Raw genomic sequence first — 70,679 nt, 5'->3', positions numbered from 1 at the left:
TCTCAAGTTATAAAATGTATTTAACCAAATCAGCCCCACTGCCTCTCAAGACTCCATCTCTACTTATGGAATCCCAATCGTTTCCCATTTTAAATATTTGGGAGCAGATACATTTCCTTCCTTTGATAAAACCATTGCCAGAAACTTTAACAGAACGCTCATATCAATTAAATCTGACCTCAGTAGATGGAATAATATCCCAGTTTCTTTAACCGGCAGAACCTATTGTCAAGATGTAATATATTGCAACTGTTGAATGTAGTTCAATGCTTCCCATGGCTCCCACTTCTGGCTATTTGGATCAAATTCATAGTGGGGTTTCAAAATGTATATGGCAAGGTAAGCGATCCCGGATAAAATTAATACATTTACCAAGAGGGAAAGACATAGGAGGACTATCCATACCAAACTTGAAATTGTATTTCCAGGCTCTAGCATTTTGTGCTATCCTAAATTGGTTTACAAATGATTTTTCTGCCCCCTGGCTGAGTATAGAGGGACATATGTTGTCTTCTATTTCCCTGGAAGAGGTGTTATCCCTTAAACAATTTAAACTACGCTTTGATCCTATTATTGTTCACATTCTTTTTATTTGGCGCAAAATTGAAAAACAATGTAACTGGGAATCAAGATGGCATGCCCATACTACAATATTTCACAATAATGCCTTGCGATCTGGAGAGCGGCCTTTTGTATCCCCCCAATGGTCCAAATGTGGAATCCTTACCCTTGCCCATATCATGGACAGTAATGGTTTGAGAACATTCCAAGATTTGAAAGACACATACACATTACCAGGCAACTCCTTTTTTCTATATTTACAACTTAGGTTAGCTATGCTGGCCTATGGAGTCCCTTGGAAAACCCAACTACCGAACCATCCAATGATGGGATTTATAAATAAATTATCTGGGCTCGAGAATGGACTGATCTCTATAATATATCAACAACTTTTTGGAAAGCTCGTAGTTTGAGCTAGCCATTACAAAAGTATGGTCCACAGATCTAATTGAATCTGAACCACAAAATAGGATCTTGGTGTCCCGTAATCCGAACCAACAATTTATACATTTTAACTTTGTTCACAGACTGTATTTAACACCAAGGAAACATTTTATGATGAAATTGGCCCCAACTCCCAACTGTTCACTTTGACCTTGAAATCAGGTTGGCACATTCTTTCATATGATGTGGGAGTAGGGCTGTTGCGATGACTGTATTACCGCCACACCGGCAGTCACGAATCATGAAGGCAATCAAATTCCACATGACTGTTTGTTTAGTCAAGGTAACTAGGCTTCTCCAAGCTCTGATGCTGCTGATGGTCATTAGTAGCCTACCAAACTTGCTAACTGCCTGGTACTCAGCACTCTATTGTCCCTCTAATCTCTCTGACATCAATGCAAATGTAATCAAAAATCTAATCAAACACTTCATGAGAGGCCATGAGCTCATGTTGCGCAACATTTCTATAGGCTATGCAATTGCGTGAGAACAGAGCGATGGCCTCTATTAAAAAGAGGAGGAACCCATCAGCTTTCTATAGGCTAGGCCTACTATATTTATTTCTCAACTTTCCTAATATTAAGCACATTACTTATCTTTACAACAGGAGTATAGCCTACCTGGCTGACATGAAAATGAACCACGGGAAAAGCGTTGTCCATTCAAATTGATAGATGACATTTTCCCACTGCCCCTGTTTCGAGACAGGTGCATGATAATGGTCCATTCTGAATCGAAACTAATTTCACACATATATCATTTAGTATATGTAAAGACAAGATTAAATCAAGAATTTGTCTGATGGGTGACAATATTAGCCTATCACTTGTGAATGATGCCCAGCATAAGGCAAGAAACAAAGCCTTTTTTTGTGACTTTTTCTAATCATAGTCACACACTTCATGGAGCCTATCCGATACGCCTATGTTTTGATAAGGTTTGTATCACAACTAAAGTGGCCAAATAAATTCTTAAAATTAAGAACATTAATCCACTTTACAAGGGGTGTAGAGCCTAACTGGCATACATTAGCAGCGAGTGAGTTTCAAGTTTGGGGAAGATCATTTTCACATAAATGCACCTTTATAATAAAAGCATTACATGCATAATCACATTTGCGGTCACTTTTGATAATGGTGTTTTCCCGATAATGTCACGCCCTGACCTTAGAGATCCAGGATATCCTGCGCCAGCTCTACGCACGGTATCCCCAGTTCGCCAGCACAACTGGTTTTTGCCATGTGTGGTTCCCAATCAGAGGCAGCTGTCTATCATTGTCTCTGATTGGGGATCATATATAAGTTGTGATTTTCCGTTTGGGTTTTGTGGGGAGTTATTTTCTGTTTAGCTGTTTTGTTGCCTGAGAACTGTTTGCTTTTGTTTTTTCTACTTTGTTATTTTGTTGCGGTGTTCAGTTTTATTAAAAGTCATGAACGCCTACCACGCTGCACCTTGGTCTCATTCTTCATCCGATGAGAGACGTTACAGATAATGGAACATTCGCTCTTATAGCCTACAATGTGCGCATTGCTGTACTTATAATGTGAAGAAATAGCCTAATAGTTTCTCAACATTCAAAGCTAAACGTTCTGATCTGTGTCGTCAGCCACATTGCGTAAAACAGTTTTTGGGATGCTAGCGGTTGTATTAATTTGTGATCTAACGCATCCCACAACTGTCCCAGACTATGTTTTTTTCTTGCACAGAATAGAATAGGTCAACTTTTGTACTATGGGGGATAGGAGATTGACAGGCTCTAGTGTTTTTGCTGTTTGTTAGGCCTACTCATCTTGTTGGCTGACAAAAAGTAAATGTGGACAGTTCTTCCAATATCTTCAATATGCACCTCAGAATTGGATAAGGACTTGCGCAGTTGCGTCCCCGATGTGTATGTCTTCACTTGTAGACTGTGAGAAAGACCGATCATGTGATGCAGAGCCATGTGAGTGAGAGTTGCCTTGGAGCATGCAGCACTCAGGAGAAGGGCACAACTCAGCACTCAGGGCCAAGGCCACAACAGCCACTGGCCGCAAAAGGTATGTTTTTTTTTTAGGGTGCATTACGGCCACAAAAAGGGGATGCCGCCGTAGAATTTGAGTCATTATCAAGTGCTTGTCAAATTGAGAATGAGAGACTGATAAAGTGTGTACAGCCTGCGCAAAAAACTAAGCAGAGCTCATGCCTTTCAAGATACTTTTTTCAAATCGTCATTAGAGTCCCATCATGCAGCGTTACAATGTATTAAAAATCAAAACATATAGCCCAACATTTGTAAAATAACTCAACTTACATTAATAACTCTAAATTAAGCATATAAGAGTACCTATTTCTTTGTTAACTGCTCAACACAATTGTTTTCACAAAAATGCACCTTTATAATAAAAGCATTACATGCATAATCACATGTAATGCATGTGCGCACTCCCTCAATTCGTTTGAAGAAAATATCCTTTCTATTTTATTCAGCGTAGTTCAGTTGTATTCTTCATATTATAAAATAATGCCACAGAATTCTAAGCAAATCTGCTAAATGGACTAATGTAGCTCACAGCCATCTGGCATAGCCAGATCAGGACCTAACATAAGTACAACTCAGAGTATGCTATTCTGTTCTTATGAAATAAACTACACTCACTTACATTTACATTTAAAGTCATTTAGCAGACGCTCTTATCCAGAGCGACTTACAAATTGGTGCATTCACCTTATGATATCCAGTGGAACAACCACTTTACAATAGTGCATCTAACTCTTTTAAGGGGGGGGGGTTAGAAGGATTACTTTATCCTATCCTAGGATTCCTTAAAGAGGTGGGGTTTCAGGTGTCTCCGGAAGGTGGTGATTGACTCCGCTGACCTGGCGTCGTGAGGGAGTTTGTTCACGATTGGGGTGCCAGAGCAGCGAACAGTTTTGACTGGGCTGAGCGGGAACTGTACTTCCTCAGAGGTAGGGAGGCGAGCAGGCCAGAGGTGGATGAACGCAGTGCCTTGTTTGGGTGTAGGGCCTGATCAGAGCCTGAAGGTAGGAGGTGCCGTTCCCCTCACAGCTCCGTAGGCAAGCACCATGGTCTTGTAGCGGATGCGAGCTTCAACTGGAAGCCAGTGGAGAGAGCGGAGGAGCGGGGTGACGTGAGAGAACTTGGGAAAGTTGAACACCAGACGGGCTGCGGCGTTCTGGATGAGTTGTGGTTTAATGGCACAGAGGGAGCCCAGCCAACAGCGAGTTGCAGTAATCCAGACGGGAGATGACAAGTGCCTGGATTAGGACCTGCGCCGCTTCCTGCGTGAGGCAGGGTCGTACTCTGCGAATGTTGTAGAGCATGAACCTACAGGAACGGGTCACCGCCTTGATGTTAGTTGAGAACGACAGGGTGTTGTCCAGGATCACGCCAAGGTTCTTAGCACTCTGGGAGGAGGACACAATGGAGTTGTCAACCGTGATGGCGAGATCATGGAACGGGCAGTCCTTCCCCGGGAGGAAGAGCAGCTCCGTCTTGCCAAGGTTCAGCTTGAGGTGGTGATCCGTCATCCACACTGATATGTCTGCCAGACATGCAGAGATGCGATTCACCACCTGGTTATCAGAGGGGGGAAAGGAGAAGATTAATTGTGTGTCGTCTGCATAGCAATGATAGGAGAGACCATGTGAGGATATGACAGAGCCAAGTGACTTGGTGTATAGCGAGAATAGGAGAGGGCCTAGAACAGAGCCCTGGGGGACACCAGTGGTGAGAGCACGTGGTGCGGAGACAGATTCTCGCCACGCCACCTGGTAGGAGCGACCTGTCAGGTAGGACGCAATCCAAGCGTGGCCGCGCCGGAGATGCCCAGCTCGGAGAGGGTGGAGAGGAGGATCTGATGGTTCACAGTATCAAAGGCAGCCGATAGTCTAGAAGATGAGAGCAGAGGAGAGAGAGTTAGCTTTAGCAGTGCGGAGCGCCTCCGTGACACAGAGAAGAGCAGTCTCAGTTGAATGACTAGTCTTGAAACCTGACTGATTTGGATCAAGAAGGTCATTCTGAGAGAGATAGCAGGAGAGCTGGCAAGGACGGCACGTTCAAGAGTTTGGGAGAGAAAAGAAAAGAAGGGATACTGGTCTGTAGTTGTTGACATCGGAGGGATCGAGTGTAGGTTTTTTCAGAAGGGGTGCAACTCTCGCTCTCTTGAAGACGGAAGGGACGTAGCCAGCGGTCAAGGATGAGTTGATGAGCGAGGTGAGGTAAGGGAGAAGGTCTCCGGAAATGGTCTGGAGAAGAGAGGAGGGGATAGGGTCAAGCGGGCAGGTTGTTGGGGGCCGGCCGTCACAAGACGCGAGATTTCATCTGGAGAGAGAGGGGAGAAAGAGGTCAAAGCACAGGGTAGGGCAGTGTGAGCAGAACCAGCGGTGTCGTTTGACTTAGCAAACGAGGATCGGATGTCGTCGACCTTCTTTTCAAAATGGTTGACGAAGTCATCAGCAGAGAGGGAGGAGGGGGAGGAGGGGAGGCAGGGGGGGGGAGGATTCAGGAGGGAGGAGAAGGTGGCAAAGAGCTTCCTAGGGTTAGAGGCAGATGCTTGGAATTTAGAGTGGTAGAAAGTGGCTTTAGCAGCAGAGACAGAAGAGGAGAATGTAGAGAGGAGGGAGTGAAAGGATGCCAGGTCCGCAGGGAGGCGAGTTTTCCTCCATTTCCGCTCGGCTGCCCGGAGCACTTCACATCATGCTTCTTTAGACCTGTCTAAAATAAATAATGGATTTATTGTGAAGGTGTAGACCACATTACATGGATTTATTAGACTTTTTAAAATGTAGATGTTCCAAAGGTCTGCATCAGTGGCTTGTGTGTGGATGCCAGGAGATGCTAAATGTTTTATCTTAATTAACGTCAATTACCATGAGACAGTTATTTACTTGACATTCACCGGCTGACAAAATTTTGTGACCGCCACAGCCCTATGTGGGAGTGTCCTGAAGTGAAATGCGTCTGGGGCAAAGTTAGAAAATACATTTTGAAGTGCATGAATTTTAATATTCAATACTTTTAATCTATTATGTTATTTAACGATGAATTTCTCAATTAATAGTACCAAAAATTAGAACAGGACATGGTAGAAATAGTTTTAGTTAGCTGGAATTCTCTCCTGAACATTTTAAAATGTGATGATCTAGTTTCGTTGGTGGAGGTTAAACACTTGATCGATGTATATATCATAGAAGAGTGTAATTGTTTTTAGGCCAGCTGTTTTTAGTCAAGACGTTTGTGTTTTTAATGTAGAATGTTTTTGTTGTACTGTATGTGTATTTATAGTTTTGTTTAATGTTGTGTTAGTGTATGTAAGTTGTTCCCTCTGCTGCTATTGGACCAGGTCTCTCTTGGAAAAGAGATGTTATCTCAATGAGAAAAAACCTGTATAAATAAAGGTAAAATAAAAATAAAAATCTTAGAATATTACTGCTGCGGTTTTTTGGGGGGGGGAGGGGGCTCTAAAGCCTCTATCACACTGACAGTGTATTGCATTTTGGTAAACCATAATTATATTAATTTCCATGGAACGCTGTGTTTGCCTTGAAACACTGCGTTGCAGAGGCAGTTGCAGTGCGTTCTGTGTGGTGCATATGATGGATTTATCGAACGTATGCGTCAAACTGTATGTATAGACGGCTTGACAGAAATGGTAGCAGAAGGTGAGTGTTGAACTTTTGCTGCACACATATGCAGAGAATGCTGCATACCATTTTGCGCAAACACGCTGTCGGTGTGATCAAGGCGCAAGATGGCAACCACCTCACTCTCTCCCATTTAACCAGTGGAAACAGTTACTATTAGAAGCTCTAACATCAGAACTATCGACAGCTAGAATTAATGGTGCTAGTCAAGGAACAATTGAGGCCTGGACGAATATACTTGACTCTGTAAAGAACAATCTCAGCTAAAGCCCCGCACATACAAGCCAATTATATACACTACCGTTCAAAAGTTTGGATCACTTAGAAATGTCAGAACCGTAGGATAAATAACCAGGGCAAATAAAGCAGACAATGAAAGATCTTACAATATTCGATGATGACATTAAACTAAAACAGGCTACAGGCGTACTACCAAGTCAGAACAGTAGGCTATATGCCTATTCATTCAGCACTTCTGAAATGGACATCGACACAATTCAGAACTTGGGCCGTTCTTACAGTATTCTCCCTGTACACCAAGTCCGTACAGTACGTTAAATTAACAGGGGCATATAAACAGACAATGAAAGCTCTTACAATTGGAGCACATACGCAGGCAAGGAAAGCTGTTACAATATTCGATGATGACATTACTCTAAAACTGGCTATAGGCTACATGTGCACAACCAAGTCCGAACAGTAGGCCAAATTAACGGGGGCACATAAGCAGACAATGAAAGCTTTTACAATATTTGATGACATTTCTCTAAAACTGGCTATAGGCTACATGTGTGCACCACCAAGTCAAAACAATTGTACAAACAGTCCCCGCAGTGCTGCCACACAATTGCCACACCATTTAAAAAGCATGCTATAATTCTGGCAAGCATATTCTCCTCTGTTTGTTGGTTATGAAGCTCGATGGCCCGTCAATATGTGGTGTCTAGCTGAGCCACAACGTTTGATTTCCCCAGTAATCCCAGTTTAACAGCGTTGTCTATATGTGATGCACAATTCTCCTGTTTTGAGACCCTTTCAGACAGATGTTTTAAATCCTTAATCCCAGACTTAGACAACACCCCGTCTCCACTGAATTTGCCATTTCCGACTTGTTGTGTAATGTTTATGTTCAATGGCCGATGAACACCGAGATGTTTTTATCTCTAATTTCTCTTCATATGACAAGGATTGAAAAGGATTTGCCAGTAGATTGTCAACGTGATTCATGATCATTGCTTGTCTGGCCTGCTAACTAAGACTTTGAAAGTATGATGTTAACATGATCAGTCCTATCAAAGCTACGGTAGATAAAACATGATTTGATGTCATTTTATCTGTGGCCAATGACCTTGAGCCTTATTGGACAGGCACTTTTACTGTAAATCTATGGCAGCACCCAAAGGGGCTTGAACTTTCTAGCTCCCCCTGTAGATTTTGCGGTGACGTAGTGTCCTAATGAGTGATAGAACACTGAGCCAATCACATCGAAACTAGGGAACATTACCAACCCCTACGCTCTGTATTTTCCACTGGCTGCCCCACCACCACAGAAATCACTGAGCACGGATGAAACACCTGTATTTTGGAGCTGCCTTACTCAGTGCCACCATAGGGGATTGCTTTACTGGTGGCACTGTCAGTGATTTATTTATAATTCAAGGCACACTTAACCAGCATGGCTACCACAGCATTCTGCAGCGATACGCCATCCCATCTGGTTTGTGCTTAGTGGGACTATCATTTGTTTTTCAACAGGACAATGACCCAACACACCTCCAGCACCCCCACACCATCACACCTCCTCCTCCATGCTTCACGGTGAGAACCACACATGCGGAGATCATCAGTTCACCTACTCTGCGTCTCACAAAGACACAGTGGTTGGAACCAAAATCTAATTTGTACTCGTCAGACCAAAGGACAGATGTCCACCGGTCTAATTGCTCGTGTTTCTTGGCCCAAGAAAGTCCCTTCTTCTTTTTGGTGTCCTTTAGTAGTGGTTTCTTTGCAGCAATTCAACCATGAAGGCCTGATTCACGCAGTCTCATCTGAACAGTTGATGTTGAGATGTGTCTGTTACTTGAACTCTGTGAAGCATTTATTTGGGCTGCAATTTCTGAGGCTCGTAACTCTAATGAACTTATCCTCTGCAGCAGAGGTAACTCTGGGTGTTTCTTTCCTGTGGCGGTCCTCATGGGAGCCAGTTTCATCATAGCGCTTGATGGTTTTTGCGACTGCACCTGAAGAAACTTTCAAAGTCTTTAAAATGTTCTGGATTTACTGACCTTCATGTCTTAAAGTAATGATGGACTGTCATTACTCTTTGCTTATTTTAGCTGTTCTTGCCCTAATATGGACTTGGTCTTTTACCAAATAGGGCTATCTTCTGTATACCACCCCCACCTTGTCACAACAAACGCATTAAGTAAAGAAATTCTACAAATTATATTTGACCAAGGCACACCTGTTATTTGAAATGCATTCCAGGTGACTACCTCATGAAGCTGGTTGAGAGAATGCCAAGAGTTTGCAAAGCTGTCATCAAGGCAATGGGTAGCTACTTTGAAGAATCTCAAATTTAAAATATATGTAGATTTGTTTAACACTTTTTTTTGGTTACTACATGATTCCATATGTGTTATTTCATAGTTTCGATGTCTTCACTATTATTCTACAATGTAGGAAATAGTCAAAATAAAGAAAAACCCTGGAATGACTAGGTGTGTCCAAACTTTTGACTGGTAGTGTGTGTGTGTGTTTGTGTGTGTGTGTGTGTGTGTGTGTGTGTGTGTGTGTGTGTGTGTGTGTGTGTATATATAGATAGATAGATATCTGCCCCAACTGCCCAGAATGATAGGTCGCCACTGCCCTAAATGTAGGCTAATTTTGCTGGGGGCAAAGATCCCCACCGTTTCTATTGTTTATTTCCAGTGACCTCTTTATCAATCTAGCCTATTTATTTGACTCAGTTATCCCAGAGTTTTGTAGGCCTAAATGTTTGGGTGAATCAAGAACCAACCATTTAGTTGTAATTTACTGATCTGGTCAGATTATGATGCTGCCTTTTAAACGAGAATTAACAATGTTCTGCTAATGTCTGGCAGTCTGTCTGGCATTAGATACATGCTCAACATTATTGTACAGTGTAAATAAAGGTATTGCACATATTTTGTCATGACTTTATGGAGTATGTCACTACCATCACCATCAGAATATTAATTATGAATATTTTGATTCTGATATTACAACTACTAGTAAGTAGGCGACTACAGTGTGTCTCATGTCCCCAGTGCACCTTAGAAAAAAGTCCCCTAGTTTGGGCTGTTCCCTGACCATGTTGTGTCATCGTTGATCCTTCAGCCTCTCATTTTCCATTAGTCAGCTTAAAAGTTTCCCTACTCTCTCGTCCGCACTATGAACGGTTGATATCCGTTTCCTTCCACACTGGACGGACTAGCTAGCGAAGATGGCGGCGGCAGAATCTGATCGTGAAGTACCGTCTGCTCTGTGTACTGAATTCCTGAATTTCTCTGCCAAGGACACAGCTTCGGTATGTGACAGTTTCCATATGTGTATATATTTGATGTGATGTTTCTTATCAAAGGGTGCAGAGCGCACCAATTTCATCGACTATATTCATTTCTATATTTTTCCATCTCGACTTGTTTTTCTTCAATGCGATGATGATGGCCTAGGCTACAGTACGGGAACATGGCTAATGCTAACTAGCGTTCTAGAAAATGGCATTAGCTAACCTATGGCATTAGATAACTGTAATATAATGATTGGAATCGATACTATACCAGCTATTTTATATTGGTAGGAATGTGTCCAGGATTATTTTAAACAATACTAGCTAACGTTATAGGCTAGGGTCACTTGGCAGACAGTATTTTTGGTATTGCCGGCCAACATAATTTGTTCGCCGCACTGTCTGAACGTCAAGCAGTTGTTGTTCCATAACTAGCAGCAGTAGTTAGCTATCCTGTACAACTTGCGTACCAACAAACCCGCAATATCTGTTGTTGGCAATTGACCTTATTCGCTCCGTGAAATCCACCCTGTTAATGTTAACACAACCAGTTGGGGAGAGTGGGGTGTAGTTGGGGAGAGCTCGGCCGTCATGCCTGGGTCACACCGACAGTGTTAGCGCAAAATAGGACACAGCAACCACTGGATATGTGTGCAACAAAAGTACCAACATTTATCTTCTGTTACCATTTCTGTCAAACCGTCTTCGCATACGTTCGATAAATCCAACGTATGCACCACACAGAACGCACTAAACCGCCAATGTTGCAAGACAAACGGTATCGTTCCATTGGAAATTAATGTACTTCTGGTGTCCCAAAACGTAAACTCTGTCGGTGTGATCGAGGCGTTAACCAGCTAGCATCGTAGCTCCCTGATCAGACCAACAGCGTCATTGCTTCAATTCTGCATAATACATTCTGCAGGCAAACATTTTTCATGTTGTAATCCAAAATTGTTGCTGGATATGTTCCACAAAAGTTCAACATTCAACTTTTGCTACTATTTCTGTCAAGTCAATTTGATGCATACATTGGATAAATCCAATGAATGTACCACACAAAACAAAGAACGCACTGCAACTCCCTCTGCAATCACAGCATTGCATTGGAAATTTAATGTACTTCTGTTGTACAATGACGCTGTCCGTCTGATAGAGGGGTAATGATGCCAGGTTACAGAAAAGCTTGAATTTAGCTATTTGCACAAACCTAGCTAACTAGCTAGTTATTAATTCTACCTACTAGTCACATATTGTTAATAACGGTAAAACAGATGTTTTCCATTACCCATGGCTCATCCAGTGTGATACAGCACTTGTTGATTGCGAATACTTCCCTAGCTAGCCAGAATGTATTGCAAATGTATCAAATTGTCAATAGTGTCCTTGTACTTGGGCCTTCAGTAGCTCTGGTGTCAATCACTACCAACAGATGTGAGAACAATCCATAACATTAAACATGGAGTCTAATTCTAAATATGCTAAACATTGTGTTGATCACACTAAATGAAATATCAACTTCAGTGGTCTTTCATTTCCCCATTACACTCGGCCTAAGACTACATGTTGTCTACATGTGACATCTGCCCCCCTGCAGGCTATGAGCTCACTCTCCACATATGACGCAACATGCCATGTACTAGATGTGACTGTGCTAGTTTATCACTGTCATTTGATTAATTATATTTGCTAGGATTGACTTTAAGGGTTTCCCTATTGCCTGGTGCAAGTGAACTGAGCAGTCATGGAAGTTGAGCCTGCTCCGAGGTTGCCCCATTGGGCAGGTGATTATATATATATTGTTTTTAGAGATATTGATAACGACCTAAATGCAAAGAATTCCAGTAGTCTGGTCTTTCTCGTTCCTCCCGTGTATAGGTAAAAATAGCTACTATTTCATGCAAGTGATCCAGTGATTGTCAGAAAGTTTGGGTTGACAATTAGGCTGTTATATTTTATAGAGCCCGACCAATGTTATCGGACTATATTGGCCTTTTACCTCTATATCAGTATCAGACGATTTTTCCACTGATAACCGATATTCAATAAATAGGATGAAAAAATTGAATCTCATACTAATCTGAACACTTGTGGTCATTCTCATGATGTCATTAATTTAACAATGTAAGAAATCAACATTTGAAAGATTTTTCTTCAACAATTGCTCTTTTGGGTGGCAATTTGAGAATTCAGGATGGAAAAAAGTAACCCCCCCCCCCCCCCCCCCGGTGTAAAACAGTATATCGGCAGATACATCGGCAAGTTTTGTCTTCCCCAAAAATTAGAATTGGTATGAGACCCCCAAAAACATATAGGTTGGGCTCTAATATAGAGCGGGAGTGAGCGGGTCGCTTATCAAAGCAGCAGGCCCCAGCAAAACAGGCAAAGGGGCATGCCAGATACTTTCATTACAGGAAACATGAGGCTAATGCACTTACTGACCATGTTTTTAACCTCCTAATAAAAAATAGGATGTTTGGAGTGAGGTGACCATATAGAATGTGCAGCTCACGCCGATGCAACCAGTATGATTTAAAATTAAAAAAAATCACAGCCAAGTCAAAGGGTGGCAAAATGCGACTAAATGGTCGCAGTACAGAGCCCTGCCTATAGGCTAACATATGTATGTTCATCGTTCAAGATTCAGCTCTGCTCATCATACAATAAAGACCACCCCATATAACTAAGTCAAATTCATACAAGTTGGACCTGGACTGTGTTCAATGTCCTCCAGTCTGAAAAGCTAACAACAGGTTTGTTGTAATGTTCATGTCTCACTGTTACCCCCCCTCTACACAGAAATGGCTCCAAGTGACCGACCTGTACAAGGAGGTGTACCAGCACCTGGCCCGCTATGTACCCAAGATCTACTGCCTGGGGCCCAACCTGAACCCCCAGAGTGAGGACCTGCTGGCCCAGCTGCTGCTGCAGGCCCCTCTAGAGTGGTACCTGTGTGGGGAGGACCCCTCCACGGGCCTTGCCAAGCTGGAGCAGAACAACCAGCCATCACAGCTCTGTGGACACGTCTTCAGAGTGGGAGAGCCCACCTACTCATGCAGGTGGGGGTAGTTGAGGTCTCGTTAGACAGGCAGACAGAAAGACAGACACGCATACGTATGCTAGCTGTCCTTTCCTGTGAATTGGGTCAGGTTGGTACTGTGTTAAGTCTCAGGTCAAACCGTAAGCTTCCTGGTAAGCGGTGCTGTCTTGATAAGGTCGAGGTCACTTCCGTTTACAGGATCAGCTTGACCATACTAGCTAATTCCATACACACCCAAGTGTGTGTTCAATGGAAAGCCATTGCAATGCACTCCTATGCTTATTGTGCTGTATAGCCTAATTGAACATCCATTCCATGAGTATTGTTTTTATTTTTCCTGAACAACTCCTCCTTTGTATTGGCATTGAGTAAGAGGGTAGCATGGGATCAAGACATGACCTGGTGGAACCTTGGAAGACAATGTTAGGTACTGTTGCTGTCCCTCCTGCTTCTCTCACAGTCTAGCTCTCTCTCCTGCAGGGAATGTGCTGCAGACCCCACCTGTGTGCTTTGTATGCAGTGTTTCCTGGGCAGTGTGCATAAAGAACATCGCTACAGGGTAAGAAGGACCACACAACCTCTCATACACTCAAGGGTTCAGTATAAGCAGGCCAACAGCCCAAACAATGGCTAGTAGTGCTGAGCCATTAACTGTCATTTTGTTTATGAAATAACTAATTGACCCACGTTGGTTCAATAACTTGAATTCCATTTATTTATTTTATTTTTATTTGTGAGCCCAACGCGCTGTTTCTCTACAGAGAAATCATTCACGAGAGAAGTCAAGAACTATGTGTGACGCTGGGCTGAAGGGAGTTGTAGTTTTCATTAAGCAAATATTCAACCTAGTTCAGCGCATACCCATGGTAATTAACTACAATGACCATAATCTATTCCGCCTGTTTTTCCCAGCTTGGACAGAGACAGATCAGAGAGGAAGAGGTGAAGCGAGAGGTTTCACTCTAGCCAAAATCTGTCCAAAATAAGCCCAATACATTTCTATGGGCTTATTTTGGACCTAAGCTTGTCGCCTGCCTTTGGGACAACGACTTCCATTGTTAGGGCAGAGACATGAGTATCTCATCATTATATACAAATCTTTGGAAGGATACACTTTTACGCCCGTTAGGTTATATGCACACAGACCGCATGAGAGAGAAATGTACACAACGACGAGAGGGACAGAGACGGTTTGTGAAAGAATGCCTTATTTACTTTGAAGAACTAGTCAAATGTATTTTGGCAGACAGCTCTGCAGCATACTTAGGCAGGCCAGCGAAATAGGATGACTAAAGACAGTACATTATGTAATATACACAACTGAAATATTATATTTCTTAGTCATTTCCTATTTTCTTCTATTGATGTCTACCCAATGTGGACCTGACACAGATGATGGAATATTTTCAATGTTTTGGCAATTGAATGTTCACTATTTTGGGCTTTGGAATATCCATTAAAAGCTCTAATATTGTAATATAATTATTTCATGATTATTCATGAATAAATTTCATGATAAAAATAGTAATAACCAAAAAACCAAAAACCAAAAACCAAAAAAAAATAATAATAAAAAAAATAATAAAAGAATCGAACTAAAACGGAACCGACCTCAAAAAGCACAAATCGCCCAGCACTACTGCCTAGGTTTCAGTAGAGGCTCTGTCGCTGAATGGGTAGGTAAGTGTGAGTGGGTGATTGCCATGAGACGGGTCACCCAGTTGCTGCTCTGAATCCAGGCTGAGGATCAGGCAGGCTAATCCCATTTGGGCCTGGCCTGGCTTGCCACTCTCCTGCCATGTGAGCCTCAGGATGGGTGCACCTCTCCTCAGGTCTCAAGCTCTGTTCACCCAAGAGTAGGTACAAGTTGCCCCTAACTACTGATACAGGGTCTGGTATATACTGTATTTTTTAGGCCTACTAACATTTAAGGTTTGGATTGGGGGGTAGGGTGAATTGATCTGCGGAAAATATGACCTTGAGTGCTTACTTATGCATTCTGGTTTTGTCTTACTCCCCTTTGTTTGTGTTCTAGAACATTCTAAAACACTACTTCAGGGCAGGAAGATGTATGTACAGTTGAAGTCGGAAGTTTACATGCACTTATGTTGGAGTCATTAAAACCCGTTTTTCAACCACTCCACAAATTTCTTGTTAACGAACTATAGTTTTTGCAAGTCGGTTAGGACATCTACTTTGTGCATGACACAAGTAATTTTTCTAACAATTGGTTACAGACAGATTATTTCATTGTATCACAATTCCAGTGGGTCAGAAGTTTACATACACTAAGTTGACTGTGCCTTTAAACAGCTTGGAAAATTCCAGAAAACGATGTCATGGCTTTAGAAGCTTCTGATAGGTTAATTGACATAATTTGAGTCAATTGGAGATGTAGATGTATTTCAAACTCAGTGCCTCTTTGCTTGACATCATGGGAGAATCCAAATAAATCAGCCAAGACCTCAGAAAGAAAATTGCAGACCTCCACAAGTCTGGTTCATCCTTGGGAGCAATTTCCAAACGCCTGAAGGTACCACGTTCATCTGTGCAAACAATCGTACGCAAGTATAAACACCATGGGACCACGCAGCCATCATACTGCTCAGGAAGGAGACACGTTCTGTCTCCTAGAGATGGACGTACTTTGGTGCGAAAAGTGCAAATCAATCCCAGAACAACAGCAAAGGACCTTGTGAAGATGCTGAAGGAAACGGGTACAAAAGTATCTATATCCACAGTAAAACGAGTCCTACATCGAGATAACCTGAAAGGCCGCTCAGGAAGGAAGCTACTCCAAAACCGCCATAAAAAAGTCCAGACTACGGTTTGCAACTGCACGTGGGGACAAATATTGTACATTTTGGAGAAATGTCCTTTGGTCTGATGAAACAAAAATAGAACTGTTTGGCCATAATGACCATTTATGTTTGGAGGAGAAAGGGGTAGGCTTTCAAGTCGAAGAACACCATCCCAACTGTGAAACACGGGGGTGGCACCATCATGTGGTGATGCTTTGCTGCAGGAGGGACTGGTGCACTTCACATAATAGATGGCATCATGAGGGGTGGGAATTGTGGATATATTGACTCAACATCTCAAGACATCAGTCAGGAAGTTAAAGCTTGGTCACAAATCGGTCTTCCAAATGGACAATGACCCCAGGCATACTTCCAAAGTTGTGGCAAAATAGCTTAAGGACAGCAAAGTCAAGGTATTGGAGTGGCCATCACAAAGCCCTGACCTCAATCCCATAGAAAATGTGTGGGCAGAACTGAAAAAGCGTATGCGAGCAAGGAGCCCTACAAACCTGACTCAGTTACACCAACTCTGTTAGGAGGAATGAGCCAAAATTCACCCAACTTATTGTGGGAAGTGTGTGGAAGGCTACCCAAAACGTTTGACTCAAGTGAAACAATTTAAAGGCAATGCAGGTGATGTAGAAGATGGTCATTGTTGTCGTCTTCCAAATGTAAACCATCCAGAAGCTTCTCTGTCTGCTGCGTATGACTGTGTACATGTACTTGTGTTGTCTTGCCTCACATATCGTCTCCCCTTCAGATGACGACCTCTGGGGGAGGGGGTTTCTGTGATTGTGGAGACACAGAGGCTTGGAAGAAGGGCCCTTACTGTCAGAAACATGAGCCCAACATCAGTGACTCTTGTCAGGAGGTGAGCAGCTCTCAGCCACTGCTACTGTATATCATGTTTCATTCACATCTAATAGAAGTACACAGTTCATTCACTGCTGTTACTACACATTGTTACAAGTTGTTACAGATTGCTAATTGCCACTTTAATCATTCTTTGAGGTTGACATAATTTGATTGTGTATTTGCAGGATCCCCTTGCCCACCTGTCAACAGACATGATTGCCCGCTGCTACAATGTCTTCTCTATTGTGCTGAAATACGCTGTGGACATGCTCACCTGGGACAAGGAGGACGAGCTGCCCCRGGGCCTAGAGCCTCCGTACGTACACACCCGCACACAGGAAGTCATTTGTGATCACATGTCACGTTCTTGCTGGTCGTCATGACAACAAAATGGTTTTCATCTCTAGCCAGTTGATATTCATGTCTTTTTGATTTGTCAGAGACCGAGGTGACACCTATTACTGCATGCTCTTCAATGATGAGGTCCACACCTACGAGCAAGTCATCTACACCCTCCAGAAGGCTGTCAACTGCACCCAGAAAGAAGCAGTCAGCTTCGCCACTACAGTAGACAGAGATGTGAGTGTTGGCTTAATGACTAATGGCTTCATATTAGTGATGGGGGGGGGGGGAACAGTTATAGTTACATGTTGCAATTTATCTATATTTGACTCCAGGTATTAATTAGTTAAACATTATTTTACTACTGTAAGTAGTAGGGATGCACCGATATTACATTTTTGTCCGATACCGGTAACCAATATTTTACATTTTAGCGGCCTTTTAAGCATTCTAGTACAGTTAAGTAGTTGAAACAAGGTGTTATATGTTCAGTTAGGAACAGATTGTTTAATAACTTGTAATTGAGAAAAATGACATCCATGAATGTATTTTATTAGCACAACAGATATTCATGACACAAATAGTTGAGCTGCCCCGCATTACAAAGATGGTTAAGTTGATGGTGGCTCTTCTCACTATCTAATCTTGACTATGGAGAAACTTAAAAGTGCTTTGAAAGAAATATTGGTTGAAACTAAAATGCAGTTCATCATTTTAGCTTTAACTGCTTGAAAATATGACTGTCTCTAGGCTGTCCTGAACTGCTATAAATGGCACAACTTCAGCTTTTGAAATGTGCTCAGCGGACTTGACTAGTAAAATGAGAGCAAATTTACAACACATCTCATCTTTCATTTAGGAAATAAATAAACAAAAACAAAACTGCTTTGTTTTAAATTAAATGAAAATCTTGACCTATACCAGCAATGAAAAACAACAGAAAAGCCATCGGGCTTAGTCATTTTTTCCCCAGTGACTATAGATGACTGGGTTAAAATATGACTGCCCATTTACAATTTTAACATTTGGGGGAGGTTTTTCTTCACAAAGAGGACCTGCTCGGCTTTGTCACGAGAGAGTACGTTTCTTTTTCCGTTAGTTCTGTTATAGTCACAGACATGATTCAAACAGTTTTAGAAACGTCAGAGTGTTTTCTATCCAATACTAATAATAATATGCATATATTAGCATCTGGGACGGAGTAGGAGGCAGTTTACTCTGGGCACGCTTTTCATCCAAACGTGAAAATGCTGCCCCCTATCCTAGATAAGTTAAGTAAAATTAAAAAAATATTGAGCAATATATTTGGAACATCATTACAATAAAATTGTGGTATCCAATCGCAATACATATAGAATTGTGAGAATCGCAGTACATATCGCATCGGCACCCAAGTATCGTGATATCGTATCGTGAGGTCCCTGGCAATTCCCAGCCCTACTTCATATGTGTATAATCATTCTCTTGTATCTTCTGCTATACAGGGAAGGAAATCGGTGCGCTTTGGCGACTTCGCGTTCTGTGAGCAGGCCAAGTCAGTCATTGTGGTGAGTAGCATGGTCTGGGCAGCTGGATGTATCTCCATTGAAATTGTCATGAGATGACAGATGCTCACATCCCACCGCTGCCACCAATTAAACCATGTCATTTTTCATGAGTGTATTAATCTGTGCGTCTGCAGAGGAACACGAGTCGTCAGTCGAAGCCCTTGAGGGTCCAGGTAATGCACTCCTCGGTGGTGGCTCACCAGTGCTTTGCTCTCAAAGCCCTCCACTGGCTGGGCCACGTCATAGGGTACTCAGGTGAGTCTCCTTCCTCTTTCCAAGCTGCATGTGAAGTATGTCTAACTGCCGTTGGATTGTACACTCCGTATCCTCTTGAAATATAAAGAATTTAACCCGCAATCTTGAAATAAAAAAAATCCGCTTCATAAGTGGTTTATTGGAGGAAAAAGTTTTGGTCACGTCAGTCTTTACTTTTGCTAAAGACCCGCCACACATCCTTGTTTGCTTTGTTTTTGTATCCTTGTGTGTGTTTGCCCGAGGCCCATTGACAGCACTTGTGTATGCTCTGTGTGTGTAGATGCTCTGAGGAGGATCCTGTGTCAGGTGGGCCTGGAGAGAGGGCCAGAGGGAGAGAACTCCTCCCTGGTGGACACACTCATGCTCTGTGACTCCAAGATGTGGAAAGGTGAGGAGGAGGAAATGCGTCCTTTTAGTTCTCCTGCCAGGGTTGGGGACAATTACATTTCAATTCAACGCAATAAATGAAAAATCCTCATCGAAAAGAAATGGCAAATGTCTATTTACTTTGAGATTTGATTGAATTGGGATGGCATTGACWGACCCCCTCCCACCCCCTTTCTCCTGCAATGCACGTAAAACATGAACAGCCTTTCCGTGAGTACTGTTGTTCTAAGTAATACCTGTTTTCCACTCCAGGGGCCAGGAATGTCTACCACCAGCTCTTTATGAGCAGCCTTCTCATGGACCTCAAATACAAGAAGCTATTTGCTATCCAGTTTGCAAAAGTAAGCCTCTTCTTTTGACCCTTGATTTGAAGGACCAGTATGGCCACCTAATGTAACACAGCTATGTGGAAAGTCACAGTGCATTCTGCATTATAAGCACTGGAGGCGCTATTGTGAACCTGCGTCTCCAGCTGGCCCCCTTTTTAATGAGGAACTAATGTGTCAACATCACATCAGCAGGGGCGAGGACTTAATCCTGATGTACATACAGTTGTAGTTGGAAGTTTACATACACTTTAGCCAAATACATTTAAACTCAGTTTTTCACAATTCCTGACGTTTAATCCTAGTAAAAATTCCCTGTTTTAGGTCAGTTAGGATCACCACTTTAGTTTAAGAATGTGAAATGTCAGAATAATAGTAGAGAGAATTATTTTTTTCAGCTTTTATTTCTTTCATCACATTCCCAGTGGGTCAGAAGTTTACATACACTCAATTAGTATCTGGTAGCATTGCCTTTAAAATGTTTTACTTGGGTCAAATGTTTAAGGTAGCCTTCCACCAGCTTCCCACAATAAGTTGGGTGAATTTTGGCCCATTCCTCCTGACAGAGCTGGTGTAACTGAGTCAGGTTTGTGGGCCTCCTTGCTCACACACACTTTTTCAGTTTTGCCCACACATTTTCTATAGGATTGAGGTCAGGGCTTTGTGATGGCCACTCCAATACCTTGACTTTGTTGTCCTTAAGCCATTTTGCCACAACTTTGGAAGCATGCTTGGGGTCATTGTCCATTTGGAAGACCCATTTGTGACCAAGCTTTAACTTCCTGACATGTCTTGAGATGTTGCTTCAATATATCCACATCATTTCCCCCCCTCATGATGCCATCTATTTTGTGAAGTCCTTCCTGCAGCAAAGCAACCCCACAACATGCTGCCACCCCTGTGCTTCACGGTTGGGATGGTGTTCTTCGGCTTGCAAGCCTCCCCCTTTTTTCCTCCAAACATAACGATGGTCATTATGGCCAAACAGTTACATTTTTGTTTCATCAGACCAGAGGACATTTCTCCAAAAAGTAAGATCTTTGTCCCCATGTGCAGTTGCAAACTGTGGCCTTTCAGGTTATGTCGATATAGGACTCGTTTTACTGTGGCTATAGATACTTTTGTACCTGTTTCCTCCAGCAGCTTCACAAGGTTCTTTGCTGTTGTTCTGGGATTGATTCTCACTTTTCGCACCAAAGTATGTTCATCTCTAGGAGACAGAACATGTCTCCTTCCTGAGCGGTATGACAGCTGCGTGGTCCCATTGTTTGTACAGATGAACGTGGTACCTTCAGGCATTTGGAAATTGCTCAAGGATGAACCAGACTTGTGGAGGTCTGCAGTTTTTTTCCTGGGGTCTTGGCTGTTTTCTTTTGATTTTCCCATGATGTCAAGTAAAGAGGCACTGAGTTTGAAGGTAGGCCTTGAAATACATCCACAGGTACACCTCCAATTGACTCAAATGATGTCTCAATTAGCCTATCAGAAGCTTCTAAAGCCATGACATAATTTTCTGGAATTTTCCAAACTGTTTAAAGGCACAGTCAACTTAGTGTATGTAAACTTCTGACCCACTGCGATTGTGATTAAGTGAAATAATCTGTCTGTAACCAATTGTTGGAAAAATGACTTGTGTCATGCACAAAGTAGATGTCCTAACCGACTTGCCAAAACTATAGTTTTTTAACAAGAAATTTGTGGAGTGGTTGAAAAACGAGTTTTAATGACTCCATCCTAAGTGTATGTAAACTTCTGACTTCAACTGTAAGTGCTAGCTCAATGTCTCAAATTTAAATGTATGGTGTAGCTATTGCAGAAAATTGGACACTGTCTTGAATCGAAGTTTGATATGTCGGAAGACTGTATTGTATGAATGTGTTGGCACAAGGCCTCAATGGGGGCACTAACTACATCACATCCTTTAACCAGTCCTCCTGGGTGGCTTTCCTCTCAGACTGCTTGGCGTGTAACTCAGGCCCACACACTCCCGGTCCCTGTCTGACCCCAAAGTCTGCTCTGCTCTCACACACACACACTCGGAGCCAAGACTCTACAGGTCTCCTGAGCTGAACCTGAGAGCATAGATATATCCGCTCACTAGGTCGCATGAGCTTAGACTCGAAGCCAGGATGTTGGATAAGATGGGCTGCTCAAAATCTTACGTGGAGGAGTATTTAAACCCAAACTTTGATTGGACACAATTGGTCTGATGCTATTCTGGGATTCTATATCTATGCTTTCGGAGACCTGGGTGTTCAAGGGCAGGAGGGCTTCAGAAGCTTAACGGGGAGAAGGATGAAGTTGCCCTTAGACACTGATCTGAGGTCAGTTTTGCTTTCCTCCCAAATGGTTAAGGTTTTTTGATTTGGAGTAAGCTGATCCTAGATCTGTGTCTAGGGGTTACTTCTCCCAGGAGCTTAGACAAATTTGGGGGGGGGGGTTGAGGAGAGGGAAAGGGGCCCACGCCCTTTGACCAGGAGGTGAATGTCCCCCTTGTCGTTTAGAATTACCGGCGCCTCCAGACAGATTTTATGGAGGATGATCACGAGCGTGTAGTGTCAGTGACCTCTCTGTCAGTTCAGCTCTTCACCGTCCCCACCATGGTGAGTAACCCCAATCCCACGCCTGACCACACACACACCTTCTCTTCTTCTCTTGTCTTCCACATGCCAACACCATTAGAATTATGAGCGCTTGCAGAGCGACTATGTGAAAGATGACCACGACAGGGAGTTCTCAGTCACTGACCTCTCCGTGCAAATGTTCACAGTGCCCTCCCTGGTGAGTACGGGCCGCAGGGTCGGGGTGAGATAAGATAGTACCATCCGAGATGGGACGCATGCTGAAAACCTCAGGGATCTTAGACTTAGTATGGATGATGTCATGTCCATAGAGAGAAAGTATGGCCATTTAAGTCAGGGGTTCCCAAACTTTTTCACTTGGGGGAGGGGGGGCCCTTCCAGCATTGTGGAACATCCCTTCCCCTCTGCACGCGGCTCACACACGCCACGTCTATTTCTGTGGGCACAAGCACTGTTCATGACACAAACTGTTCACACCTCTCTTGGTGGAGAGAATTTTGGAAGTTTTTAAAGCTTATTTCCTGCAATTCTACACAAATTTTGATAAAGTATTAGGCTATTTCTTCATGTTATGAGAGCATCAATGCGCACACCTTCTACTAATATGTAGTAGGTTATAAGCGCGACTGTTCCAAAATACAATCAATTAGCGGCAAAACGCTGTTCTCAAAAGTGACCGGAAATGTGATTATGAATTGATGATTATTATAAAGGTGCATTTCTATGGTGAAAATTATCTTCCCCAAACTTGAAACTCAAGTGCCGCCTATGTATGCCAGTTAGGCTCTACACCGGTTATAAAGCGTATTAAATGTGCTCAATTATAAGAAGTTATTTGGCCACTTTACAAAACTTATCAAAACATATAGGCCTATGGGCTAGGCTACATGAGGTGTGGAACTGATTTGAAAAAGTCGACAAAGGCATGCTCTGTTTCTTGCCTTACTGCACACAAGCTGGGCATCATTCACAAGTGTTAATATGTTGTTCATAAGTGATAGGCTAATATTGTCACCAATCAAACTTTTCTTAATTTAATGTTGTCTTTACATATACAAAATAATATATGTGTTAAATTAGTTTTGATTTAGAACGGACCATGATCATGCACCTGTCTCGGAACAGGGGGCATGGGGGGGGGGGAGCACTTAAATAGGACTCTATTCCCATGGTTCATTTTCATGCCAGCCAGGTAGGTGATGCTCCTTTTGTAAACAAAGTAGTGTGCTTTAATATTAGGGAAGTTGAAAAATAAATATAGTAGGCCTAGTCTTTAGAAAGCTGATGGGATCCTCCTCTTTTTAAGAGGCCATCAACTGTTTTCTCATGCAATTGCATAGCCTATAGAAATGTTGCGTAGCATCAGAGCTTGGAGAAGCCTATTCTATTTACCATGACTAAAAGGCCACATGGAATTTGACTGTGGTCATGACTCGTGACATAATTTAACACGTTCATTAGTGTAACTACGTAAATTATCACTCGTATTTCATGTCGCAACAATTAATCGATACGTATGCTATGATGCTGGTAAAGTTGTCTCGTGCACCTGCCCTTCCTCAAGCTCTGAACTGTGCTGGTCGTAAAAAAAAAAGCTAGCAAGCTGATGGATTTGATGCAAACAATGTTCTTTCCCAAAAACACAGCAAAACTACATCTGTTACAGTAGCTTTAGTTAGCAACTATATAGCTAGGTGTCATCTAAAATAACCCTAATTTAGAAGACTTTTACAAGACCACTGTGGTGGTAATACGATCATCGTAACAGCCCTAAACCGGACTGAGTTCCCCGCCGACCCCACAGTTTGGGAACCACTGATCTAAATCATGAGTGCCATCTTAGTTACGTTCCGAATAGCTCCATTCTCAACATTGATTCCTTGAAAAGGGTGTGGCATGCTATACTGACGTTAGATATATGATTTTTTCTTAACGACATTATACAGTCAGCATCCCATTTCATGTTGTAATAACTATACCCATGTCATAGCTATGAAAATGTTAAAGAATCGTATGCTATTCCAATTGTATGCTGTAGTGTAATTTAAAGTAACTGTCCAGTGTTACCAGATTTCAATCACCTATAATTAATACAAATGAGTGTACATGGTTTTCCTTCTAGAAAATGGTAACGAAGTATGTTAAAAAGAAGCATTTCTGTGTTGGCTTGGTCTGGGTGTATACCGGTCATTAAAAATATTCACCCGAGTAGACTGCTGATTGGCTAGCTCCTCTGAGGAAATGGCAAGTATTTTTTTAAATGGTCTGTTTGAGATACAATGTATCCTTTGGCCACATAGGAGTGAGTATAGGATGAGTCAGCAATATTATTTGGGTATGAGTTAACAGAATATGAACTTTTAACAAGTGCCATTTCCACTGGACAGTTACTTTAAGGCTGTAGTGTATTGTCACGTTTTTACATAGATTTGCTTAGATTGTGTGTAGTGGGGATTTGACTCCAGAATGACTCCTGCTACTTGAGGCTCCCTGAACCTCTTCCTTTCCCCGGCCCAGGCGCGCATGCTGATAACAGAGGAGAACCTGATGACCACAATCATCAGGACTTTTGTGGACCACCTGCGCCATCGTGACCTGCAGGGCCGCTTCCAGTTTGAGCGCTACACCGCCCAGCAGGCCTTCAAGTTCCGCCGCGTACAGAGCCTCATTGGAGACCTCAAGTAAGATGCATGTGTGCGGGCGCACACACACACACTCTGGGCAATATAAAAGTGTGTGTAGATTAGTTGTGTGAGTGTTAATCAAAGCCAGCATACTGACCACTGTGGAGCGTGTGTTTCGGAATGGGTTGTAAACAATGTTGCTGTGTGTGCGCAGGTACGTCCTCATCAGTCGGCCCACAGAGTGGAGTGACCAACTCAGGGAGAAGTTCCTGGAGGGACTCGACACCTTCCTGGAGCTGTTCAAGTGCATGCAGGTAAGGACAGGTCGCCTTATAGTGGTGGTAGGAGACATAGGGAGTTTACAACCCCTCTGGGCATGATTGAGACTGCGCAGCACTGTGGAACAGAACAAATAAGATGGTTGGTAGCCTAGCTAGCCTGCAGGAAAACGTACTTTCACCCGCCCAGTTCTTTCACACCAGAGCAGATGGAGGAGATTAGAGTAATTAGATCCATCCCATGTTTCTAGTTCATTTGGGGTAGTGTTAAGCAGCATCTGTGCTTTCTGTCTTTCCCACCTCAGGGCATGGACCCTGTGGTGAGGCAGGTGGGCCAGCACATAGAGATGGAGCCTGAGTGGGAGGCAGCCTTCACCCTGCAGATGAAGCTCACACATATCATCTCCATGATGCAGGAGTGGTGCGCCACAGATGTGAGTGACTGGACGTATACATGCACGTGTGTGTGTGCGCTCATATACACATGAATGTACACACGCTCGCTTTCTCTCACAAACTCACATTCTCAAACGTTCGCTCACAAACACGCAGCCAGCCGCCTTCTCTCACCAGTGTTCCTATTGTTTCATCCCCTGTGTGTTTGTGTACAGGAACGTGTGCTGATTGAAGCCTATAAGAAGTGCCTAACAGCCCTTACACACTGCCACAGCGGCTTCACCGATGGAGAGCAGCCAATCACACTGAGCATGTGTGGACATTCTGTGGACACCATCCGCTACTGTGTGTCTCAGGAGAAAGTCAGCATCCACCTGCCTGTTTCCCGCTTACTTGCAGGTAGGACACACACACACACACACACACACACACACACACACACACACACACAGCTGAATGACAGACCACTAATGCTTTGGCTTTGATATTGATGAAGAAGTGTCAGCACATTGTTAACATGGTCACTGCTGGTTTTCTGTTTAGGTCTCCACGTTCTCCTCAGTAAGATGGAGGTGGCCTACAGATTCCCTGAGCAGCTTCCACTGGTAAGCATGCAGGAGGAGTGTCTCTGTGTACGGTTGGAACAGGTTCAGCTTGCCTTTTACAAAATGTGTGTGTCTTCTAATGAGTCTCTTGTATGGTCCACAGAGTGAGCTGAGCCCCCCCATGCTGATAGAACACCCCCTTCGCTGCCTGGTCCTCTGTGCCCAAGTGCACGCTGGGATGTGGAGGAGAAATGGCTTCTCATTGGTGAATCAGGTAAAATCGCCTCGTCCGCCACCGTATTGCCTTTCTTCCCCTACGGTGTATACCAGAACTGTAACACACGGTGCGTGTTGCTGTTCTCGTGGTGTTTATAATGAAGAGAGCTCATAGTGTACTCTGGTTGCAGATCTACTACTACCACAATGTCAAGTGCAGAGTGGAGATGTTTGACAAGGACCTCATCATGCTGCAGGTCGGTTTGTTTTAACTAACAACCTAATGACGCTTAACGGTCAACAACGTGTTACAGGCTTGAACAAGTGTGTGTACGTCTATGTTTGTGTTCACTCCAGGCCGGAGCATCCATGATGGATCCCAACCACTTCCTGATGATAGTCCTGAGCCGCTTCGAGCTCTACCACATCTTCAGCTCCGCCGACTGCAGGAAGAGATACAACAGGGAGAACACCAACAAGGTCTGCTCTCTCACTCACAATGACTACGTCCTTTTGGCTTTTTTTACTCCGTTTGCACTCAGTTGAGGTGTGTGGCGGTGGTGTGTGTGTCCATCTCTGACCGACCTGACTCCCTACGTCTCTGTTAGGACGTGGTCCAGCAGAACAACACTCTAATAGAGGAGATGCTGCATCTCATCATGATGGTTGTGGGTGAGTGCCCCACTATCCTACCGCTCACTAGGACTTGTTGCCTGGGGTGGGGTTGGGTGGTGTGTGTTTCATCATGTGTTTGTGTACTCGGAGCCTCTGTTTGACTTTCCTTATGTTAACGACGGCGATGGAGTACCTGATGGGTTTGTGCGTTTGTTGTCTCAGGTGAGCGTTTTGAGGCTGGCGTCGGCCAGGTGGAAGGCTGTGACGAGATCAAGAGGGAGATCATTCACCAGCTGTGTATCAGACCCATGGCCCACAGCGAGCTGGTCAAGGCCCTGCCTGAGAACGTAAGGCTTTGCGCCGCTTTCTGCCCCGTTTTTCTTCCGTCTTTACGTCTCCCTCTCTCTTGCTATCTTTTTCTCTATCTTAGTCTATCTGTTAGCAAGGGTTCAAGTTCTCCATCACTGCGACGTATGAGATTTGAGTAAAACGTTGTTTTTTTGGGGGGAGGTTATTATTTTGGGGTAAGAAAACACTCCAGGCCACACTCGAATGTCTAAAACAATAGAAAGTATGTAGAAACTGCATATGATGCAAATGATTCTGACAAACCAATCGGTCTTTTAAAAATCTGTGCGGCCAAAAGTTTTCTAGACAATCTGAGATCGATTTAAGTTTCAGTCATGGGATTTTTTTGTTTGTTGCTTTAACCCCTGTGTTATTTTGTCTATCTGTTTCTCTCCTTTCCTTCTTGCTCTCTCTTACTATATTTCTCTTTCTCACTCTCCCTGACTCCTTTTTTCACCACACATAAGTTCGGGCTAACTGCCCGACTGCAGTTTTCACTTAGAATATCTCGTAACGAGTAATAGCCAACGATATTTAACTAGTGACATAAGCTGTCGTGGCATCTGCTTTGATCGCTCCCATTTCCCATGATCTACACACCATCTGGAGCTTTGGATGAGACGTTTTAACTGTGTGGAATAATAGTGTATCTCTTTGACTACCCTGACACCTAGTGGTGAACCTAGGCAATGCAGAAGAGGTGCAAACGCTAGTATAACTAAAATTGTGCATAATTTGGTCATATGTTTACGTAGTCTGTCCACAAGAGAGCCTTGCACAAACTTTGGCTTGTGTTAGCTGGGACGCAGGTCAGCCTATCCTGTTTCTGTAGCGCGAGTCAGCTTGATGTATAAGTGTAGACTTTACCGTGAAATGCTTACTTGCAAGCCCTTAACCAACAGTGCAGTTCAAGAAGAGTTAAGAAAATATTTACCAAATAAATTAAAGTCAAAAAAAAAAAAAAAAATTGTACTTGTAGGTAAGGGTGAAGTGATTATATGTATAGATAATAAACAGCGAGTAGCAGCAGTGTACAAAACAAATGGAGGGGGGGTCAATGTAATAGTCCGGTGACCATTTTATTAATTGTTCAGCGGTCTTATGGCTTGGGGGTAGAAGCTGTTGAGGAGCCTTTTGGTCCCAGACTTGGCGCTCCGATACCGCTTGCCGTGCGGTAGCAGAGAAAACAGTCTAACTTGGGTGACTGGAGTCTCTGACAATTTTATGGGCTTTCCTCTGACACCGCTTATTATTATATAGGTCCTGGATGGCAGGAAGCTTGGCCCCAGTGATGCACTGGGCCGTACGTACTAGCCTCTAGCGCCTTACGTTCAGATGCCGAGCAGTTTCCATACCAGGCGGTGATGCAACCGGTCAGGATGCTCTCGATGGTGCAGCTGTAGAACTTTTTGACGATCTGGGGACCCATGCCAAATCTTTTCAGTCTCTTGAGGGGGGAAAAGTTTTGTCGTGCCCTCTTCACGACGGTCTTGGTGTGTTTGGAGAGAGGTTGAACTGTTCTCCCTTCCTTAGGAGAACAAGGAGACTGGTATGGAGAGGGTGATCGACTGTGTTGCTTCGTTTAAGTAAGTCGCTTTCTCTAGTTTGTTACATGACGTTTAAACTGACCACCCAGATTGTTAATGTGAAAGAGTTTGTTCCTGATGACTTGGCTGAATAAAGACAATTAGATATGTATGATGCGCCCATTGGGTCTAGTTGTGTGAGATGTTGGTCACTCGTGTCCTTTTTTCCCACAGGAAGCCTGGCGTGACAGGCAGAGGGCTGTATGAGCTCAGGCCAGAGTGTGCCAAGCAGTTCAACCTCTACTTCCACCACTACTCCCGAGCTGACCAGTCCAAGGCAGAGGAAGCCCAGAGAAAGCTGAAGCGACAGAATGGAGAGGACATGGGTAAAGAGTCTCAGAGAAACCCTCGCCTTTATATACATGAAGCACATCTTTAAATGGAATTGATTATGTAACTATTGTGGTGATTGGTTGTGGTCTTTCAGCTGTCTATCAAGTAATCCGTTTGTTGTAGCCCTGCCTCCTCCGATGCTGCCCCCGTTCTCCCCGCTGTTTGCCAGCCTGGTGAACATTCTGCAGTGTGATGTGCTGCTGGGGATGCTGGGAGCCGTGCTGCAGTGGGCCGTGGAGCCCAGCGGAGGGCACTGGTCAGAGTCCATGCTGCAGAGGGTGAGGGAGACCAGGACCGCACTGTGCGTGCGCTCGTGTGTGTTAGAGAAAGTGTGCGTGTTCCAGTGTCGTACTATGCTTATTTGTAGGCACATTAGAGGCCTCTCTGTCCATAACACGTGTGTGTGTGTGTGTGTGTGTGTCTCTCTCTCCAGGTGCTCCACCTAATAGGCACGGGTCTGCTGGAGGAACAGCAGCAGTTGAAGAACAGCAGTGAAGACCACGACGTCTCTTTCAACTTCACCCTCAAAATCTCCCGTGAGTCAGTCCCTCTTAGCCTGGGTACCAGTCCGAGTTATCGTTAGCCTGAAATCCAGGACCTGTTTTGCTAACTCTCTCTATCACTCTGAAACTGTAAAACTGAGAGAGGAGAGCTGAAAAATAGAAATCTTAGTAATGTTGCTCAAAATAATAATAGACGTGACACTGTGCAGGTATTCATTTTTTGGGGGGCAACATTAGTTTGATTTCCATTACTTTTTATCTACTGTATTTAACTGCTGTGTGTGTGTGTGTGTGTGTCCTAGGACCAGGGGAAGCCCCCAGTAACACAGCCAGTGTCCTGGCCCTCTTAGAGAACCTACAGAACGCCCCTCACCTGGAGGTCCACAAGGACATGATCCGCTGGATCCTCAAGGTGGGTCCAACATTATTACAACCTCCCCTACCAATGCAACTCTCATAGAAAGACACCGTACCCAAGTGTTTCAGTTGGTACACTGCAATATTGTACATGCCATGGCCACCAGGAGGCAGCATAGGACAGCGTGCAACTAGTGGTCCCTCGAGACAAATGCATATCCAAAATGACTTCTGTCAGACAAAATAGGAAGATATGTTCTCGTGTTTATATTGATGTCTCACTTTTTGATGAGGTAATAGTATTGTGTCACTGTGCAGATGGTGGCCAGCATTAAGACGATGCGGGAGCTGACTGCCTCCACCTATACGGTGATCGCCAGCGGGAGTCACGGTCAGGAAGAGGTGGGTCGAGCACATCTAAGAGGAGATGCACCTAGGTGGCATTTTATTTGGTTTCTCGTGAATTTAATAGACAAATATATGGCGTCTGTGTCTTCCCTTCCTGCAGATGGTGTGTGACAAGGACAAGGCGGAGAGGAAGAGGAAGGCGGAGATGGCCCGCCTGCGCAGGGAGAAGGTCATGGCCCAGATGTCGGAGATGCAGAGGCACTTTATCAACGAGAACAAGGAGCTCTTCCAGCAGAGTCTAGAGGAGCTGGATGCCTCCACCTCTACCTCACTGGAGCACAGGTACCGTTTTTAAACTCTATCCCCCACCACACACACACTTTTATTTCACCACCCAAATCCCCACCGTAGGCTTATAAAGTTTGTCTCTCACCCCTCCTACAGCCCCACGTCGTCAGACGCAGCCCTGGCGTGTGTGGGCCCCAGGCGGTCACGTCCCAGGGAGAAGAGGCAGGTTGTTACGTGTATCCTGTGCCAGGAGGAGCAGGAGATCCGGGCTGACGGCAAGGCCATGGTGCTGGCTGCCTTTGTCCAGCGCTCCACCGTCATGTCCAAGAACCGCAAGAGACCACCGCACGACCCCAGTGAGTGGAAGAGAGAATGGAGGGCTTTAGGTCGCAGATGGGTCGAAGTTGCCCTTAGGTACAGATCTAGGATCAGCTTTCCCTCCTCCAAATTGTTAGTTTAACGATTTTAAGATCAGTGTCAATGGGCGTCTTCAACCTATTTTTGCGTTTTTGTCTGTGAATGATATACTAGCATTGCTTGACTTTTTGGTGTGTTTTCCAGAGCGCTACGACCCTCTCTTCATGCACCCTGACCTGTCGTTCGGCACGCACACAGGCAGCTGTGGCCACATCATGCACTCTCACTGTTGGCAGAGGTGAGCCAGGCTCCGGGTTCTACAACACACTGGTAGTAGAGGCCTTCACGGGTCCAAAAAGTTGGACCTGTTCCACAATGGACAGGGGRGTTGCCATCCGGACCCGATATGCATAAGTAAAACATTTGGACCTGTTTCAAATGGACCCAAGGATAACTAGACCCGTTCCGTATATCAGGTCTGGATRCAGACGAGGTATATGAGTGAGAAAAGCAGCAGAAAAGTAAAATGAAGCTAGTTTATTAACCAGAGCTGATAAAGCGCGAGAGAGAGGAGGTAGAGGTGACACGCTAGTAGCAGCCTTGGTCTTTGTAGCCTATCTTTCTCCTTTAACTTTTAATTCTGTCATTTTCATTCACTTTTCCATTGGCTAGAGATCTCCTAAKTTTTGCCCCACATGGAGGCTCTATAGCTATAGCCTATTACCGCTTTGATGACTTATGATTGGCTAACAGGCTACACACACACCACTATCTTGAAAAGCAAAGAGCGCCAGCATAAATTATACAATTTCTCTGGGGAAAAKCTTTGGCCAGTAGTTTTCGTGTGTGTACAGGTACTTCGAGGCGGTGCAGGCCAAGGAGCAGCGGCGTCAGCAGCGACTGCGTGTCCACACCAGCTACGATGTGGGGAACGGGGAGTTCCTGTGTCCGCTGTGCGAGTGCCTCAGCAACACCGTCATCCCCCTGCTCCCCCGAACTAAGGGCTCCAGCAGGTACCCAATCTGTCTCTCTCACATACACACGTTACTTTGAGGTGCGTCTCTCAAGTCATATTGTTTCCTCCCCTTTCCTCTATCTGTGCTGATCTGAAAAGGGATAGGTGAAAGCAGAAGSTCTATAGTAAATTCTCAATGGGAATTGTCTTTCCCCGACCAATACCTTTTTAGATTAGCACAGATGAAGGAGACGACGAGAGGAAGCCACTTAAGAAAATTGAGATGCAGCCTCGGTCAGGAAACCAAACTTTTGACTGGTAGTGGGTACATGGCCACAGCAACCCCAGACTGTTTAGTGGTTGTCACGAGATGAACCCCCTCTGGTCACTCGCTTCTCATTCCATCCCCCGCAGTTAAACCAGCGTAATCCCCTTGAGAGTTCAGATGTCACTGGTACCACACTCACCCGAGGTCAAGGCTCACTCTGCACTAAGGCTCGCTCAGTCGTTGGGCTCCCGAGTGGCGCAGCGGTCTAAGGCACTGCATCTTAGTGCTAGAGGCGTCACTATAGATCCTGGTTCGATTCCAGGCTGTATCACAACCGGCCGTGTTTGGGAGTCCCGGTGTAGGCCGTCATTGAAGAAAGATGCCCAGGGTCCCTGCTCATCTGCGTGAACGTGCCTTAGGCATGCTACAGGGAGGCAGGGGGACTGCAGATGTGGCCAGGGCAATAAATAGCAATGTTCGTACTGTGAGACGCCTAAGACAGCGCTACAGGGAGACAGGACGGACAGCTGATCATCCTTGCAGTGGCAGACCACGTGTAACAACACCTGCACAGGATCGGTACATCCGAACATCACACCTGCGGGATAGGTATAGGATGGCAACAACAACTGCCTGAGTTACACCAGGAATGCACCATCCCTCCATCAGTGCTCAGACTGTCTGCAATAGGCTGAGAGAGGCTGGACTGAGGGCTTGTAGGCTTGTAAGGCAGGGCCTCACCAGACATCACCGGCAACAACGTCGCCTATGCCCACCGTCGCTGGACCAGATAGGACTGGCAAAAAGTGCTCTTCACTGACGAGTCGCGGTTTTGTCTCACTGGAGTGATGGCCGATTTTGCGTTTATCGTCTTAGGAATGAGCGTTACACCGAGGCCTGTACTCTGGAGGGGGATCGATTTGGAGGTGGAGGGACTGTCATAGTCTGGGGGCGGTGTGTCACAGCATCATCGGACTGAGCTTGTTGTCATTGCAGGCAATCTGAACGCTGTGAGTTGCAGGGAAGACATCCTCCTACTCTTCCTGCAGGCTCATCCTGACATGACCCTCCAGCATGACAATGCCAGCAGCCATTCTGCTCGTTCTGTGTGTGATTCGTGCAAGACGGGAATGTCAGTGTTCTGCCATGGCCAGCGAAGAGCCCGTATCTCAATCCCATTGAGCACGTCTGGAAGCTGTTGGATCGGCGGGTGAGGGCTAGGGGTTTTCCCCCAGAAATGTCCGGAAACTTTCAGGTGCCTTGGTGGAAGAGTGGGGTAACATCTCACAGCAAGAACTGGCAAATCTGGTGCAGTCCATGAGGAGGAGATTCACTGCAGTACTTAATGCAGCTGGTGGCCACACCAGATACTGACTGTAACTTTTGATTTTGATTCATCCTTTGTTCAGGGACACACTATTCCATTTCTGTTAGTCACATGTCTGTGGAACTTGTTCAGTTTATGTCTCAGTTGTTGAYTCTTGTTATGGTCATACAAATATTTACACATGTTTGCTGAAAATTAACACAGTTGACAGTGAGAGGTCGTTTCTTTTTTTGCTGAGTTATTTATATATTCAAATATATATATTATTTTTATATTWAAAAAATTGTAACCTCCACAACCGCAGAGGTCCTTCAGACCGTTTCACGAAGCGAGGGCTGAGAAAAGGGCTCAAAGATTGAAAGACCAGGGAAGAAGCTAGCAAATGTATGTTTTGGGTCTTTTTATATATTTCCGGTCAGTATTGTAAAAGAAAATGTGTACCTGCTAAAATGGATGGATATCAATCAATCGGAACTTTGATTCACCTATACCAACAGCCTTGTTTATTTAGCATGTCAATTGAAGAAGCAAGGGCCAGCCCTTATTCATATGCTGTCCATAAGTGTATTAATGAGTAGGTCAATGCCTTGTCTCGTCCACTGACAGTCTCCTTCTCTCCAGTTGTGAGCAGCCTGGGCTGGGTCAGTGGCTGAAGACCAGCGGTCAGCAGATAAAGGCCATGCACTCTGCCCACAGGAAACTCCAGCCCGTCAGTGAGTATTGGAATGCATAACATTGTGTTAAAGGCACCCACGCGTTCCTGTCGTCCGACAAATGTCATTGTTAAGCAGAGGTCCCATTTACACCGGCGTAGAGAGGAAATTGTGATCGAACACACTACTGTGTCTATGTGTTCAAGTTATGTTCAAGTTACGCCACAAAGGTGTGTGTGTGTGCAGGTACCGTTGAAGAGACAGTGGAAGAAGAGTGCCCTGCCCCTGAGGTTTTCACTGTGAACTACATTCCCACGTACGTGACCGTGACCCCTGAGGGGAACATGAGAGAAAGACAGGACATTTTGAAGTCTTGAGATGAGTTACCACGTTGACTTGCCCGTGCCTCTTTTTACCTTCTTCAGGAATCCCTACTCCAGCACCATAAAAGAGATGCTGACCACTTTTGGGACAGCGACCTACAAAGTTGGCCTTAAGGTGCACCCCAACGAGCAGGACCCCCGCGTGCCCATCATGTGCTGGGGCAGCTGTGCCTACACCATCCAGTCCATAGGTGAGAACCCCACACACACACACACACACACACACGTTTGTTTTACTATTCTTATGGGGACCAAACAATTGATTCCCATTTAAAATCCTATTTTCCCTAAACCTAACCCCTAAGCCTAAAATAGCCTATTTCCTTGTGGGGACCAGCGAAATGGCCCCACTTGTATGGCTTTTTCTTTGTTTTACTATCCTTGAGGAATTCTGGTCCCCCACCCGGATGGGAAAAACCCAAAAGCGCGCACACAGAGAGAACAAGATAATAATAGAATCAGAGCAACAAACCTAGTTTACAGTGACGATAAAACTCATATCAAAGGCATTCATGTGGGATTGAGTTATGTCGTCATTATTTAACGGGTAAATGAATGTTTCAACTGCTGCCAAATGGTGCACAATGTTCAAACACCGCTAGAGCGTAGACGCCCATTTTTAGAATGGATGTTTGTCTCAACGCCACGTTCAACTGACTTTTTTRCCCTTCTCCTTCCTTTTGCAGAGCGACTGTTGGTGGATGAGAAGAAGCCTTTATTTGGAAGTTTACCTTGCAGACAGGTAACAGGTTCTTCCTTTTAATTCCAACCCGTCTTTGAGACAGTTCCACGTGTAGAGAGATCCGACGCCAGTGTCGAGTGTGTTTCTGTGTACAGGACGAATGCCTGAGCTCCCTGGCCAGGTTCGGCTCAGCGTGTTGGACCGCGGCCTGTCAGCCCACCGTGCAAGGCCACTTCATCCGACTGGTAGCAGGTAGGACAGAGACTTAACAGGGACCTGCGGGACCCAATCCATTTCGGATGGCCTATTCAGTGCCTGAAGCCACGTTCACTTTTTATGTGTAGAGGTGTTTATTTTATAAAAAAAATATTTTGGGGGGGGGATTGAGGGTTTACAGTTTCATCGTTATAGTGATGGAGTGTGTATGTTTGTGTAGCTTTGATTCCAGACCCCCTGGTGGAGGCCTCTCCGTGTATCCTGGACGTGGACATGTTGCACCTGCTGGTGAGTTCCCCCCCCGACCTCATTCTCATCAACACACCAATAATACCATCAGCCACACAGGCATACATGACCAGTGGCATGTCGCCTCTCTGGGTTGCCAGATCAGACGCAAAACCCATTGTTGACACTACCGTAAAACCTCAACACTAATCCCTGTGTCTCTCTCTCTCACCCACTCTCAGGTAAGTGTGGTTCTGTCCTACGGGTCGGTCCACTCCCAGGACTCATCAGGGCTGAGCGTGGACGCTGTCCAGCTGCACCTCTTCCACCTCATCACTGTGGCTCACATGGTCCAAATACTGCTCACTTCTGGCCCAGGTAAGGAGAGAGCGAACCCAATACCTGTGTGTGCGGGGTCTGCAAGAGTGTGAGTGTGTGTGCATGCTTACCAGACCGTTGGAAAGTTGTCTAAACACCGGTTAAGATCTTACCTTCTGGATAGTTGGAAGAGAGAGTCTTTGCAGTTCAACCACTGTCGTATGGCGTAGAGAAGGGAACAAACATGACATTCCGTGTGTCAACAGAGGAGGTGACCATGGAGCAGGAGAGCGGCGAGGCGGAGCGAGGGGAGGAGGAAGGCGCCTGCCGTCTCTACAACACCCTCAGAACACACGTGGGCAGGTGAGGTAACGCTGACCCTGTAGCCATGAAGCGTTCAGGGGGGGGGGGGAAACTCCCCTGAAATACGCACTCGCCTATCATAATCCACCAAGCAGCCGGCTTTTCCCCGGCCTTCACACGTTGTGTTTAACCCATGCTGTGAGTGTGATTTTTATATTGTGTGTGTGATGACAGTTCCCTACCTGAGGTGGGCTCTGGTTGGCACCTGTGGCGTTGTGTGAAGACTGGCATCCTGCCCTACCTGCGAGGCGCGGCGCTGTTCTTCCACCACCTCAACGGAGTTCCTGCACCCCCAGAGCTGCATGGTCAATACGACGCACCAACACACTCGCTCTCTTTTACTCCTCTTGGAACACCTACGCGGTACCAAGCAGAGCCATGCGGGTGTTGATGTTCTCTCGGTGTGTGTGTGTGTCTCCTAGCTCTGTGTCCTGGTCAGTGGGAGGTGCTGTGCGGATACCTCAGTCTGCCCTCCAACCTGCTGCAGCTCTTCCACAGTCAACAGGAGCTACTGGAGCCCTTACTGCATGGGTAAGAGGCTCTCTCACACACTCACACTCACCGGTAACCTGTCTTTTCTCCTCTTGTATCTTCTGATTGGTTCAGAAGTGCCAGCTACATGACTGAACGATGTAGTGCTCAGGTTTATTTGATCCTATTGCTCTCAACCAATGACGTCGTACAATATAAAAGTAAAAAGATGAGACCCAATTATATGGACAGTGCATCATTAATAAGTCATAAACAACAGATCGGCACACCGCTAAATCAATAAATATGCATATCAAGTGTCTTTAGTGGCTAGTGTCATTGTCACACAATGCGATGGAGAGAGGGGGGAGGAGTAACACCTTTTGGAGTGAAGTTTGTCTTGCATTTTGTCCTCCTGTCCTGTAGGTGGTGCACTCACCCAGGTGTACAGCAGACCCTTCAGGGAGGTGGTGTTCTTGTGAGGTCAGTCCTGCTATTTTACTGTATGATATGATGGGGGTTGGGGGGGGTGTATTCTAACGAAGGCTGAAACATCAAGCTTTTTACCTTTGCTCAAATAAAAGGTGGCAGATAGCTTAGCGGTTAAGAGCGTTGGACCAGTAACCGAAACGTTGCTAGTTTGAATCCCCAAACTGACTAGGTGAAACATCTGTCATTGTGCACTTTAACCCTAATTGGGCCTGTAAGTCGGTCTGGATAACAGTGGTAAATTACTAAAATATAAAACATTGAGTTGGAATGGTGAGCAAGCGTTCAGCCTTTTCAATTATATTTATATGTTGGGTTGCGCCTCGACTCGCCACTTCTTTCCATTCCTGATATGAGAGGGGGGGACTCTGATTACTTAGGTTGGATATTGGTATAAATGATTGTGTGGTCCAGAGTGGTGTTAGAACAATACAGTTCAAGTCGTTGTTGATGCTGTCAAGAGCTCTCGGGCTGACCAATCCTCCCTTTGTCCAGTTTTCCTCGGGAGTCCAACAGCCTGATTGACCTCCCGGATGACTACAGTGCCCTCATAAACCAAGCCTCCAGCTTCACGTGAGTACCCGAAGAACAACTGTCCGCTGGTAATTCAAAAGATGTCACGACACAACACAGGCTTACAAAATGACAATCGGGAGCGATTGGATCTCGTTGCGCTCCTCACTGTCCTATACAACAGGGTTTCCCAAACTGGTGTCGTCCCCCCGTGCACATGTTGGTTTTTGCCTTAGCACTACACAGCTGATTCAAATAACCAACTCATCAAGCTTTGATTATTTTAATCAGCTGTGTAGTGCTAGGGCAAAAACCAACACTTGCACCGGGGGGGTCCAGTTTGGGAAAKCCTGCTATAGAAAATGTGAGTAAATATGTGTTTATGCCCTCCTCTCTCTCCCCCCAGGTGCCCTAAGTCGGGTGGGGATAAGTCCCGTGCGCCCACCCTGTGCCTGGTGTGTGGTTCCATGCTGTGTTCTCAGAGCTACTGCTGCCAGACAGAGCTGGAGGGAGAGGACGTGGGAGCCTGCACTGCTCACACCTTCGCCTGCGGAGCCGGAGTAGGCATCTTCCTCAGGTACAGACCTGACCTTGGGCGTGTGTGTGCCTTCGTTCATAAGTGTGCAAGTCTAATGCTTTCCCTTCTGTTGCAGAGTGAGAGAGAGCCAGGTTCTGTTCCTGGCTGGTAAAACTAAGGGCTGTTTCTACGCTCCTCCATACCTGGATGACTATGGAGAGACGGACCAGGGCCTAAGGTGAACGACCCTGCACATTCACTCGTTACAGTAGAGTAGTGGTTCTCGAAATGGCTTCTCGAAAGGTTGGAACAAACACCTGCGCTCACTAGTCTCCCAGATTCAACTTTGAGACCCATTGCTGTACATGTTATTGGTCTGTGCTGAAAGATGCCTTAGTAGTGTCATTGCGGGTATTTTAAAGCAGTTTATGTCTGTGTTTATCCAGGCGGGGGAACCCATTGCACCTGTGCCACGAGCGCTACCGCAAGATCCAGAAGCTGTGGCGCCAGCACAGCATCACAGAGGAGATTGGCCATGCCCAGGAAGCCAACCAAACCCTGGTTGGCATCGACTGGCAGCACCTGTGATGTCTTAGGTCACATCTACCGGAGTCAGACACACCCCTTCTCCAAACCGAAGGGGGGAGCACGGCACATGGGGGTGCGGAATGGTTGTCAAGGCAACACAGCCTCACCTCTTTTGCTCCTCCATCCCGATTGGAGAAGGGGTGAGTGTCGCCCCCCCTCCCGTCTGAGAGTGGATGAATGCATGTAGGTTTTTCTCCTTTTGTTTTTGCTGTTTCTCCCTGGAAAGAATGTTCCTCTATTTTCTTTGTAATTTAATATTAAAGAGTGTATATATATACACATCGCTCTCAAGCATATAGCCGACGCAACGGGCACCCATGGACTGGCTCGGGTGTAACATGAATACTCAGAGTATAACTTCTTTATAGGAATGTTATTTAATTTCTGCCTATTCAAATACCATTAAATTATTTCTAAGGTAGATGGCTGACGTATTGGTTTATTTACAGTTGGATTTGCTTCGATGCTAAACATTTTTGACTAAGCACCAGGTTTTCCTTCTTGCTCTTGGTCAGCCAGTGACTGCTCATTTCAGACTTTGGGACACAATCTCATCAGATAGGTGAGGTCAGATTGTGCCCCTTACCAGTATTGGGATCCATTCTATTTAAATTTCAACCTAAGAGCTGAAAAATCCTTTGAAAAATCCTATTGAAAATAAATGGTGCTTTTCAGCTTTCGATTTGGAATTTCAATTAACGTCCTGAAATGTATTCACCCCCCCCATTAGTTACTTTCTCCAGTCTGATGGACACCCAAATACACAGTACTCAGAGAATACAAGCCAATGTAAGGAAGTGCGGTAACACACTGGTGTGAATGTTTGTGTTTCTGTGTTTTACTCCTGAGTGCCCGTGTTCTGGTTTTTAAATGTGTCAGGGTGTGTTAGGTCTTTTTGCAGGTTTTGAATGTATCCCGACTGTCTGTGCTTTTTTGTTTTTTAACCCTATTTAAATGAACCCTTTAACCCACAGATATGAGCCTTTTAAGGAAAGGCTGTCCCTTCCTTTTTTGCTAATGTGTGCGTGTGTGATTGGTTGTAGTCAATTTTATCTGATGTGCATTGYTGGGGTTTGTTTTGGTAATTGTTTTTGTATTGTACCTTTTTTTAAATGTTCAGAAGAAGAAAAATGTCTGTATGAGAAGAGAATGCAGAAACATATCCCTCGACCTGTTTTTTTAAATATATGGACCAGTTGGTTTGCCTGACCCGACCTGGAACAAAACTCCATCTTAGTTATCCTTTTTTTGGTCAGGTAAAAGTCTTAGCCCTCATAAGGTTGCCTCTGGACTGTACCATTTTTCCACAGCTATGGCTGGGTGGTCTGACGCATTGGGTCAAATATCGTCCTTAAGGCTTTGAAACAGAATAGATTAGTCAGGCTCGCAAGGCACTTTAGAGGAACGAACACACACACACACACACACACACACACACACACACTGCTCTTTGATGCAGGTTCTCTCTGATGCTGGGACCTGAAGCTCTATATTCTTCATCCCATCACTCCGTTGGCATGTTTTCCTGGTAACCACCCCCACCCCATTCTTTGACACGCTCCCAATATTGAGGCTGTATTATTATCGTGTCAGACTTGTTAATATGTGAATTACTGTATAAATGAGTACATTGTACTATATTGTAAAAGAATACCAAAATAAATCAAAAGGAAAAGGAAGGCCTGAGTGTTGTCTATTTGTGGGCTTTGGATTAGATACTAGATATGATGATACTTGTTTTTGCAATAGTGAATCGATTCAATGGCTTACGAATCTTGGAATCGTGATATTTGGTTGTGTTCATTTAACAGTTAAATTACATGCAACGACAAATGCATTCTGACAGTAAATGCATTAATCAGGCWAAAAGTGTTCTTCCTGGCCCCAGTCTTTTGGGGGCTCTAAGTGAAATTCTGTTGGGAGGGGGCCCACCTACGAGGAAAACATTTAATGGCCCCCCTCTTAACAGAGAGGTGTTATAGTGTTTGCCATGGTGCATAGAGAATTTTATTTTAGCAGTTTTACAGCAAATGTCCTGCCATGTTACTATATCTGAGTGAGAGTGACTAACAAAATCCATTCCGAATACATGTGACATGTATCGGGATATGATTTGTGTCATGAGGCCAATACCCAGCCTTATTACGAAGACCCTACTGGGATTAGTGTGTGTGAGAGACACCTATGTAATATCAATATCCCTATTGCTGTGAGAAGCGCTTGTCTCAGTTCGGTCAGGGCCTCCCAGCATGACCACCATGGAGACAGGCCATGAGAATACGGTGGATTGTGCTGCGTTCAAGTGCTAGTCGGAACTAGGAAACTTGGATATTTCCCGACTTGCTTACTGGTCGTAGTTCTACACGTGCCACGTTCAACGAATCAGAAAGTCGAAGTGAGTTTCCTAGTTCCGACTAGCATCTGAACACGGCATTAGGCTCCCAAGGCCCAGCTGGAGAAAGAGCTGATGGTGTAATGAGAACACTTAACCGGTTAACCAGGTATACAACGAAGCTGAGGCTAAAGAAGTGTGCTCTTCACGGATGAATCCCGGTTTCAACTGTACCGGGCAGATGGCAGACAGCTTCTTGATATGCAACACCTGTCAGGTAGATGGATCATCTTGGCAAAGGAGAAAAGCCCACTAACAGGGATGTAAATAAAATTGGAGAGAGAAGCTTTTTGTACGTATAGAACATTTCTGTGGTCTTTTATTTCAGTTCATGAAGCCTGGGACCAAAACTTACATGTGTTACTTTTTTCAGTATACATTCCTATTCTTATGAAAAGGTAAATCATATGGTTTCCTTGGTTAATTTACATAGTGTGTATATATAAGATCAATGAAATGAACCCATTCTCGTTCATAGCCACTAGTCTGGGGATGAGATTAAAGGGTGACTGCACTTCCTGATTTAGCCTTGTTTTAGATTTGGTTCATTAAGAAATGCTAGTAGCCATGACTGTATTCAGACGTGAGTTGGTTTTGGGTGTGGTTTGATGTGAGTGTCTCTTGTTTGCAGGTGGGAAGGAGTTATTAGCCAATTAGCTTCAGCCAGCTGTGAATGTTGGTTTGACTTTGGGTAGTCTGTCAATATTTTCATGTTGCACATCTTTTATTTAAATGCTCCGAATTGATGATTACTTGGATGCTGCCAGATGAGGACAGGATGAAAATAAACCCAACGCACAGAATTGTTACGATACCCTTCATTCCGTGACGTACCATTTTTTTCATACTGACTTTGACCTAAATTATCCTATTTACACTTTGTAGTCCATTCCGACACTATAATAAGTGTTTCTGACTGACATCGATGCCACATGGGACATTTTCAAAAGGAGAAGTAGCTTTTTCTTTAAAACTAACCAAAACATCTTCACACTTACCCCCCCAATCGTCCTTACCTAAAACATGTAAACATTGGACAATAAATTGTGCCTTCCTTATGCTAAAATGTTTAATCTATTCTATTGAGCCATTTACTTTGTTTGTATTCTTATCTTTTATTATTTCTTATTGTTGCTGCATTGTCGAGAAAGAACCTGCAAGTATGCATTTCATTGGACGGTGTATACCATGTATCCTGTACTAATAAAACTCCTGTGATAAATGTGCATCACTAAGTTTCCTAGTTTTTTTTTTTTTTGCACCATCATTAGCTGTAACGTTCTGGCACTGGACACATATCCAGGCGTCCTGAGGATTTGAGAACATAATTGGGTTGTATCCTGCAGGAGGGAGGTGGGGTTGCCCCGTCCCATCCGGCCCAAGATGCTTTGGGCATCTCCCTGCGTTAGAGGCACCTGTCCTTGCCATCACCTGACGGGGCTAAGCTGCACATCAAAGCCTCTTACTGCTCTTATCTCCTCATCTGCTGTCTATGTGCTTTAGGGTTATTATTCCAGATGACAGATGTCCCTGTTACCCCCCACTACCACTCACGTATACAAGTGTCTTTACTGTTACCTGCTCAACTGAACCCACCTCTCAGATAAGGATACCGCCGATCATAGCTTAGTTGGACACATTGAGGTATAGGTAAGCCTATGTATCCTTTCAATTGTCTTGGCAAAATGTACCTCAACCTTTCAATATGAATTATCCAACACTTAAACTGATTTAAGCTTTATTTAACCAGGAAGTGCCTTTGAAGTCATAAGACCTCTTTCACAATTGAGACCTGATAACTACAGATTAATTATTAGATAACATGTTTGTTTTCTAGCATGGATTCCATAGATTTCCTATCTTCTGAGGGTGGCCCAGTTAAAGTGACTCTAGTCACCTGTTTGTCCTGGAACAGGACTGAGGACTGGATCCCCGCTGAGTGGAATCCACACATTCCTGCTGATCTCATCAAGTAAAGCCTCCTCCTGGGTTCTTTACATGTACTGTACCCTCATCTGCTGTGAACCTCCGGCTCTCCTTAACTCCTTATTCACCATGTCCATGCAGCCGACAATCTGCATTTCTCCCCTCATTCTTTCACTCATTCTCTGCTAGCTTCATGATTAGTTGAAATAAGGCTGAGGACCTCAACAAGAGAGGTTGTGTACGGCAATACCTTGTGTATTATGAAAAATACTGTATGAATGTACAGACAATCTGCCTGTCATAGGCATATTCTGTAAGTGTGGAATATCAATTTAGAAATGACCCATGTCAGACAAAACCCTATGGACAAAACAGACAATCATACTCTTGTTCTCATTATATATCTTTATCGTACACAGTGGAGCTGCTAAATTCTCCAGCCAACCCACAAGACGGACAGTTTTGCTGATCAAAATCCAAATTTACAGAAAATATTAACTCTCAATATTACAAAGGAAGAAAAATGGTCACACAGAAAGTAAAAATATTACAACTGATAAGACTTTTTGTATCCACGGAAAACTGACCCGTATCTCTATGTACTCACACGCTGATTTAAACTGCCGATCGGATCATATTTCGCTCTCCAAAAAGTACAGAACATTCTTCTTCTAAGTTCCCCCAGCACTTCATCTGGCCACTCAGCCCACTGTATCCCCTCAAAGGAGTACAAAACCAGAGTTAAAACTGCATCGTACACGAAGCAGACATATAACCCGATAGCAACACTGATACATAACTAATGAATGTAAAAGTGTGTGTTGTATAGGTGTGAATGCATATGGCCCTGCACTGCCAGGACCTGTATGGGGACACTGTGACAGGGGGCTGGGACAGCCAGGACCCCAGTTCCGCAGCTACCCAATTTAAGCTGCCATAAGGGGACATTTGACCGGGTTGCATTGGGCACTGGTAATGTTGAGTTTTGGAGTCAGTTGAATTGAGCAGACTAAATTACTTCACAGAACTACATATATATTTGTGTGGCTGTCAGGTTACATGTCCACGCAACACAAGTTGTGGAGTGTAACAAGGACATAGGAGTAAAACTATTAGATATGAGCATAGAGAAACTGTATTAGGCTTGATGGTCTCAGGGTCTGCCCATCATTCTTCATGGAGAGGATTGCCAGGCAGGGGAGGATATAATTATTCATTAATTACATTTTCTTCATATTCACAAGCCCAAATTCATGTATACTGTACAGATGTTTTGACAACCCAAATATATTTTTCATTATTTAAAAAAATAAATTGAATGATTAACATATATACATAATTATTATGGACAGGATATACATTCACATTTTTGAGTTTGGTTCTTACTTCACCTGAGCAGTTGGTTAAGTTCTTCACTTTTCAAAGGGTGTGTGCATGTGTGTCCATGTTTGTGTCTGTGTGTGTATCTTTGTGTACGCATTTGTTTGAGTGTGTTTACATTTGTTTGAGTGTGTGTGCGTTGTTTCACTGAGAAGACCGCTCTCCTCTCACTCCTCTTTCTCTTTGAGCTCCCATCGATAGGACAAGCCTCAGTCCCTTTGGGTGGGACCCTCTCAACTCACAGTGGCCACCGCCTCCTCCCCCTCCCCCACCTGGTTCCCTGCACCGGCCAGACCCTTGATCTTTGCTATGAAGTCTGCCACAGTCTCCTTCACACTCTTCTCCAGGAGCCAGCCCTCGCTCTCACTCTCCGGGTTCTCTGGGTCTGCCATGGTCTCCAGAGAAGTGGTCAGGTACTGTAAGCCCACCATCACTCCTGCCTGAGGACCACACAAACAAGATATGTACATCACTGACAGAGTCTCTATACAGACACACTGCAATTAAACAATCTGTATGGCCTCTGAACCACCAGAGATCTCTGCTATCCATTCTTTTTTGGATTTAGAAAACAGTGATTCTAAATCTATTAAATCACTGATCCAAATCAAATGGATTTATAGTCACTAAGGCTTGGCTTTTAGATCAAATCTCCCATTGATGTCAATTGGACATCAATTGACATCAATCAATTGACACAGATCTCACATTTGGATTTGGTCCAAACTGACAATTTAGTGTTGTTGTTTTGACCCAGATAGCAGCCCAGTTAGTGCTCAGTCTGTAAATTAGCACAGTGAGATCCTGCTTCCAGGAAGGCTACTTGTTGCACTTTGCTCTGCCCAGATTAACCCCTCTAAGAAACGCTGAGCCTCCCTCACCGCCTATACCACCCCCACATGACGCAATCCCTCACCCTTTCAGTCCCAAGACTCCTTTAGCTGTCGTTATGGGCTATAATCTGCCCAGGGTAGTTTTCCCCACGGTCAGTTTATAACTCAGTGAATATAGGGAGGTTTGAAAAAATAAAAAAAGAGTCACTCACATAGTCACTCTTTCAATGGAAAAAGAGTTTATAATCAGATTTCATTTCAAACAGAGAAATATGGTAATATGGAAATATGGTAATAAAAAAGGTAAGGTAGACCTATTTATTGGTGGGTGGATGGATGCGTGGCATTCATGCTCATTCATCTGTGTATCATAGATCAGACACTGGAGCTCTACTTGAGATTTTCAACACCTCAGCCTTTTGGAAAGTCAGTTAGATGGAAGTCAAGTCGAGCCAAGTGAGTGCTAAGACCAACCAAGGAAATGGCATGTGTTAGTGCCTGCTTGCCAGAAGGGCAAAGGTACAGTGATCGTTGGCTTGTTGTGTGCCACGTGTTCTCTCAAAGTCAAAGGCAGGAGGGTTGGCATGTGTGCCCAATGAACTGGTCAGCTGTGGCCAACTTGGAACAGCTGGACCTTTCCTAATAAAACTCACTGAGCTAGATACTTAGAAATGCCTGTCGTCTTCCGCAATGGGAAACATATGGAAAGCCTTCTTTTCAAATCCTCTTCTCCTCAGCACTGGGCCTAGCCCTGCCCTGCTACTTACCTWCACATGCCTTTTAAGACGGTAATTGAATCAAATCGGCAGCTAATCAATTACTTTTCAGTCTTGCGTGGGAGGTCGCATCAATTGATCTTTAGCGTTTGTAGCTAGCTACCCTCTGAAGTGAAGGACATTGACAGGACCTCCCGAAAATACCCCTAGCCATTTCCCTTTCAGTTCCGTATTCTTCTCTTTCTCACCTCCAGTATGATGTACAGTAGCATCAGYCCCCCGATGCTGTTCATCATGCCTCCGTAGTAGGCGACCAGGGACTCGCGGCAGCCCCGGGTCCAGATGTTGAGCTCCTCAGTGTGGTGGTCGTAGTCATAGTGGGCTGAGTTGTTGGTCAGTTGGTGCTGGATGCAGGGTCTGGGGGAGCCGGGGTTGCAGCAGCTGAACGGTACACTCTCCATCAGAAACTTCCCCTCCACGTTGCTCAGGACACGGCTGTGGAAAGGCCAAGAGAGACACGTCAGATCCGTCCCAAGTAATGRCAGCCATGTGACACAAAGTATGGCATTCGAGTGACGGGTGTATGCCAGTTGCCGTAACACAGACATATGAGGCGTGGATATTTAAATGATGTAAGGGGCAGTGATTYTAAAAACGGTGAACCCATGAGCCTGGGGTTACAAATGAGTAAACAAATGAACGGCTCACATGGTAACGTATGTGATCGTAACTGGCCACATGTCGAGTGTCAGTTTAGACTAACTGTATGAGTAAATCATCAATCAGTGTTTGGCAGGTGTATCATATAGAGGCCTTGGCTGAATTTCTGTTGACAGGAGAAAAGTGGGTGGGTCTTCTGGCTAATAMTGACAGGTGTTGAGTTTAAACCGGGTTCATGAGGATCCTCTTGATGTGATCGTTCGTGCGTGAGAGAGACAGCCGATATCTCTCAAGTAAATTAACATTAAACATGATTGCATGAAGCACAGTCAATTGCACTGTACATGCACACACGTATACATACGTACATGAACTTACTCTAAAGCATTTGAACATGCACGCTGTTACACATGTACTATCCACACATTGCCACCCACTTCCAATTATATTCTCTCAATGTCCAAATTATCCTAAAGAATCTCAAATAGTTGTGTAGCTCAACGAAGTTACTTAGTTGATTTGGCGCAAAAATTCTAATAGGTGCCATTGACTTGCATTGGATTTGTGCCACAAATGCTAAAAAGTTAGCACTTAAAACAGTGGCCAGGTAAACAAAACCAAAGCTTGGATTGCTGTCATCCTTTGTGCTTAGACTGCTTACAGAGTAAGGAAACCAATGTGACATGTTGTAATCTGGGTGAACTATCTCTTTAATCAATGCCTTAAAATCAGAATCTAAATAGACTAAWTATAGTATCAGTTGCCACCAGGGCACAATATTAGGGAGAGAGGGGGGTYGTGTGTTTGCGTCAGTCTATTAGTGACAGTTAACTGCTGTTTTATTATGATTTAGGGGGACAGTAAGCTGTGAAGGACGTGGAATTTAGATCCATGGAGATGATCTACTTATCAGAACCTGGCACATGAACCTGACTTCACTTACACTGGTATCCTGTCCTSGCCCCCTTTAAGGTACACCTTGAAAAAGGTTAAGGTACACCCCTCCGCTCCCCCCAAAAACTCCCAAACACCCATTTCATAAATATAGCATTTTGTCCCAATAAAAGTATTGATTTCTAAATGTAGCAAATAACTGAAAGTAGACGACTAACTAAACTACTTGTTTTGTATGTATGTTTTACATGAACTAAGTTGTCACTACCACACACAAGCAAAAGCATATGCTACCTTGGCCCATTCTCTATCTCAAGCTTCCTGCACAAGATCACAAGAGATCATGTGGGTAAAGATGGAGACTATGGGCAGGAGTGGGGAAAGCTATTGTGTAGCAGCAATGTCAAATATGTTTCCTAAGACTTAGCGTGGATTAAACAAACAGTTTCTTTCCTAAAATAGCCTTTTTGTCTCTCAATTGAAAGACTAAAGGCAGCTTATGAGGCCAAGGAGATTTGGTGGAAAGGTAGAGTTATCTGTTCTGGCTGACACCCAGAGAGACGGTCAACTTTTACTGTACATGGTGCTTTTTGGCCTTCTGGGTACCCTAATCAACCCAACATTGCTCTCACTCAGCTACGGATTCTAGTACTCACTCTTTGACTTCATCGTTGCTGAAGTCCAGATAGCGGTTGCTGATCCACTGGACCTCAAACCAATCCCTATAGTTGTTGTTGCCACAGCAGCGGAACTCGATCTGGGTCATGTCCAGCGTCCTCTTCATGAAGCAGCGTCCAGGTGTATCCGTATCCTTGTAGAATTTGATCCCATTCTTCAGACCCTCGGCCAGGGCGAAGTACAGCTGGAACTGCATGCAGAAGCACAGCAGAGCTGTGAAGAACAGGAGGATGTTGAAAGCGAAGCAGCCCATCAGGTAGCCCTTGACCATGGGCTTCCACTTCTCGAACTTCATAGCATCCAGAGAGTCGTGGCACACTTTGCCGCCAAAAACATTGAGCCCGCAAGCAGCTAGGCCTACTAGGATCAACAGGTTGGGCACAAAATGGCTTTCGTTGTTGTTCATCATCTCACTCCTCTTCCGGAGCTCAATCTTAAAGAACAGCCCCAGGCTGAAGACCAGGATGCCGGTCATCACTGCCAGCCAGTACATGAGCCATAGGCCCTGGGCAAGCTTCACCCGCTTGGGCAAGTCAAACTTTACCTTCATCAAAGCCATGCCTTACCTCAGAGTGTATGCTATTCCCAAATCAAAACAGGATTTTTTTTTAAAGAAACTAATTTGAATTTACAAAAGATTCTAAACTAGTTTTTCAATGTTTTTTCTTATGTAACAGGTAAGGATTTCAGTTGACCTTAGGCAACTATGTTCCTGTGGAGAGTTTCAGTTGGAAAATTGTAATCCATTCCAGAAGGGAGCTGCAGAATGTGTTTTGGCAAGGGTTTCCCTCTTCATATCCATTCTGACCACCCTCAAATCAGGAAAGTCCATAGTGCTGGGTGGGCAGAGGAGCCTGCACCCAAAATTCCACCCCAAAATATTCACATAAAATCCCTCAAAATGACAGGATGGTGGGCTACACAGCTATTCCGGGTGGATCTTTTTCCTGCAAAAGGAGGTAGCCAYGCGAGTAGCAGAGTGATCGAGCCACAAAGTTGCAGTACGTCATCCTAAACTCCGCTAATCAGCCCTGATCCCATTTGCAGCAGATGAGCCCTGGGCTCTAATCTCTTGTCTTACCATATAATTGATTTGTTGCTTAAGAGTCAACTTCCTCCATTACCTGCCTGTGCTGGGATGGGGAGACCAGAGACAGTCTTGCGGCCGCAGGAACCTCTAACCTGTCAAGTATGAACCATTGGGTGACAGCCTGGGTGGTGTTTTAAGAGTAAGACTGTACTGCCTAATGTGTTTACCAAAATAGCTACCTAATAAGGTCACAGCATAACATAATTTTGCCTCTTCACCAAACAGAATCTCTCATTTATTCCTTGCAAACAAGAACAAAGGATCCTCATTATCTCCTTGTGTTGTCAGGGTTTGGATTAAGGTTAAGGCAATGTATTATTACTTTCTTCTCTTCCTTTGAGGCTCTAAATTCAAAGTCTTAGTGCAGGGCAGAATGTAGCACAAAATGATCACCTAAAATGCTTTTTTTGTATTGTTGTAGCTTCACCATCTTTATTGTGGAGATAAATACAAATACACGTGCCTTTTCTCTGTTGGCTCCACATATCACTCTGAGGCACACCCTGTTCCAATTCTATAGTTGCTAATGTTTATAAGGGTCAATAAATATAACTGTTTAGAACATTAACTTTCATAGGACTTTCCATAAAATTGACAAATTGCTGGTGGCTAATGTAGTTTCCTTTTCCAGTGCAAAAATGTATAATTATATGTTTGGCTCAGAGACTTGGCGAAGTCTAACGCTTTATTTAGCCCAACCTTAATCCAATTTGTGGCCCACATTTGTTTTAGTATTTACTCTAGGCCTATCATTGTCTTAAAAGTATGAATAGGRCTAGGCATTTACAAAAGGCTTTGTTCCCCACCCCTACTACATCAACCTGGACTCAGGGGTAGACGTAACATAGTAAATGTAATCCCGGGACACTCCAATTAGTATGAGATGTCATGTTTCGTATGGTATGTATTTTATTTGTGGATGTTCATCATCCATCTCGTATGATATGTTACAAATTCAAATGAGTATAATATGTTACAAATTGCAATTTACGAATTCCAATTTGTTGTGGCTAATGTTAGKTAGGTGGCTAAGGCTAARGTTAGCTAGGCGATTAACTAACGTTAGCTAGGCGGCTAATGGTCAAGGTTAGGAGTTAAAAAGTAAAAAAAAAAAAGTTTAAAGGGTTAAGGTTAGGGGAAGGGTTAGCTAACATGCTAAGTAGTTGCAAAGTTGATKATTTGCTAAAATTCTCAAGTTGTCCGTGATGAGATTTGAACATGCAACCTTTGGGGGTTGCTAGAAGTTCATGTTCTATGCCCACCTATCCCCCCTTTAAGTAACCTTGTCTTATATAACCATACAAAATGTAACATATCATACTAATTTGAGTGTTCCTGTATATAAATTTACTATAATACGTCTAGTTTATGAGACCAGGCTGACTACATAGGTGACTACAAACCCATACAGCGCTATGAAGCTCAGAGCCTGAGTTCTGATGTAATTTCTAGCATTGTGTAGTGTGTAACAGATGCGCTGTCTCGCTTTATTAGCTGGTTGCTCTGCCATATGTGACAATGGCTTCAAATGAAATCCCAAGTTCAAGAACATTAGGAAACGGCGGCACTCCAAAATGTCTGACCTTTTTATTTTTGGCCTGGGCAGGCTAATGCGTTTCGGCAGTTATGCCTTCATCAGATCATGTTTATAGCGTGTCACTGTACAGCCACTGTGTTCCAATGTAGGTGCTTATCAGTGCCAATCTGCCATTTTCAACCTGTATACAGGTACGAGTGTAAAGGGTTAAGATCAACACACCTGAACATACTTATTAACAAGATAGAAGATAGAGAGATGTTTGTTGATAATGAGAACGGAATGTATTATTCTCTAAACATTACTAAAGTTCTTGTGGTTTTTATGGAAAGTTCTCTTCATGTTCTGAAAACAAAATTTAGAGCTTATTGATGTTTGTGTAGAATTCCATTTTTTTTTTTGAACATTCCTAGAATATTGCCAAGAACTGTCATAAAGGAGAACCAAACATACAGTCACTGAACATTCTGAGAATATCGCTTAAGTCACACAATTTTTGAGAACTTGCCCAGAATGTAGTAAATATATTAATAGAACCACATGGGAACTTATGTGGAATCTTCTGTGGAAGCACTGAAATTCCCACAGAATAATGGTGTTTCATAACGTTCTCGGAACATTTTGAGAACATTAATTTAATCAGAACGATGAGAATCAATAAATGTAGGAAATGTTATGCTGATGTACTGAAATTCTCACTGAAAAACATTGTTTCTTAACATTCTTGGAACAATTTGAGAACCTTCCCAATGTCAAACCAGTTGGAGAGCGTTCCTAGAACATTACCAAAATTGAAATGAAATGTAACCATGTTTGAAATTTTAGGAAATGTTCTGTTAAAGCAATGAAATACCAAGATAATCCTGCATCAGTCCCAGGAAACTGTGGAAAGGTTATATGCAAAATAACTCTAGGACAACCACTCTCACCAWGCTCTAAGAAACATATGGTTATCCGAACGTTGTGTGCTAGCTGGGTAACCTATATTCTTGTGAATTCATGTGACGTTGTTTATAATCCACCAGAAAGCCTTTATTTAATCCTACCCAGAATTTTTGCAGTTTCAATGAAAAATACTAGCTATTTAATGCATGTGTCCAGATAATGGCTGAAAAAAATACTCAATAGGCTAATTCAGTTTCAGTATAATCTACTAGTATTGTTTTCATGTGATATAATAGACGTTATAAACTGTTAAATTAGCCTACCTAATTAGCCGGTTTCCAATTTGAAATCTGTCGTTATATTATTCACATCCACGCGCTTTCAGGAGAGAATTTCACAGGGCTTTCCTTACGGTATTCAGAGCATGTCCATGAGATCAAATAAGACGGTGAGTTTACTGTAGTTTATGCCAAATATTATACAGGCTAGTTTAGGAAAAATGTGTGGTCACCTAAACAAAAGTTTAGACATACATAGATGGTTTGGATTAGGACGATTACACAACAGTCTCTAAAAGCAGCTCGGTATGTTTCGACCAGAAGCGATGCCTCGGTTTGACAACTCTTGGCTCAAAGATTGGCCGCTTCGTGGGCGTAGGCGTGAACCTATTCAAGTACAGTAAGTAAGTAAATACAATTTGAAAATGTTAAACTATGTATTGTTTGCTAGCTAGCTTCAGCAGGCCATTGTGTGTTTAATAATGAGCTAATTGTTAGCTAGCCAACTTTACATAATGTTGCCAAGTGAAATATCATCAGATAGTTAACTTCTTATTAGCTTGTTATCTTGATGTAGGCCTATTTATCATTGTTAATTAAAAACTCATACTCCAAAATGCATTTGTAGATAACAGCAATGGAATTGGGTGAACGGATTGTCTGCTTCAGCTGTCAGAAAAGGGAGTAGGTGTACTACTATCCTGTTGGGGACAAGGGGTGATATTTTCACTTTTGGTGAAAATCGTATGATTTTTAAACGGCCTCGTACTCAATTCTTGCTAGTACAATATGCATATTTTTAGTACCATTGGATAGAAAACAACCTCTAGTTTCTAAAAACGTTTGAATTTTTTCTCTGAGTGGAACACAAGTCATTTGGCAGCACTTTCCCTGAGCAGGAAGTAGAATGCAAGATGTCTATGCTCGCTTCAACGCTCTGCCTATACATGGTCATGCCACCTATGACCCGAAACACACCTCATACGCCTTCCTCTGGGTGTCAAGAGGACGTCAGAGGAGACATTTTGTGTTTATCTTGTTCTGACGTGAAATAAGACCTATTTCTTTGACATGACCGTCCATTTCCGGAAGTCTGAAGTGCGCGACTTTGAAGAGAGATTGTGTTTTGTTTTGCTGCCGTTTCGGATGTCAACTATCTCTGGCTCGGATTTGATTTGATAAATGAGACCATATCATCGTAATGTATGTTTTTTCAATATAGTTTAATCAGATTATTTGAATTTTTTCGGGAGTTTTGCCGTGTTCCGTCGTGTGACGTTGTTTACTTGGAGAGATCCGTGCCACGCGACTAGTACCCATGCTAAATGAAGTGGGAAAGGTACCATTCTGAATGTAATGAACGACTCATCTGGACTAAGGACATCTTGATCAACATTCTGATGAAATTTCAGCAAAAGTAAGATCCAATTTATAATGCTATTTCATATATCGGTGTGCATGTGAACTGGTCGTGGGCGCCCAGCTGGTTCTGGCTGGCGTGGCTATGCTAATTTAGCGCTACATTTTGTTTTCGCTATAAAACATTTAATAAATCTGAAATATTGTCTGGAATCACAAGAATCCTGTCTTTCAATTGCTGCACAGTATGTATTTCTCAGATATGTTTTATGATGAGTAATTAGTTATTTGACGTTGGTGTCTGTAAATGTTATGGCTGCTTTCGGTGCAATTTCTGATTGTAGCTGAAATGTAATTTATGATTTATACCATAAATATGCACATTTTTCAAAAAAAACATATGCTATACAATAAATATGTTATCAGACTGTCATCTTATGAAGTTGTTTCTTGGTTAGTGGCTATATATATATCTTTATTTGGTCGAATTAGTGATAGCTGGTGATGGAGTAAAACACTGATGGAGGTAGAAAAGTGGTGTAATAGATTTACATATTTTGTCTTCCCTGTAAAACATTTTAAAAATCGGACATGTTGGCTTGATTCACAAGATGTGTCCCTTTCATATGCTGTATTGGACTTGTTAATGTGTGAAAGTTAAATATTTTTTAAAAATGTTTTTTTTGAATTTGCCGCTCTGCCTTTTCAGTGGAATGTGGGAGGAGTGCCGCTAGCGGCACCCGTGGCCTAGACAGGATAAGCAAAGTTGTGGGATGACATGGAAATATTCTCCAGTTTTAGACCCTAGAGGGGAGAATTATGAAGACAGACTGTTTAATTGTCAGGACTGTTTAATTGTAATAAAATGAAGCCTGTTTATTTGTGATGCCTGTCCTCAGATATGGAGAGCTGTGAAAGCCTGTCTGTAGATGAAGAGGTCCCAGTGAATGTTCTAAGAGACTGCTGGCACATCCTTGTATGCCATGGGTTGTATGTGTAGTTATGTTAGCAAATGATGTACACAACAATACAGTTAAAAGTCACACACAATGTGGGCTACAAACGTATTACAACTGTAGCAGGCCAATCCTTCTCCTGGAGGTATGCTGGGTGTGCAGGCTTTTGTTCAAGCCCAGCACTAACACCTGATTCAAACCTAATGAGTTGAGAATGTGTATTTTTGCTGGGCTGGAATAGAAGCCTGCTCACCCAGTATATCAGGGAGTGGAGCAAGGTTGGCAACCACTGGTATGGATTTTTTGTACAAACTTGTACATTTTTTAAATTATAGTTTGATCCATTCAATGTTGATTCATTGAAGTGTTTAAACTGGTTTTAATTGTTAACTTAAAACATTATTCAAGATGAACTAGTGGTAATGTTCATTCATGACAGACCACAATTCTGAAATAAAAAGGTGTGAAGAGGATCTGTCTCTAATTTGTCTGTTTCTGTGTTGCTTTCGTGAAGTAGCATGACCTTTTTGTCCAGTTGTGAGCTCTCCAATCAGTTTCATTTGATTGTCACTCTCAGGATATCAGCCATGTGAACCCATTTTGCAGCTTATCATAAAGGCATGCATCACCAATGCAGCTATAGTCCTAAAGTATGATGGCATTACTGACCTAATAGGCATGTCCATCAACGTGCCCCTTGTCATTGTACATCTAAAGCAGCTCTACAGACAATTTCTTTGACCTCATGGCTTGGGTTTTTGCTCTGACATGCTGTGGGGCCTTATATAGACAGGTGTGTGCCTTTCCAAATCATGTCCAATCAATTGAATTTACCACAGGTGGACTCCAATCAAGATGTAGAAACATCCCAAGGATGATCAATGGAAACATGATGCACCTGAGCTCAATTTTGATTCTCATAGCAAAGGGTCTGAATACTTATGTAGATAAGGTATTTCTGTTTTTTTTTAAATAATACATTTGCAAAAATTTCTAAATCTGTTTTTTATTCGTCATTATGAGGTATTGTGTGTAGATTGATGAGGGAAAAACATATTTAATACATTTTAGAATAAGAATGTAACAGAATGAGGAAAATGGAAGGGGTCTTTCTTTATGCACTGTATGTTTGTAGGCTAATGGGCAGTGTTGTAATTCTACCTCGTAGAATGGCATGGAGGAGGATTGCACAGATGTTGGTGGGTAAAGAGAGATTTGCACAACAATGTTTGCTAGTCAAAGCCACAATTTCCTTTACCCAAAGTACCCATTCATGTCCATGTAGGCCTACTGTATGTATTTTACAGGAAGTGAGCAAAATCATCAATGTCATGACACAAGTATAATGAAAGAGCCATAAGCTATAATATATGAGAATCATAATGTTAAGACACCATAATCCAATTGGTAGCATATTACATGAGAAAGTCATGCTTAGTGTATAATTTACAATGGTATAATGCGTGTTACTGGTGATTTCTGTCCTTTGATGGGCAAATTTCACAATTTAATTTACTCAACACATTCACAAATGGTGGCTATGATCACAGTTTTGAGGTTTAGGTTGCTTGAAGTTCATAGCTAGCAGGCAGCACAAGCAAACATTGTTGTGCAAATCTCTCTTCACCCACCATCAACACCAAATCTGCAATCCTCTATGCCATTGACCTTATGACCGTCTCTGTAGCAAAAACCAGACACTGCAATGATTGGCATTCCTCCATCATTTTTGGTTGTGCTTGCCCGGAACTTTGACTCATTCCTCTCTGCCTCCTTCTTTCCACTCCTCTCCTCTTTTGACCTCACCCTCTCACCTTCCCCCCCTACTCACAAGGCAGGCAATACGCTTGACCTCATCTTTACTAGATGCTGTTCTTCCACTAATCTCATTGCAACCCCTCCAAGTCTCCGACCACTACCTTGTATCCTTTTCCCTCTCGCTCTCATCCAACACTTCCCACACTGCCCCTACTCGGATGGTATCGCGCCGTCCAACCTTCGCTCTCTCTCCCCCGCTACTCTCTCCTCTTCCATCCTATCATCTCTTCCCTCTGCTCAAACCTTCTCCAACCTATCTCCTGATTCTGCCTCCTCAACCCTCCTCTCCTCCTTTCTGCTCCTTTGCATCTCTATGTCCCCTATCCTCCAGGCCGGCTCGGTCCTCCCCTCCTGCTCCGTGCTCGACGACTCATTGCGAGCTCACAGAACAGGGCTCGCGGCAGCCGAGCGGAAATGGAGGAAAACTCGCCTCCCTGCGGACCTGGCATCCTTTCACTCCCTCCTCTCTACTTCTCCTCTTCTGTCTCTGCTGCTAAAGCCAATTTCTACCACTCTAAATTCCAAGCATCTGCCTCTAACCCTAGGAAGCTCTTTGCCCCCTTCTCCTCCCTCCTGAATCCTCCTCCCCCTCCTCCCCTCTCCTCTCTCTGCTGATGACTTCGTCAACCATTTTGAAAAGAAGGTCGACGCATCCGATCCTCGTTTGCTAAGTCAAACGACACCGCTGGTTCTGCTCACACTGCCCTACCCTGTGCTTTGACCTCTTTCTCCCTCTCTCTCCAGATGAAATCTCGCGTCTTGTGACGGCCGGCCGCCCAACAACCTGCCCTGACCCTATCCCCTCCTCTCTTCTCCAGACCATTTCCGGAGACCTTCTCCCTTACCTCACCGCTCATCAACTCATCCTTGACCGCTGGCTACGTCCCTTCCGTCTTCAAGAGAGCGAGGTTGCACCCCTTCTGAAAAAACCTACACTCGATCCCTCCGATGTCAACAACTACAGACCAGTATCCCTTCTTTCTTTCTCTCCAAAACTCTTGAACGTGGCCGTCCTTGGCCAGCTCTCCTGCTATCTCTCTCAGAATGACCTTCTTGATCCAAATCAGTCAGGTTTCAAGACTAGTCATTCAACCGAGACTGCTCTTCTCTGTGTCACGGAGGCGCTCCGCACTGCTAAAGCTAACTCTCTCTCCTCTGCTCTCATCCTTCTAGACCTATCGGCTGCCTTTGATACTGTGAACCATCATATCCTCCTCTCCACCCTCTCCGAGCTGGGCATCTCCGGCGCGGCCCACGCTTGGATTGCGTCCTACCTGACAGGTCGCTCCTACCAGGTGGCGTGGCGAGAATCTGTCTCCGCACCACGTGCTCTCTCCACTGGTGTCCCCAGGGCTCTGTTCTAGGCCCTCTCCTATTCTCGCTATACACCAAGTCACTTGGCTCTGTCATATCCTCACATGGTCTCTCCTATCATTGCTATGCAGACGACACACAATTAATCTTCTCCTTTCCCCCTCTGATAACCAGGTGGTGAATCGCATCTCTGCATGTCTGGCAGACATATCAGTGTGGATGACGGATCACCACCTCAAGCTGAACCTCGGCAAGACGGAGCTGCTCTTCTCCCTCCGGGAAGGACTGCCCGTTCCATGATCTCGCCATCACGGTTGACAACTCCATTGTGTCCTCCTCCAGAGTGCTAAGAACCTTGGCGTGATCCTGAACAACACCATGTCGTTCTCAACTAACATCAAGGCGGTGACCCGTTCCTGTAGGTTAATGTCTACCACATTCGCAGAGTACGACCCTGCCTCACGCAGGAAGCGGCGCAGGTCTAATCCAGGCACTTGTCATCTCCCGTCTGGATTACTGCAACTCGCTGTTGGCTGGGCTCCCTGCCTGTGCCATTAAACCCCTACAACTCATCCAGAACGCCGCAGCCCGTCTGGTGTCAACTTTCCCAAGTTCTCTCACGTCACCCCCGCTCCTCCGCTCTCTCCACTGGCTTCCAGTTGAAGCTCGCATCCGCTACAAGACCATGGTGCTTGCCTACGGAGCTGTGAGGGGAACGGCACCTCCGTACCTTCAGGCTCTGATCAGGCCCTACACCCAAACAAGGGCACTGCGTTCATCCACCTCTGGCCTGCTCGCCTCCCTACCTCTGAGGAAGTACAGTTCCCGCTCAGCCCAGTCAAAACTGTTCGCTGCTCTGGCACCCCAATGGTGGAACAAACTCCCTCACGACGCCAGGTCAGCGGGAGTCAATCACCACCTCCGGAGACACCTGAAACCCCACCTCTTTAAGGAATACCTAGGATAGGATAAAGTAATCCTTCTAACCCCCCCCCTTAAAAAGCAGTTAATGATGCAACTATTGTAAAGTGGTTGTTCCACTGGATATCATAAGGTGAATGCACCAATTTGTAAGTCGCTCTGGATAAGAGCGTCTGCTAAATGACTTAAATGTAATGTAAATGTAACTATGTTTCATGAAGGGAAGATTTTCAAGCAAACATCTGCTCCTCACCTAATTGGTTAAGGGCAGCGGTTGTTGCGTGTAATTTGCATAAAGTATCCTAGAGCAGAGCTTTCTCTATCGCTCCGCTAGCAGGGTTCGTGCCACTCACCTTCCCACAATCCCATGCGTATTGCTCCGCCTGCTCCCATAGAAAATGAATGGGGGCGCAACTTCGTCTGGCGAATTCGGAAGTGGTGAAAACCATACGTAAAAGGTTAATTGGCGGGAAAATCCATCTGACTGGAAATGATGGACAAGTAAGAGTTTAAGGAGTAAACGTTTTATAATAAGGGTTACATGGTGAAAATCGGACCTCTCTGAAATGAATATGGATGGCCCTCCCTTCAGCAAAATATATTTTACCAAAAGTCCCTATATCCAAAATAGTAGGCGAATTAAAACAAAGTAGATAGCAGAGAACATGTCTACCGTTTACTCTCACTTCTTGGACACAGACCAGATATTCAGTTTTTTTAGAAGCTGTTCTTCATCATGTAGCATTACGTGTCAAAGCGGTGATGTTGATAGAGCACAGGGCTGCGGGCCACAAGGTTGCGGGTTCGCAGACCACCTTGGACAAGAGTAGGGGTGGAAAGATCTCCTTTATAGTAAAAGCATTTAATTAATCTATCGTCGTGTTTCTAGGTCCGAGAAAAAAATTGCCATTTATAAAAATATCCAATTGTACGTATTGGCTGAATCTTTTTTAATAGCCTACAACGCAAATTACCGAAAATACAGACTAAGAATGGACAGAGAGATAGGTTTGTGCTTTTAGCCATTTTCTTTAATAAAAGTTAGACCTCTCATACCACCTCAATTTGAGTCTTGGTTTTAACTTAACAGCCCTTTACTGACACGGAGGTAGGCTATTTAAAGAGTGCATGGTGGGTGGAGGAGTTGACGACAAATCTATGGATATAGCAGCCTATAGCCTAATTATTTAACTAGGCAAGTCAGTTAGATAGGCCTACCTCTTATTTCTTCAATAGGAAGAAATTAGTCTCCAACACAAAGCCCTCTTGTTGTTAGTAAAGTCCAATTAAAATGAAGACGGTTGAAATGAATTATGCCTACTCTAATTTGCCTACTTTCAGCACCATGAGCTGTCCATTTCCGAGGGATCGTGCCGCAGCTGCTTTCAACTTTCAGCACCACAATGTAAATTGCTAGAATCTGGTTTATTGTGAGTTTATTTTGAGGTCAATAATGCCGTTTTGGGACTAGGCCTAATCAAATATATTTTCAGAAGAAATCTTTGACTCTCCTCCTGAACTGCCATTGTAGCCCGACACAGCACAGCCATTGGTTAACTAAGCAGCATACGCAAACGTTTTTGATCAGCAAGAGCAGAGCAGGCCAGGGCTCAGGTTTGGAATATCCATTGCAGTTTGTAAAGCCTGGTTTTATTTACACCATCCCAGCAGCTATCGTAGAAATATAACTTGGCTCGGTGCGACTCTGAGCATGCACTTTGTAGCCTATAGGGGATGGGTCATTTGATTGAGACCACACTAAATAGCCTATAGGCGCAATTGATATTGCTCGCCCAGCGGAGAGTCAGAGATGAGGAGCAGCATTGGGCACACATCAATATATAGCCTAATAAGCAACTAATTCTAAAACACTGAGAAATATTGAAATTTCATCAATTACAAATTTCAAGACCCTACCCAGGACTAGATTTTTTTTTTAAACTCCCCTTGACTGAAATTGAAAAAGCATGTCCCTCCCCCATTTTCCTCCAGGTAACCATTTTGTAATTGTCGATCTCTCCCTTAGTAATAGGTGACATATAAATAATTGGAAGTAAAACATTTCCCAAATTACAAATAGATAGATTATTTTGTGAATAGTCCTGTAAAGTATGGTGACACTTGGTGTTAATCTCCTTTCGTATCCAGCTATAGCCTGTCCTAAACCTACTCGTAAATGTGATGTCAATGGTCAAGACAGCAGCTGGCATCACAGTTAGGAAATAATGGATCAGCCCTTTTAGATATCAGACAAAACTAACCCAGGTGTTTATGCTCTCCAAGCACATAACACACATTTCTGCCTCTCCTTTTCCCCCGCATTTCTCCATAGTGACCAAGGACTACAACGATACCCCCACCCTGCATCTCTCCACTTCAGTCACTATGGATTATGATCGGTTGCCTACTATGCATCCCCTGGATCAGTGGTTCCCAAAAGGTTGGTCACCAAGGGGACAACTTCCAGGCAATGTTCTGAAGCAGGGCTTTCTTCACCGGGTTCAGTTAACCAACCCACAGCCTCTTCAAAATTATTCAATCCAGCATTCAGTCATGTACAATTGGTCTTGTACAGGGGGTGGTTCTCAGTGCAGGGTTCACCCCCTCTTTCGTTGTGGACACACAGGTTCATAACAGTAGAATCCAGCCTGGGCCTAGCACATCCCAGGGGCTGTCACCAGTATGGGCCTACAGTGTCTCTCCTCCACTGATACCAGACACAGCCCCCAGGAGGTCACAGTCAACCACACTGGCCAGAAGAGACCCACCAGCAGCCCCCAGATGGTCCACCACATTATAGTCCAACCCACTCCAGGCCCAGGGCAGGACCTGAATAGACCAGTGCATCAGACTCAACTGACTGGATCCACAGAGACCACCACCCTAATTATCAATGTACCATCCTTTCCGGGCATATACTGGCCAATCACAGAGCTGAGGCTGAGCCAGTTACTGGGCAGAACTCTGGGTTCCCGGAAAACCATGCCCAGTCGCCTGTTGAAAAACGGCGACTGGAGCAAGTTTCCAGGTAAGAACATCATGATAACCTATAAAGATCTCTCTGGCAATACACATTTACTCAGTCATGTAATGTTTGTCATTCATATTTGTTCATAATTCACTGTTTTTTCTTCACTACTTCCCCTCTCTTCTCACAGTTGTTCTAATCAAATGTCAAACACGATCAGTGACAGAGATTACATGCATAATGTATCCTCTTCTCCTCCCCATAACATGATGGACTTAACAGACCTCCCACTCAGCAGTTCCCTAAAGGAGACCTGTAAGTACTTTTATCTGCCTGTGAAGCTCAGCTCAACTGGGAAATCCAGTTCCAACATTAACTGGCCACCTTATACAGCTTATATAAATAGCTGACATACCTACTTGTCCTTATAGCTACTACCTTACCTCTCCCTGAACTGTATAGCCAAAACAGTAGACTCCACACCTCTCTATGACTGTGAGACTGAGGTAGTTATTGATTGTGTGTGTGTGTGTGTGTGTGTGTGCGTGCGTGTATCCTCCAGGAGATAGAGCAGGACCATGCCAGGGTCCTGGACCCAGACCTGTCCCCCTTCACTTCTCTGGAGGATGCTGCCCACCACCTTCTACCATGGCTTCCAGATCAAACTACCCACACAGGAGGATCTATGAAGAGGTAGAGTAGTCAACAGCCCACACTACAGGGCAAGGTTGTAATTCTTTCAAATTTCTCTTATCTCACTTTGCAGTGGAAGAGGAGTTTGAAGCAGAGGCCAATGAGGTCATGATGCGAAATGAAGCTATGATGAACAAGTACCAGTGTCTCATGCTGGAGGAGTTTGAGGTGTGTCACACACACACACACACACACACACACACACACACACACACACACACACACACACACACACACACACACACCACACACCACCACACACACACACACACACACACACATTTTTGGTTTGTTTAGACAGTATAGAGGGAAATATGGTATCTCCTATGGCCCTGGAAGAGGTGGTCTTCACTGATATGTCCCTTAAACAATGTGAACTATGCTTTAGGCGGGGTGGGAAACATGGTTTCCGGATGGGGAGGGAGGATGCGGGCAGGTGGATGGGGACATTTTTGTATGTATTTCTTTGATCGTTTTGATCGTAACTCCCACCCTGGAATCAGCTTTACCCAGGACAAGAGGCTGACACTGCTGGATCCAGGTGGGTAAGAGGGGAGAGCTCAGGTTTAGCAGTAGCAATGCTAATATGCTTCTGATTATAATGCCTCTCAGTGACCAATCAAAATGCACAGTGGATACGATCTGAGGAGTATTTCTGTCTTTAAGAAAGCCAGTGGGTGGACCTGGCACTAAAGTGGCTTGGCCTATACCCTCCCAGGCCCACCCATGGCTGGGCATCTGCCCAGTCATGTGAAATCCTTAGTTTAGAGCCTAATGAATGAGCCTAATGAAATGAATTTCAATTGACTGATTTCCTTCTATGAACTGTAACTCAGTAAATCTTTGAAATTGTTGCATGTTGCGTTGATATTCTTTTTCGGTATTGCTTGACAGCAGGGTTGATTGATGGACAGCTTTCAGGGGTGAGGTATTAACACCTCGAGAGGAAAGAAAGTGTGTGAGTTCTGAATCAGCAAGAGGTACCCCTATTATTTGCATGCTGTGGACAAGATTAGAGTCAGCCTTGGGATTGCAGTGAATTACTGCCCGATCCGTTTACAGGGGCACAGAGTCGCACGCAGATCCGCACGCAATGAAACTGCGCCAGCAAAACTCACGCCCATCCATGATAGAACAGTATTATTATAGCCAGCGTGCGGTGGTTGGGTACGTCAGGGCCTGAAAGTATGGGCAAACCCCTGGCACGCCCACACGTGTGCCCACCCTTGCTGTAAATGTCATTATGACATTGGTTTCTCTCCAAAAGTAACAGGATACCAAGTTAGATTATATTGTTAGATCTGATTTAAGGATCAAATTCTGATAATTGTCATAGACAGGTGTTTTTTTGTTGTCATTTTGTCCAAAATGTTTGATTTACTGCCATTGACTTGACTTTCAATTTATAGAGTAAGATTCTATATAATTATTAATCACATGGAGACACAAACAATCCTACCATAAAAGCTAGAGGAGGGTATTTTTGAAAATTTGATTGAGTGTGGTCTAGCCCCCTGAGACACTCTGAATGGCTGTTATAGAGCTGTTCCAATGTGGGAAGACACCACTGACATCTTGTGGTACAATGCCAAAACTTCATTCACTCACTGCCATCTCATGGATGAGAATGAGTTCACACGTGCTTTCCATTAAATTGTACCCTCACACGCAACTCATTGCATTTGCTTTTGCCAAACAGTCATTACCCTCACACGGAATTCAATGTGTTTGCTTTTGCCAAGCAGTCATTGTCAAAGAGTATGTAGGATCCACCTGCTCTCCCTGCTCTACTCTCGTCATCCTGAGTAGCTATTCCAGAGTCGGCATGCTGCTGAGAGCTCCTCTGACTCAGTTGTGGGACAGGGATGGTTTGAGCTCATCATCATGGAAGCCAAATTTGGTTCCACATGGCCACTCCTAGATAGAGACAGAGCATGTAGCCTGTCTCCAGCCCTACCTTATGGCACACAGGCCTCAGCCGCCTCACTCTCACAAGTAAACTGTGGATTTGCATTGTCTGTGGCTAATTAAGGACCTGCCGAGGGATTCACGTACGCTTCAAAGGCCCGTGGCCGCCCTCCCCTTCTCTCCTGTCCTCTGTTTTCCGCCTGGGTTTGATGGTTCTCTAAACGGTGCCACGTGTGAGAGAGAGAGCCCTGTTTCAGGCCCCTGGTGAGGAAGAGGAGGGGGAGAAGAGGACACTGGAATGTGTTTGTTCATAATCCTCCTTTTATCTATAATCATCTGTTTTCACATCCTGGGACGGGTTATGGGCAGAGAGCTCAACTCAGCTCTCCCCTCTCTATCTATGTCTTTGTTGTCTTTATCTGCCTCCCTCTCTATTCTCTATGTTCTCTATGTTCCCAGCTGTCCCTTTGGTATGGAATACATAGTGGTTGCTGCTGAACTTATACACCCACTGGCCTGGGTATCTCAACATGCATGAGAGAGAGAGAAAGGGGGGGGGGGGGCTAAAGATAGTGACCTTTCATGTGTACTTATATGTACAGGAGGGAGCTTGTTTTGATGTGATAGAGAGCGATGAACAGATAGTAGAATCCCCAGGGGGATGATGGGTGTAGACACACTCCCCTGAATGGAGGGAGAGGGTGGAGAACGTTACAAGAATTTCATAACAAGCATAAAACCATTAATATGTCACGGCTTCATTGGAAGCAGATGTGTGATTTATTTTTATAGGCTGGTAGTTGAGGTCGCTGCAACAGGCTGTGGAATGCCTCCTCCTCTTCCACTTCGTCCTCCTACGCCTCTTCCTCCACCCTAATCCTCCACCCTCCTCCTTCATCGTACTCCTCCTCCTTCTCCATCCTCCTCCTCCATCATACCCCTCCTCATTCATCCTCCTCCTCCTCCTTCCTACACCTCTTCATCCTCCTTCTCCTCTTTCTCATCTGCTACCATCCCAGCCTCAAGTTCCTCACCCTTCTCTTCCCTTCTCTGCTTCTTCATCTTTATCTTTCAGCATCCATGTTTTTCACACTAGATGCCTAATGGCCTACACAGATCAAACTTCATGAACTAGGAGAAAAGTGATAAAGCATGGTTGAGATGCAGGACCAAGCTTCTTTTGGCTGCTGTTGGATGCTGGGGAGCCGTGTGCTGGTGTGATAGACAGCTTATCCATCTCCTCATCCTCTACCGCACGCACGCACGCACGCACCTGTCTCTTATACACATCTAGATGTGTATAAGAGACAGCACACACACAGTGATGTCAAGCCCTCAGACTGACAGCCTGATCGCAGGAAGTGGTCCATTATTCAATCAATGGAATTACGATCATTTGGGAAAATTTGTCAGAAGGAAAAACAAACGAGCAGCCAGTGTGCTCATAATTCAGACATCAGTTTAAACCAGATAGGAATGTAAAAATGTGTGCATGTTCTGTGTGTGGGAGTCCGGTAAGTTAATGGTATGGGTGGACTGTACTGAAGCAGTTCTAGAAATGACTAACAGGTCCGGAGAGAGAATATCGGCGTGTCTGATTTTTTTTGAAGAGAAACAAAACCTTCCTATCCATCATAGTGGGGTCCGAAATGATTGACACCTTAATAAATAAAAGATTAGCAAAAATGTGGGAAATGATATTATTTTATACTAATACAATTGCTCAGAGAAAGAGATTTTGTTTAACAAGTAATATTTTTTTCTCTCATTAAGGTAGAGGTCCAAATTATTGACACCCCTGTTTTCAATACCTCACCTTGCAAGGGTAACGGCACTGAGCCTTTTTCTATCATATTTTATCAATTGGAGAACACATTGGGAGGGATCTTAGACCATTCCTCCATACAGAATCCTTCCAGATACTTGATTATTACTTTTTTATTCATAATGATTGTTCACTTGAAAGCACTATAGTGGAAAAGGAAATGTGAGTAACGTCTGCAACAGAATGTTCTACTGTGGTGAAAATCAACCGTCCCTCGCTCCGGCCCTTACACTTTTGTTTGATGACGCTAACTGAATTGGAAAATGGCACACTCTGTGGAATAAGCCAGAGCCAAGAAAAGGTTCGCCAATAAAAAAAGAGAAAAGCCACCACCGAAAACAAGCACATTTCTTCTGTCAGCGACAATGGCGTGCACACAAACCCCTTCTGGCCAAAATGCCTCTCTGTGAGCGGCCTGACATGCCGTTTTTATGTGAGGCTAAAGGTGAGTAAATAAAGTCGTTAACAGTGACTGCTCCGGGTTATTTTACTGTCTGAGCAACTCGACGGCTTTTGGTAAGCTGCCACATAAAACATTTTCCACAGAGAGACACAGACAGATAGAGTAGGAGAGAAGGAGGAATCGAAGAGAGTGAGAAAAGAGACGCAGGAGAGAAGAGAAGGAAATGTGGAGGAAGAACAGAACTACGGTCCTGTCTGCACTCGTCTCTCACGAGGCCATTAAACGTGAACACATGCAAACAACTGGTAATACACATTTGATTCCCATTAAGCCTTTGCTGCAAACATCCCCGATTTATCAAGATGTTGGAAACTCGGCCCAGACCTGAAACAAGGACCAGTCATATTTACACAAAGCGGAGTTATCATACTTTCTGTGTTGTCCGTGTTAACTGTCTGACAGGAAATAAAATAAGCAATGCTATTGACCTAGGGGATGCTGCAGGATGTCAAGACCCAGCATGGGGTCTCCGCACCACACCCTGCCCAGACACACTGAACATAGCATGGGTCCCGGAAGAAAGAAACCTTTCTCTTCCTCCCTCACTTCCCATTATCTCACGCACACGCGCGCGCACACACAGACACACACGGTTGGATGCTGTCACAAAATGTTCTACAAGCTCTCACAGTTTCGCGTCAGCCATGTTTCAAACGTCAACTTTAGAAGTGTTTAAGGTTAAGTTTAGGCGCTAAAGGTTAAAAAACGACTTTCTATCGCTGGATTTGCGCTTTTTGAACTTTTGGAATCAGAGGTCAGATGCTTACGCCCATCCGCCATCCCCGTCCACAATGCCCTGGCAAAACCCAGACCTACTTGAAGGTAACAGCGATCACTGTTGCCCCAGTGGCCTGGCTTCCACCGCCTTATCCCAACGTCCTCAGACGTGGATGGACGTTGAATACTGACTTGTATCACGGGTGACCTGGCTGAAAATGTTATCGTGGTTGTAAAATCGGACAGCAATAAATCACACGGAGACACACTCAGTAGAAAAACACTGGTTATGAGACCAAGGAGAGAGAGGAAATATAAAATACAAATATAGTATAGTCCTCACAGTGTTAGCGTGATAGGAGCCAGCGAAGGCTTGAGTGTGATGAAATGTGTGTGTGTGTGTGTTTGTACTGTGTGTGTGTGTTGCGTGAGCTAAAGGCTGGGCCGTTACTCCAGCTTTTCCTCTCCAATTACAGCCCCGTTGATCTGAGGGTCTCCGCTTCACTGCCTGTCTCCTGCTATTCTCATCCAGCTGCAATAACATCTCTATAGAACACTCCACACTTCCTGCAGACACGCGCGCACGTACGGCGTACGAAACATTCGCGAGCACGCAGACACACAGCGTGCAAACACACACAAGCGAGCACGCAGACACACGGAGTGCAAACACACACAGCGAGCACGCAGACACACGGAGTGCAAACACACACAGCGAGCACGCAGACACACGAGTGCAACCCCACAGCAGCGAGCACGCAGACACACGGAGTGCAAACACACACAGCGAGCACGCAGACACACGGAGTGCAAACACACACAGCGAGCACGCAGACACACAGAGTGCAAACACACACAGCAAGCACGCAGACACACACAGATCAACCCTAACACATTTTAGACAGAACAGACAAAAACCATCCCAAATAATATGCCATTTAACAGATTGTTTTATCCAAAGCGACTTCCTGTTATGCATGCATATATTTTACATTCCTGGTGCCAGGAATCAAACCCACTACCCTGCCATTACAAGCACCATGCTCTACCGACTGAGCTAAAAAGGACCACACCACACCAACACAAACACAAAGGCAACATCATCCGCATGAAACAAAAATCACTCGCACGCAGGCTCACACGTGCTAACACACACACACACACACACACACACACACACACACACACACACAACACACACACACACACACACACACACACACACACAGACAGACAGTTGTCAGCTGAGAGTCTGTCTGATCTCAGAAGTACTAGGTTTAGACTCTGTCTGTCCTGTCCCGTTTGGCTGAGTGCACTTCAAAGTGCCCTGCTGGAGTCCACCGAAACCTCCCCTCCTACCTTCTCCCCTCCAGACTTGGCCCAGAGAAAGTGAAAACCAGAGGGCTTTTAGGAAACACTCCCTAGGGGACCCTTAGACGATACATTCCCGCCTCATTGTAAGAGAGATCTGTCACTTTGAGTTTCCCTTGCGCCAGAGCCAGAGTAGGGCCCGTACAGGGCTGATAGATGGCCAGGCGAGGGGCCTTGAGCTGGGGGAGAGTGGTGCGATGCAGGTCCGGTGCCCCCTGGAGGCCATCAAAGAGATAGAACACAGGAAGAATAAGTCATAAAGTACAATGACAGTCTTGACGGCTGCAGCATGGATCCTATCCTCCGCTTGTCTGAAATGGAAAAGACGTCGCTGCACTTGAGCTGTCTCCCGGACATTTGTTACATCAACACTCAGTTGTGTTTCTGTTGGGCTAAAAGAAAAAAAAGAGCCCCTCTCTGATTCCGAACGTGGTGCTCTGCCAAAAGAGGCCGGGGAAATTGATCTACCTTTGGGTCCTGGATTATATTCTTTGTCTGAATTCCAAGATTCCACAAGCGGCCAGAAGAGGTTTGAGGTTTTCCTACTGAACCCACGGTCGACGGCGGCAACAGCTAGCAGCAAACAGCAATCAATGTGTGTTAGCCCTGATGTCTGCAGCTACCAACTTTATCCGATGCATTCTCCGTTGAGAGTTATCCAATGCACTAACACGTGTGTAAGTGTGTCAATAGACCTTCCATTCGGCCAGGAGTTTTTTCCCGCTCAGGCCAGGGAAAACTCCAGGCACTACTAAAGGCATGTCGTCCCGGACACGCACGCACGCACGCACACACACACACACCCAATCCTCTGCAGTAAACGCAAGGCCCTGGGTCATAGAGTATATACCAGAGGTGTCAGGTCATAGCAGCTGTGTGTTTGTGTAGTTGTAGTTACATTGTAGTTACTCCACAATACTAACCTGAGTGACAGAGTGAAAAGAAGGATGTCTGTACAGAATAAAAATATTCCAAAACATGCATCCTGTTTGCAACAAGGCACTAAAGAAAAACTGCATAAAAATGTGGCAAAGCAATTTACTTTTTGTCCTGAATACAAAGAGTTATGTTTGGGGAAAATCCAACACAACACATTACTGAGTACCACTCTCCATATTTCCAAGCATAGTGGCGGCTGCATCATCTCATGGGTAAACCTTAAGTACTGGGGAGTTTTAAAGGTAAAAAAATAAACCAAATGGACCTAAGCACAGGCAAAATCCTAGAAGAAAACCTGGTTCAGTCTGCTTTCCACCAGACACTGGGAGATTAATTCACCTTTCAGCAGGACAATAAACTATAACACAAAGCCAAATCTACACTGGAGTTGCTTACCAAGAAGACAGTGAATCTTCCTGAGTGGCGAGTTACAGTTTTGACTACTTGAAAATCTATGGCAAGACCTGAAAATGGTTGCCTAGCAATGATCAACAACAAATTTTGCAGCGCTTGAAGAGTTTTGAAGGGCAAATGTTGCACAATTCAGGTGTGGAAACTCTTAGAGACATCGTCAGAAAGATTCCCAGCTGTAATCGCTGCCAAAGGTGCATCTATAAAGTATTGACTCATGGGTGTGAATACTAAATTAGATATTTCTGTATTTAATTTTCAATAAATTTGCTAAAATGACTAAAAACATGTTTTCAATCTGTCATTATGGGTTATTATGTGTAGTTGGTTAAATAAAATAAAAAGATTTAATCAATTTTTAATTCAGGCTGTAACACAACAAAATGTGGAATAACTCAAGGGGTGTGAATACTTTCTGAAGGAACTGTATCTTGTTTGTTCTATCAAGACATGAGGTGCGTGCATGACCATGCTGGAGTGCACCTGATTGGTAGGGTTAAAGACAAAATGTCATAAAGAAATACAAAAACATCTTCTGTTACATTCCCATTAAAGTGAGATTATGTGATCCATTTTAGTCTATACAATATTGTAAGGCAAAATATTGTGGTTGCGTAACATTGCAACGTTGACGCATGGTTCATTTTCATCAATTTCAAACCTATAG

At 44.2% G+C, this 70,679-nt stretch overlaps 2 protein-coding genes across 3 annotated transcripts; one reads left to right on the top strand and one right to left on the bottom strand.

Annotated features, from left to right (window-relative positions):
• Positions 1 to 10,033: 10,033 nt before the first annotated feature.
• Positions 10,034 to 42,698, top strand: LOC112080505 (E3 ubiquitin-protein ligase UBR2). Of its 2 annotated transcripts, none has more exons than XM_024146287.2 (46): positions 10,034 to 10,198; positions 12,980 to 13,239; positions 13,701 to 13,779; positions 16,782 to 16,892; positions 17,062 to 17,192; positions 17,317 to 17,455; positions 18,703 to 18,765; positions 18,900 to 19,020; positions 19,301 to 19,408; positions 19,660 to 19,748; positions 22,416 to 22,514; positions 24,833 to 24,996; positions 25,154 to 25,253; positions 25,523 to 25,651; positions 25,829 to 26,012; positions 26,157 to 26,218; positions 26,322 to 26,432; positions 26,566 to 26,631; positions 26,732 to 26,854; positions 26,983 to 27,046; positions 27,212 to 27,336; positions 28,871 to 28,923; positions 29,098 to 29,249; positions 29,380 to 29,534; positions 29,690 to 29,792; positions 30,062 to 30,171; positions 30,435 to 30,518; positions 30,625 to 30,806; positions 30,909 to 31,108; positions 31,314 to 31,407; positions 31,964 to 32,122; positions 34,281 to 34,372; positions 34,559 to 34,628; positions 34,738 to 34,886; positions 35,382 to 35,437; positions 35,533 to 35,629; positions 35,814 to 35,881; positions 36,064 to 36,199; positions 36,406 to 36,502; positions 36,677 to 36,807; positions 36,925 to 37,033; positions 37,400 to 37,456; positions 37,958 to 38,035; positions 38,382 to 38,552; positions 38,629 to 38,730; positions 38,939 to 42,698. In XM_024146287.2, the coding sequence occupies exons 1-46, from the start codon at positions 10,115 to 10,117 to the stop codon at positions 39,078 to 39,080; spliced, it is 5,259 nt and encodes a 1,752-aa protein (XP_024002055.1). In that variant the 5' UTR covers positions 10,034 to 10,114; the 3' UTR covers positions 39,081 to 42,698. The 2 variants fall into 2 exon arrangements, with proteins under 2 accessions (XP_024002055.1, XP_024002056.1); XM_024146288.2 differs by lacking the exon at positions 22,416 to 22,514 and adding an exon at positions 22,238 to 22,336.
• Positions 42,699 to 43,785: 1,087 nt separating this feature from the next.
• Positions 43,786 to 49,522, bottom strand: LOC112080504 (peripherin-2). Its single transcript, XM_024146286.2, has 3 exons — positions 48,538 to 49,522; positions 46,576 to 46,822; positions 43,786 to 45,218 (listed from the first exon to the last, which is right to left on the bottom strand). Exons 1-3 carry the CDS (start codon positions 49,116 to 49,118, stop codon positions 45,012 to 45,014), a joined length of 1,035 nt encoding a protein of 344 aa, XP_024002054.1. The 5' UTR covers positions 49,119 to 49,522; the 3' UTR covers positions 43,786 to 45,011.
• Positions 49,523 to 70,679: the final 21,157 nt, after the last annotated feature.

The sequence above is a fragment of the Salvelinus sp. IW2-2015 genome, unplaced genomic scaffold, assembly GCF_002910315.2.
Source record: "Salvelinus sp. IW2-2015 unplaced genomic scaffold, ASM291031v2 Un_scaffold16345, whole genome shotgun sequence".
In the NCBI taxonomy this organism is placed as follows: domain Eukaryota; kingdom Metazoa; phylum Chordata; class Actinopteri; order Salmoniformes; family Salmonidae; genus Salvelinus; species Salvelinus sp. IW2-2015.
Note: the sequence above shows the minus strand (reverse complement) of the source record. Positions and strands in the feature narration are given on the sequence as shown.